The 69,223-nt window shown below is 42.2% G+C and overlaps 4 protein-coding genes, 1 long non-coding RNA gene and 14 other non-coding genes across 20 annotated transcripts; 7 read left to right on the top strand and 12 right to left on the bottom strand.

The window, feature by feature from the left end:
* Positions 1–2,942: 2,942 nt before the first annotated feature.
* Positions 2,943–3,884, top strand: LOC100154537 (olfactory receptor 2M3-like). Its single transcript, XM_001928219.4, has one exon. It carries the CDS (start codon positions 2,943–2,945, stop codon positions 3,882–3,884), a length of 942 nt encoding a protein of 313 aa, XP_001928254.4.
* A 13,400-nt stretch (positions 3,885–17,284) lies between these two features.
* Positions 17,285–18,223, top strand: LOC100156148 (olfactory receptor 2M3-like). The gene has a single exon (XM_001928289.4). It carries the CDS (start codon positions 17,285–17,287, stop codon positions 18,221–18,223), a length of 939 nt encoding a protein of 312 aa, XP_001928324.3.
* Positions 18,224–24,086: 5,863 nt separating this feature from the next.
* Positions 24,087–24,160, top strand: TRNAN-GUU (transfer RNA asparagine (anticodon GUU)). Its single transcript has one exon. It is a non-coding gene; the product is annotated as a tRNA-Asn (tRNA).
* A 3,909-nt stretch (positions 24,161–28,069) lies between these two features.
* ABT1 (activator of basal transcription 1) lies at positions 28,070–31,208 on the bottom strand. The gene is made up of 3 exons (XM_001926306.8): positions 30,958–31,208; positions 30,072–30,277; positions 28,070–29,915 (listed from the first exon to the last, which is right to left on the bottom strand). The coding sequence occupies exons 1-3, from the start codon at positions 31,187–31,189 to the stop codon at positions 29,535–29,537; spliced, it is 819 nt and encodes a 272-aa protein (XP_001926341.2). The 5' UTR covers positions 31,190–31,208; the 3' UTR covers positions 28,070–29,534.
* A 154-nt stretch (positions 31,209–31,362) lies between these two features.
* On the top strand, positions 31,363–33,223 carry LOC102162475 (uncharacterized). Its single transcript, XR_002346131.2, has 2 exons — positions 31,363–31,457; positions 32,782–33,223. It is a non-coding gene; the product is annotated as an uncharacterized LOC102162475 (long non-coding RNA).
* A 616-nt stretch (positions 33,224–33,839) lies between these two features.
* Positions 33,840–33,928, bottom strand: TRNAY-GUA (transfer RNA tyrosine (anticodon GUA)). Its single transcript is given in 2 exon segments — positions 33,840–33,875; positions 33,892–33,928. It is a non-coding gene; the product is annotated as a tRNA-Tyr (tRNA).
* Positions 33,929–34,303: 375 nt separating this feature from the next.
* On the bottom strand, positions 34,304–34,393 carry TRNAY-GUA (transfer RNA tyrosine (anticodon GUA)). The gene is given in 2 exon segments: positions 34,304–34,339; positions 34,357–34,393. It is a non-coding gene; the product is annotated as a tRNA-Tyr (tRNA).
* Positions 34,394–36,330: 1,937 nt separating this feature from the next.
* TRNAA-AGC (transfer RNA alanine (anticodon AGC)) lies at positions 36,331–36,403 on the top strand. Its single transcript has one exon. It is a non-coding gene; the product is annotated as a tRNA-Ala (tRNA).
* A 1,955-nt stretch (positions 36,404–38,358) lies between these two features.
* Positions 38,359–38,446, bottom strand: TRNAY-GUA (transfer RNA tyrosine (anticodon GUA)). Its single transcript is given in 2 exon segments — positions 38,359–38,394; positions 38,410–38,446. It is a non-coding gene; the product is annotated as a tRNA-Tyr (tRNA).
* A 2,261-nt stretch (positions 38,447–40,707) lies between these two features.
* Positions 40,708–40,780, bottom strand: TRNAK-CUU (transfer RNA lysine (anticodon CUU)). The gene has a single exon. It is a non-coding gene; the product is annotated as a tRNA-Lys (tRNA).
* Positions 40,781–41,984: 1,204 nt separating this feature from the next.
* Positions 41,985–42,056, bottom strand: TRNAP-AGG (transfer RNA proline (anticodon AGG)). Its single transcript has one exon. It is a non-coding gene; the product is annotated as a tRNA-Pro (tRNA).
* A 1,114-nt stretch (positions 42,057–43,170) lies between these two features.
* TRNAI-AAU (transfer RNA isoleucine (anticodon AAU)) lies at positions 43,171–43,244 on the bottom strand. The gene has a single exon. It is a non-coding gene; the product is annotated as a tRNA-Ile (tRNA).
* A 560-nt stretch (positions 43,245–43,804) lies between these two features.
* On the bottom strand, positions 43,805–43,876 carry TRNAA-CGC (transfer RNA alanine (anticodon CGC)). Its single transcript has one exon. It is a non-coding gene; the product is annotated as a tRNA-Ala (tRNA).
* Positions 43,877–44,665: 789 nt separating this feature from the next.
* Positions 44,666–44,738, top strand: TRNAK-UUU (transfer RNA lysine (anticodon UUU)). The gene has a single exon. It is a non-coding gene; the product is annotated as a tRNA-Lys (tRNA).
* Positions 44,739–52,857: 8,119 nt separating this feature from the next.
* On the bottom strand, positions 52,858–57,037 carry HMGN4 (high mobility group nucleosomal binding domain 4). 2 transcript variants are annotated; one of them, XM_001928253.8, is made up of 2 exons: positions 56,903–57,037; positions 52,858–54,611 (listed from the first exon to the last, which is right to left on the bottom strand). In XM_001928253.8, exon 2 carries the CDS (start codon positions 54,531–54,533, stop codon positions 54,261–54,263), a length of 273 nt encoding a protein of 90 aa, XP_001928288.3. In that variant the 5' UTR covers positions 54,534–54,611; positions 56,903–57,037; the 3' UTR covers positions 52,858–54,260. The 2 variants fall into 2 exon arrangements, with proteins under 2 accessions (XP_001928288.3, XP_084823785.1); XM_084967659.1 differs by having other exon boundaries at positions 52,858–54,599.
* Positions 57,038–57,295: 258 nt separating this feature from the next.
* Positions 57,296–57,368, bottom strand: TRNAV-CAC (transfer RNA valine (anticodon CAC)). Its single transcript has one exon. It is a non-coding gene; the product is annotated as a tRNA-Val (tRNA).
* Positions 57,369–57,935: 567 nt separating this feature from the next.
* Positions 57,936–58,008, bottom strand: TRNAR-ACG (transfer RNA arginine (anticodon ACG)). Its single transcript has one exon. It is a non-coding gene; the product is annotated as a tRNA-Arg (tRNA).
* A 3,456-nt stretch (positions 58,009–61,464) lies between these two features.
* Positions 61,465–61,538, top strand: TRNAT-AGU (transfer RNA threonine (anticodon AGU)). Its single transcript has one exon. It is a non-coding gene; the product is annotated as a tRNA-Thr (tRNA).
* Positions 61,539–66,450: 4,912 nt separating this feature from the next.
* TRNAL-CAG (transfer RNA leucine (anticodon CAG)) lies at positions 66,451–66,533 on the bottom strand. Its single transcript has one exon. It is a non-coding gene; the product is annotated as a tRNA-Leu (tRNA).
* Between the last annotated feature and the right edge of the window lie 2,690 nt (positions 66,534–69,223).

Genomic DNA, 69,223 nt, shown 5'->3' with positions numbered 1-69,223 from the left:
TGCAGTGGAAACAAATCCGACTAGTATCCAAGAAGATGCCCTTTTGATCCTGGCCTGGCTCAGTGGGTCGGGGATCCAGCATTGCCATGAGCTGTGGTATAGGTCGCAGATGCAGCTCAGATCCCAAGTTGCTATGGCTGTGGCGCAGGACAGCAGCTACAGCTCTGATTCCACCCCCACCCTGGGACCCTCCGTATGCCGCACCTGCAGATCTAAAAATAGAAGCAAAGAATAAAAAAGAGTTGCATGTTGAAGAACCATACCTCAGAATGTGACTTTATTTGCAGATGCAGTCTTTACAGAGGTGATCAAGTTAAAAAGCAGTCACTAGGGTGACTGATGATCCAAATGAGTAGTGTCTGTATCAAAAGAAGACATTTTGAGACCAAGACAAGACTGTCGTGTGATGATGAAGGAACACATCTTCTACAAGATGAAGGGTGATCTTCTACAAACCAGCAGTTACCAAAGACTGCCAGCAACCCCCAGAAGTTAGGTGGAAGGCGTGAAGCTGAGACTTCCTTGCAGCCCTCAGAAGGAACTAGCCTTGCTGACACCTTGTTCTGACACATTTATGCTTCAGAAATGGGGGACAATAAGTTTGATTGTTTAGTTCACCAATTTTTTTGGTAGTTTGCTATGGCAGTCTAGCAACCAGTACAGTAGTATTTAATGTCAAAAGTGTGATGATAATAACAGTGATTATGATGGTTGAAGTTTGAATTTTCTCAGTTTGTATTTTGCATTAAGCTTTATTTCGAGTGATTTATAAAAGTTATCTTTTGTAATCCTGAGAGATAGATATTAGTCTCACTATAGAAAATTTTTTTCAAAAAGAGGAGGCCAGAGCTCCCCTTGCGGCTCAGTGATAATGAACCCAACTAGTATCCAGGAGGACATGACCTTGCATCCATGCAATCCCTGACCTTGCCAAGTGGGTTAAGGAGCCCGAGTTGCCATGAGCTTCAGTATAGGATACAGACACCACTCAGATCTCTTTACTTGGGCAGTGGCTTAGGCAGGCAGCTGCTGCTCTGATTCAACCCCAGCCTGGGAACTTCCAGATGCCACAGGTGCAGCCCTGAAAGAAGAAAAAAAGAGAGAGAGGAGACCTGATAAAAGCACTGTTGCCAGTACAGTAATGGTTCAAGCCCACATACTTCTGATCTCAGAAATCGATTTCTCTGTTCAGCACTCTGCACCGTTTTGAAGAAGAGTAGTTGAAGAGACCACATGCCTGAGTTTAGTGAATGGGGAGCATATTACTTATTGAAATGAAAGAGAGTTCAGGAGGATGTCGAATTTATTCCAGGGCTGGAATGAGGAAATGAACTGAAAATGCTGGGGTGGCTTGGAGGACGAGAACGAAGCATATTTTTCATGAAGGAAGTAAGCGGAGGCCTCACCTAAGGAAACATGGATGAAAGAGTAGAATTGTCGGGGTTTGTGCTGAAAATCATGAGGAGAAACCTCCTGACATGGTGGATGTGATTTCTGGTGCAGTATCATGAACCCAGTATACATAGTTGCTATTTTCTCTTCTGACTAGTTGGAACCCGCAGAGGCTTTTGAGAAGCAGAGTTTCAAAACTCAGTGGTATTACAAGAGAGTCATTAGAGAGTGTTGCATCCAGGGGATAGGAAGTGATGGATTTACTCTACTGGAAATGTAATGCTGTTTCTGGGAAAGCAGAGGAAGTTTTCAGAAGGAGTGTGTCTTTCCAATAGATACTGGCCTTTCTCTACATGGGATACCATGAGAAGGGCCTCTTGGAAGGCAAAAAAAAAAAAAAAAAAAAAAAAAAATGGGTTCCATCAGCACATCTCAAGCATTACCATCATCCAAATCACCTGAAGACTTGTTGAAACATAGTCCTGGGTCCATCCAGTCCCAGAGTTTCTGATTCAGTCGGTCTGGAGTGGTGTCTGGGAAGATGCCCTTCCGGCACGTTGTCAGGTGATGTTGATGCTGCTTGGTTGGGGAGCTCCCACTGTGAGAACCAGTGCACTAAATGGATCCTTGCTAAGCATCAGAGGTGATGTTGGGGTGATGTGAAAATCCACCTGTCCTGTGGCAGGCTTGCTATGTGCTCTGCAGGACGGGAGTATTACTGGGTGGTAACTAAGAGAAGGATCATTAGGAGGAACTATGGCATCCACATATGAATTGACCTCTTTGAGTCCTGATTATGTCCAGATTTGTATCTGTCCTCTCCATATGGTCGCTCCTCAATTTCTCATTCCTCTCAAATGTCTCTTTTTGCTCAAAATTTAGTTGAGTTCAGTCATCTTCCTCAAATCTAGTTCAGTCATCTTCCTCAGCACAGGTTTTCTTCTGTTCCTCCTTTTTCCAGTTTTCAGTAATCCTTAATGTAAGTATGTATAAATGTAAATCCTGTTCAGTAGGTAATTAAATAAGTATAGCCATATAGGACTTTGGGATGCACTTTTGTAACAAACAATGACAAGTTCCTAAGCCTGGGAACTTCCATATGACTTGGGTTCAGCCCTAAAAGGACAATGAAAAAAAAAATCCAGTGAAATTCCTTGTGGCCCAGAAGGTTAAATATCCTGCTTTGCTGCATCTGTGGAGCAGGTTGCAGCCATGGTGTGGGGTTTGTGCCTTGCGTGGTGACTACAGCATGTCATGGGATGTGGCCAAAAATAAGTAAATGAAAGGTTATTTCTGCCTTGTAAAGGAAGAAAACTGAAGCACAGAGAAGTAACTGGTCAGAGGACATGCAGGTGGGTAGAGGCAGAGCTTGAGTGTGGTTAATGCCACCTGCCTGCAGAGTCTCTGCTCATCCTGTTCCAGTCCTGACCATATCATGTATGTTGCTTTACCAGAGTAGCACACACAGAGGAGTAGATACTGAGTAAGAGACTACACAAAGAGCTGACATTTATAACTTCTTATGGCTCTAGAGGAAGAAAATATTCATCATGGAATGGGAGAATCAGACGGCTAGCTCTGACTTCATCTTGATGGGGATTTTTAGCCACACGCCCACTCACATCTTTCTCTTCTCTCTGGTGCTGGGCATCTTCACAGTGGCTCTCTTGGCAAACACTGTCATGGTTCTCCTCATCTACCTGGACCGCCGGCTCCACACCCCCATGTACTTCCTCCTCAGCCAACTCTCCCTCATGGACCTCATGCTCATCTGCACCACGGTGCCCAGAATGGCCTGCAACTACCTGTCTGGCAGGAAGTCCATTTCTGTAGCAGGATGTGAAACCCAGATATTCTTCTCTGTGTCCCTCTTTGGAGCTGAGTGCTTCCTTTTGGCTGTCATGGCCTATGACCGCTATGCTGCCATCTGCTACCCTCTTCAGTACCCCAAGCTCATGAACTGGAATGTTTGTGGGCTCCTGGCTGCCTCTTCATGGATCCTTGGGGTCTTTGATGGGATCGTTGATGTAGCTGGTACTCTGTCCTTCTCCTACTGTGGCTCCCGAGAAATACCCCAATTCTTCTGTGATATCACGGCACCCCTACGTCTCTCGTGCACGGATACTTCCACCTTTGAAACCCTCATTTTTATCTGTTGTGTGGTAATGCTCCTCTTCCCTTTGTCACTCATCATCATCTCCTACACACGGGTCATCACAACTGTCATTCGCATGAGTTCTGGGGAGGGTCGGCACAAGGCGTTCACCACCACCTGTAGTTCCCACCTTGTCGTCGTGGGGATGTATTATGGAGCAGCTATGTTCATATATATGAGGCCCACGTCCAATCGGTCCCCAGCCCAGGACAAGATGGTGTCAGCCTTCTACACCATTCTCACTCCCATGCTGAATCCCCTTATATACAGCCTCCGCAACAAGGACGTGGCCAAAGCATTCAGTAAGGTGCTGGGGAAGGAGAAATCTAGAGAATAAGTGGGATAACAGTTATGGGAAATTTCTTCTTTCATAACTGTCTCTCTCTCTCTCTCTGGCACATTCTTTCATTAAAATAAAACCCGTGCAATTAGCGACAAAAGTATAATGACTTCTTAAGGTAAGCATCAGGGTCCATGGACTCTGGATACACATTCAATTAATTGGTGTTCAGTATAATCAATGACGTTCTTGAGACGTGCATAATTAAGTTAATGAACAGATACACTTCTGTTTATGAAACATAATAATAAGTAAAACTGTCTTCAATATTTTTCCTTCCTTTTATTTTTTATTATTCCACGAATTTATTACATTTATAGTTGTACAATGATCATCACAACCCAATTTTATCGCATTTCCATCCCACAACCCCAGCCCATCCCGCCATCCCCCGAACTGTCTCCTTTGGAAACCATAAGTTTTCCGAACGTCTGTGAGTCAGTATCTGTTCTGAAAAAGTTCATTCTGTCCTTTTTTTGGATTCCACATGTCAGTGAAGGCATTTGATGTTGGTGTCTCATTCTATGACTGACTTCCCCTAGCGTGATAATTTCTAGGTCCATCCATGTTGGTAACAATGCCGGTATCTCGTTCCTTTTAATGGCTGAGTAATACTTCATTGTGTATATGTACTGCTTCTTCTTGATCCACTCCTCTGTTGAGGGACATTTAGGTTGTTTCCATGTCTTAGCTACTGAAAAGTGCTGCAATGAACATCGGAGTACATGCGTCTTTGGGAGTCATGGTTTTCTCTGGATAGATGCCCAGGAGTGGGATTGCTGGATCAAATGGCCGTTCTATGTTTAGTTTTCTGAGGACTCTCCATACTGTTTTTCTATAGTGGTTGCACCAATTTACAATCCCACCAACAGTGCCCTAGGGTTCCTTTTTCTCCACACCCTCTCCGACACTTATTGTTTGTAGACTTTGTGATGATGGCCCTTCTGGCTGGTGTAAGGTGGTACCCCATGGCGGTTTTGATTTGCATTTCTCTAATAATGTTGAACATCTTTTCATGTGTTTTTTTGGCCATCTGTATGTCTCCTTTGGGGAATTATCTGTTTAGATCTTCTGCCCATTTTTGGATGGGGTTGTCTGTTTTTTCGGTATGGAGCTGCAGGAGGTGTTTATAAGTTTTGGAGATGAATCCCTTGTCAGTCGATTCATTTGCAAAGGTGTTCTCCCATTCTGTGGGTTGTCTTTTTGTTTTGTTTAGGGTTTCCTTTGCTGTGCAGAAACTTCTAAGTTTCATTAGGTCCCACTTGTTTATATTTGTTTTTACTGTCATTACTCTAAGAGGTGGATCTGAGAAGATGTTGTTGTCATGTATGTCAGAGAGTGTTGGGCCTATGTTTTCCTCTAAGAGCTTTATCATGTCTGGTCTTTTATCTAGGTCTTTAATCCATTTTGAGTTTATTTTTGTGTCTGGTGTTAGGGAGTGTTCCCATTTCCTTCTTGTACATGTGGCTGTCCAGGTTTCCCAGCACCACTTACTGAACAGGCTGTCTTTTCTCCATTGTATATTCTTGCCTCCTTTGTCATAGATGAGTTGGCTGTAGGTGCCTGGGTTGAATTCTGGGCTTTCTATCCTGTTCCACTGATCTCTATTTCTGTCTTTGTCCCAGTTCCATGTGGTTTTGATGACTGTTGCTTTGTAGTTTAGTCTGAAGTCGGGGAGCCTGATTCCTCCAGCTCCATTTTTCTTTTTCAGGATGTCTTTGGCTATTGTGGGTCTTTTGTGCTTCCAAACAAACTTTAAAATATTTTGTTTGAGTTCTGTGACAAATGTCCTTGGTAATTGGATAGGGATTGCATTGAATCTGTAGATTGCCTTGGGTAGTGTAGTCATTTGAGTAATATCGACTCTTCCCATCCAAGAGCATGATATGTCTTTCCATCTATTTGTGTCCTCTTTGAATTCTTTCATCAGTGTCTTATAGTTTTCAGAGTACAGGTCTTTTGTCTCTTTAGGTGGGTTTACGCCTAGGTATTTTATTCTTGTGGATGCGATGGTAAACGGGATTGCTTCCCTGACTTCTCTTTCTGATCTTTCATTGTCAGTATATCGAAATGCCGATGATTTCTGTGTATTAATTTTGTATCCTGCGACTTTGCCAAATTCATGGATGAGCTCTAACGGTTTTCTGGTAGAGTCTTTAGGATTCTCTGGGTATAGTATCATGTCATCTGCAAATAGGGATAGTTTTACTTCTTCCTTTCCAATTTGGATTCCTTTTCTTTCTTTTACTTCTCTGATTGCCGTGGCTAGGATTTCCAGAACTATGTTGAAGAGTAGTGGCGAGAGCAGACAACCTTGTCGTGTTCCTGATCTCAGCGGGAATTCTTTCAGCTTTTCCCCCCTTTGAGAATGATGTTCGCTGTGGGTTTGTCATATAGGGGCTTTATTATGTTGAGGTAGGTTCCCACTATGCCCACTTTCTGAAGGGGTTTTATCAGAAACGGGTGTTGGATTTTGTCAAAGGCTTTTCCCGTGTCTATTGAGAGGATCATATGGGTTTTATTCTTCAGTTTGTTAATGTGATGTATCACACTGATGGATTTGCGGATACTGAAGAACCCTTGCATCCCTGGGATAAATCCCACTTGATCATGATGAACAATCCTTTTAATGTATTGTCGGATGTGGTTTGCTAATATTTTCTTGAGGATTTTTGCATCGATGTTCATCAGTGAAATTGGCCTATAGTTTTGTGTGTGTGTGTGTGTGTGTGTGTGTGTGTGGTATCTTTGTCTGGTTTTGGTATCAGGGTGATGGTGGCCTCATAGAATGAGTTTGGAAGTATCCCTTCCTCTGCAATTTTGTGAAATAGATTCAGAAGGAGAGGTGCTAGCGCTTCTCTAAATGTTTGGTTGAATTCGCCTGTGAAGCTGTCCGGTCCTGGACTTTGGTTTGTTGGAAGTTTTCTAACCGCAGTTTCAATTTCAGTTCTTGTGATTGGTCCATTCCTCTTTTCTATTTCATCTTGGCTTGGTCTTGGAAGATTGTACCTTTCTAAGAATTTGTCCATTTCTTCCAGGTTTTCCGTTGTATGGGCGTATAGTTGCATATAGCCGTCTCTTATGATCCTTTGTATTTCTGTGATGTCCGTTGTTACTTCTCCTTTTTCATTTCTAATTTTATTGATTTGAGGCTTCTCTCTTTTTTTCTTGGTAAGTCTAGCTAAGGGTTTACCAATTTTGTTGATCTTTTCAAAGAATCAGCTTTTTGTTTCATTGATCTTTCCTATGGTTCTCTTCATTTCTCTTTCATTGATTTCTGCTGTGATCTTTATGATTTCTTTCCTTCTACAAACTTTAGGTCTTGTCTGTTCTTCTCTCTGTAGCTGCTTAAGATGTAAAGTAAGCTTGTTTATTTGCTTGTTTCCTTTTCCCTACTTCTAAAACCCGCATTCTTACTGAAGTGCTTATATTATGATTTAGTGTACTGAAATAAATACCACAATTTCCGTTTCCTTTTGTTATTAGTTCTTTTACAATATAGTCTATGATGGTTGTACAACTATAAATGTATAATATTCACTAAGTTTTTTTTTTAGAAAAAGTACAAGAGTTACCAATGTGGCCCAGCAGAAATGAATCCAACTAGGAACCAAGAGGTTTTGGGTTTGATCCCTGACCACCCTCAGTGGGTTAAGGATCTGGTGTTCCCATGAGCTTAGGTGTATGTCGCAGATGCAATTCCATCAGGCATTGCTGTGGCTGTAGTGTAGGCCAGAAGATGTAGCTCTGATTTTACCCCTAGCCTGGGAACTTTCATATGCCTTGGGAGCAACCCTAATAGCAAAAAAATAAAATACATTAAAATGAATTTTAAAACTTAGAAAGAATAACAGTACAGACACACAAAGAAAAATACAGCCTAACAAGATACTCATAGATATTTGTTTACTGACGGGAATTTATCCTATAATAAACATTACTTATTTTGGCAGAGGAAGGATTTTTTCCTTCTGCATAACTTACCTGGTACACTGAGCATGTATATATCTGAAGACTGTCTTTTCGTGGAGCCACTTATTCCAGAGTCTTGGCAGATAATGCAGAGTCATTGCCCTATGGATTTGTCTTCTGGGAGGATATCTTACAAATCCAAGGTTGTGTAATGAAACCTCAGGGCTGTGCTTCCTACCTAGAAGTCACAATTATCAAATCTATACACCTAGTCATGGTGGGAATATTTTCATTCTTCATATCAAAAACAGTACCATTTGAATGAATATAGAATGTTTTCATTCATTTTGCAGAGGTCGTAATAACAGAGTAATGGTATCATTATGACAGAGGCTGCCTACATTTTCATGGGTTTTCCTGATGAACATGGATGGTAACTGAATGAGAAGGGTGATTGGTCTTTGGTGGAAACTGCCGCCCCCTCCCATCCAGAGACAACCTGCATGGTCTTCACAAAAGAATACACTCAGATTCATTAGGAATGATTCAACTTGGCGTGGGTAGCACCATACAAAGTGAGACATTTTTGTGCCCCTAGAAGTCCATGTCTCTGTAAAATTGACTTGTGCTACCTGGTCAGTTGGATAAACATTAGAAGCACTGATTCTATTGTGCAGACACTATATTTTTCCAAAGTTAACAAGGACAACCTGGTCCTTAGGTTCTATTGGTTTCCACCCCAGGCCAAATCTTGTTCAGGAACTTTTGCAGTCCTTCATATTTTCCATGTCAGTTGACACCTTTACATTAAGCTATTAATAAGCTCTCAACATGCTTGTGCTTCATTGGATAGCTCTGGTACAATGCATAGGCTTGCTGCCAGAGATACTTTACCTTACTGTGCCTGAGAAAAGGAGGAGAATTACTTGCTAACTAACTTACCAGCATAGAGCCTGAGACCAGGAAAGATTTTCCCTCTGACCACTTTATTCGTATTATTATTACCTGTGGGGGGAATACTGGAAATGTTCGAGAGTGGTCACATTCCGTCTTAAAATAAACATCCCCAGTCACTGCTGATCGCTTTCTCCTTATGAGAGTAGTGATTCCAATATTTGGCCTAGGGAGTTTCCTGGTGGCCTCGCGATTAAGGATTTGGCCTTGTTGCTTCTGTGGCGCTGGTGTGATCCCTGGCCTGGGGACTTCTGCACGCTGTGGGTGGGGAGGCCCCCCCACACACCCAGACAAAGTTCTTAGTTCTCTCTCCTCATGGCGTCAGTTAAAATGTCCTGCTTGACCCTGAGTGGAAATGATGAAAAGCTGAGATTCAAATGCCTGGCATTGATCATCAGTCGGACAGTTTGGCCAGATGTGCCAACTCCTCTGGTCACAGGGAAACGTGAAGTTGTATCATTGGCAGGAGAATGACCCATGGTGGGGTGGGGGGAGCAATCCAGTAAACACTCAGAAGTCCCAGGAGCACTCTGAGTTAGAGTCACTATAAGTGACACACGAGGGACAGATGGAGCCTTACCAAAATTCCTTCCCTACCTTCCTCTCTGTCTCCAAGTACGTGAAGCTACTTTGTAGCTGCTTTCGAGTATGCAGCAAGTTGCTCTGCAACTGGGCTTTCGGATGCCAGATCCAATGGTGCAAAAAGGGTCGGTGTTTAATAAAGAGGTACTGCAGAGCCTCTGTCGACTCCCAGGAAAAGACTATTTGAGAAAAACCTCCTCCCTCTTCACCAGGCTTTGTAGACACTTAATGCTGCACCACAGGACACAAGGATGGCCATGTGAGCTGAGGTTGCCTCTAAGCATTGGGTATCATCTGACCCACAATCCATAAAATCATGCCTGCACAGGAGCGCCCTTCATCCGTGGAAATACCTCCCCCTGTCGTTTCTAGTCTTCAGAGAACGGACACCAGCTAGCCTTCCAATTCATCTCAGTTGTTGTTTCTTGATGATATACTATATATCACCACCACCATCCATCAACAGGAGCATGCATGAATATACTAGGGTGTTACATTTGTACACTGGTGTATTCTACAAGGGTTTCCAAGTTCACGTGAATGGACTCCGTTTATAGCAACAGAGGTTCATCTTTAAAAATAAAATGTGTGCAACATGCGAGTTGAAGACTTCTGTGCAGAGTAGACTACCTTCCATATCAGGTACTAAAATCTTCCAGATCACATTGTGTCACTTTTATAAATACACAGATATTCAGCCAAATATAATACCACTCCTAGGAATATGGAACCACACGTTCAAGTCTCTGGCTGTGGCCACAAAGGGAAGAGGTGAATGGTGTGATGTGGGGGAGTTGCACAGAGGGCATCTGCTCCAGCTGGGATGTTGTTTTATTCCAAATAGGAAAAGGGGAGCTCCCTCTGTGGCACAATGGGATTGGGATCGGTGGCCTCAGGGTAGCCCTGGGACAGGGTTTGATCCCAGGCCTGGCACAGTGGGTAAAGGATCCCGCACCTGTGCTTTAGGTGGAGCCTGGGGGCTCAGATCTCATCTGTGGCCAGGGAGTTCCCTGTGCTTCTGGGTGGCCAAAAATGAGAAAAAAAAAAAAAAACTAGAAATGAAAGTCAAAAGCTTAAGATAAAATGAACTTTCATGTTGACTCTTTGCATGTTTATCATATTATTCCTTTTGCATTAAAAATGCTTTTCAAAAATAATAAATAACTGCTGGGAAGAACAATATGTTTTATTTTTATCATTTTTTATTTGGTGCCCATGAAGCTTGATGAGATGATTCAGTTGTTTACGGAGAATAATACAGAGTTGGTTACCTGTTGTTTTCTTCTCAATGAATTTTGTTACATGAGAAATGAGAAATTACAAAGGACATGAGAAATTGTGAAGATTTTTTAAAGCCAGACATTAGCCAGGTGAGTTTTTTGAGTAACCCATATTATTAATGATGAAAGAAACTGCCTGGTATAAAAAGAAAAAAACAAAGCTTATGCTATAAACATAAGGAACAACAACAACCTTGATGACCTTGGAAAAAATTGGAAGATGACTTCACCAATGTAATTAAAGGCAAGGGACTAAATCCTTGTGGACTAAGAAATTTAACTAGGAAAAAGACTCTAGGAATTTAAGCCTTTTTCTTTACTCAGTCAGTGCTATTGCATCTTCCCAGGAAAGACCAGAAGGTAAGACTGGAGAAAGACGTTTCCATTTCAAAATCGCTGGCACTGCTTGGTTGCAATGAGGCAGAAACGGATGAAAACCTACACTATTGTAGATATTTCCAAACCAGTAGATATAGTTTCATCTTAACTAGGCCAATATTAATTCATCCCATGTATAAAACTTGAGTAACACTTGTCTTGATAGGGTCATGACTTCTTTTTTAATGGCTATTATGTGATTATAAGACATTACTAGGATTTGATTGTTGTATAATGTACTGTCTGTTAAAACGCATCAGAGAATTTCTTCATGGACCTAATCTATTAGTTCAAGACCAGTTGTTTTTTTTTTCCCCTAGTAAGCACATATTCAACTCTGTGTAAAGCCCAGTGCTGCTCGTTTAAAGCAGTATTTTCTAAATGCAAGAACTTTCGTTTTAGTGGCCTAAACTCTAATTCAGAGGATCATTCATTACGCAAAATAATAGGATAAAAATAAAGATGGAAATTCATAGATGTTTTATGGATTGAATTCTGTCCCTCAAGAGGTATAAGGTGGGGAGTTCCCATTGTGGTGCAGCGCAAAGGAATCTGACATTATCCATGAGGATGTGAGTTACAAACCCAGGCCTGGCTCAGTGGGTTAGGGATCCATCATTGCCATGAGCTGTGGTATAGGTCTCAGATGAGGCTTGGATCCGAAGTTGCTATGGCTGCAGTTCAGGCCAGCAACGACAGCCCCAGATTCCACCCTTTACCTGAGAACTTCCGCACATGTAGCCCTAAAAAGAAAAGCAAAAAACCCCAAGCAGTTGCATGTTGAAGTCCCATACCTCAGAATGTGACCTTATTTGTCGATGCAGTCTTTACAGAGGTGATCAAGTTAAAATGAGGTCACTAGGGTGAGTGCTGTTCCAAATGAGTAGTGTCCATTTAAAAAGAGGAAATTTGGAGACACACACAAACACAACGTGACTGTCATGTGAAGATGAGGAAATACATCAGGGTGATTTTTCTACAAGCCAGAGATTACCAAAGTCTTCCCACAATCCTTAGAAATTAGGCGAGAGGCATGAAGCTGAGTCTTCCTTGAATCCCTCAGAAGGAACTAGTCTCGCTGACAGCTTGTTCTGACATTTCTAGCCTTCAGAATTGGAAGACCAAAACGTTTGATTGTTTAGTCCATCTAGCTTTTTGGTACCTTATTATGGCAGTCTAGCAACCAGCACAGCAGTATTTAATGTCAAAAGTGTGATGATAATAATAGTGATTAAGATGGTTGAAGCTTTTATTCTCTGAGTTTGTACTTTGTTTTAAGCTTTATGTTGAGTGATTTAGAAAAGTTATCTTTTGCAATCCCTTGCAACAATCCTGAGAGACAGATATTAGTCTTGCTATAGAAAAAAATTTTTTTAAAGAGGAGTCCTGAGTTCCCCTTGTGGCTCAGTGGTAATGCACCCAACTAGTATCCAGGAGGACATGGGTTCAATCTGTGGCCTCAATCCATGGGTTAAGGACACCAAATTGCCATGAGCTGCTGTACGGGTCACAGATGCAGCTCAGATCTCGTTGCTCTGGCTGTGGCTTAGGCAGGCAGCTGCTGCTCTGATTCAACCCCAGCCTGGGAACTTCCAGATGCCACAGGTGCAGCCCTGAAAGAAGAAAAAAAGAGAGAGAGAAGACCTGATAATAGCACTGTTGACAGTACAGTAATGGTTCAAGCCCACATACTTCTGATCTCAGAAATCGATTTCTCTGTTCAGCACTCTGCACCGTTTTGAAGAAGAGTAGTTGAAGAGACCACATGCCTGAGTTTAGTGAATGGGGAGCATATTACTTATTGAAATGAAAGAGAGTTCAGGAGGATGTCGAATTTATTCCAGGGCTGGAATGAGGAAATGAACTGAAAATGCTGGGGTGGCTTGGAGGACGAGAACGAAGCATATTTTTCATGAAGGAAGTAAGCGGAGGCCTCACCTAAGGAAACATGGATGAAAGAGTAGAATTGTCGGGGTTTGTGCTGAAAATCATGAGGAGAAACCTCCTGACATGGTGGATGTGATTTCTGGTGCAGTATCATGAACCCAGTATACATAGTTGCTATTTTCTCTTCTGACTAGTTGGAACCCGCAGAGGCTTTTGAGAAGCAGAGTTTCAAAACTCAGTGGTATTACAAGAGAGTCATTAGAGAGTGTTGCATCCAGGGGATAGGAAGTGATGGATTTACTCTACTGGAAATGTAATGCTGTTTCTGGGAAAGCAGAGGAAGTTTTCAGAAGGAGTGTGTCTTTCCAATAGATACTGGCCTTTCTCTACATGGGATACCATGAGAAGGGCCTCTTGGAAGGCAAAAAAAAAAAAAAAAAAAAAAAAATGGGTTCCATCAGCACATCTCAAGCATTACCATCATCCAAATCACCTGAAGACTTGTTGAAACATAGTCCTGGGTCCATCCAGTCCCAGAGTTTCTGATTCAGTCGGTCTGGAGTGGTGTCTGGGAAGATGCCCTTCCGGCACGTTGTCAGGTGATGTTGATGCTGCTTGGTTGGGGAGCTCCCACTGTGAGAACCAGTGCACTAAATGGATCCTTGCTAAGCATCAGAGGTGATGTTGGGGTGATGTGAAAATCCACCTGTCCTGTGGCAGGCTTGTTATGTGCTCTGCAGGACGGGAGTATTACTGGGTGGTAACTAAGAGAAGGATCATTAGGAGGAACTATGGCATCCACATATGAATTGACCTCTTTGAGTCCTGATTATGTCCAGATTTGTATCTGTCCTCTCCATATGGTCGCTCCTCAATTTCTCATTCCTCTCAAATGTCTCTTTTTGCTCAAAATTTAGTTGAGTTCAGTCATCTTCCTCAGCACAGTTTTTCTTTTGTTCCTCCTTTTTCCAGTTTTCAATAATCCTTAATGTAAGTAGGTATAAATGTAAACTCAAAATGTAAATTCTGTTCAGTAGGTAATTAAATAAGTATAGCCATATAGGACTTTAGGGTGCACTGTTTGTAACAAACAATGACACTGAGGTCTTTCATTTAGGGGAGCACTCAGCTGTGAATTTTCTTTTGTTAGAAAGAAAGTAAGATACATGAGATAGAGCTAACACAATTTAAGGTTTTAGGTGTGGTATAGTATTTAGTCCTTTATATTGATTTTAGTATAACTAGAGACAGCCCAAGATGTTTTGGATATTATTAAACCACAATGTTTTTGTCAGTAATATTCTGCAAGATATAGTTTACATGGGTGATGATACTGAGGCTTTTAAATCAGTTATTTCTTTAAACTCTCTAACAAACTTAAAAGATACATTTCTGATCACAAAGTCTTATCATTGTAAGATATGAAGAAACACAGGGATATTCTCCCTCTCTGTCTCTCTTTCGCTCTCTCTCTCTCACACACTCACACGTATATTTTCTGAATTCAATCCTCCTTGGGAGAGTCTATTCAACAACACCCTTGTAGGATACTGAAAAGTGATGTCAACTGCCTTTTTGCCTTATTTCAATGTTTTCATACTGTTACTTCACATGTATTAAGAATAGTAAATATGCTGGCTTGAGCGAGGTACAAATTTCTCATGGTAAGTAGAATACATCCTTGAACACTTTGAATGTTAGGTTGAAGTTTCTGGAGTTTGTGAAGCACAATAATGGCCACTAATATATCTGTATGTACGAGAAGGATAAGCTAGACATTTAAGGATCTTCAGAAATAAGGGTGAGGTAGTTTGTAGAATAACTATCAACATTTAAGGATTAAGATTGTGGACTTTGGATATAAGAACAGAGACATTTGTGTGAGTGAGAGTGTTAGTTTGAACAAAAAAATTGTATGATGGATTTGACTAAGTCTTTGGGGATAAAAAGGAGTGAAGAATTCAAAACTGAGGTCTGAAGTTCCCGCTGTGGCATAACAGGATCGGTGGCAACTCTGGAGTTCTGGGATGCAGTTTGGCATAGGGGGTTAAGGATATGGCATTGCCACAGCTGTAGGTGGCAACTGAGGCTTAGATCTGATCCCTGGCCTGGGAACTCTGTATGCTGTGGGACGGCCAGAAAAGAAAAAATGAACAAACAAAATCAAAATTGAGGTGTATTAAGTATAAAATACTATAGTAAAACTGAAGTGTTATCTGGCTAAGTGTAAATACACCATTACATAATAATTATGGTGGCTCTGATCTAAAACCTAGTGTATTCCAGAAAAAGCAAAAGGCTAAATATGGATTTGAGCAGTGTTCTAAATCAGTCATATTTAAGTGGGCTAGACCAAAGCACTTTATAGCCCTCATACGCTCCTCCTACAAATCACACACACACACACACACACACACACACACACATACACGAATGCTAATTTTGTCACAACTTTTCGATGGAAGGGCAGTCTAGAGTGGACATGCCATCTTCAGAGAGGGAAAAATGAGAGTAGGAGATAACAGGACAGACACGGTTTGCAAACAACCCATACCTACAGGGCAATGATGGGTCTCCCGCCACAGTTCCGCACCAAAGCTGAAGAAGCAAACAGCCTCTGGATGACAGGATGCATAGATCTCTCTCTCCCAGCTGAGGGATGGGAGCGAGCTCAGTCCCAATTCTGGCTGGACTCAAAATTTCTAAAATGCTGAATGCCCTCTCTGAGAACCAAAAATGCACAATGACGAAGAAAGAACTGTGAGATCCTTGCAGTGGACTTAACCGTCAGTGAAATCCTCCTCTGGCTGGGGATGAAAAGACAGAGATGTGAGAGAAGGAGGTTTAAAAATGTGCTACCTCTTTGCCAGGAAAATGTCTTGGGAGGGAGCCAAACTGTGGAAGCCATAGATAGTGAAGCCAGGACCAGTGAACCTTGACTTTAACAGCATCTGGCAGTCAGAGCAGGACACCTGTCCAGGCTTTAACCGTGGTTGGGAGGAGGCAGTGGTAGGCAGCATAGGAGAACACCCCTTCTTTAATGACAGAATCCATCATGTCAGGCGGGTGGCTGGGTTCCTCGACGGTTCGACAATATAAAAAGCTGTCTCTGTTTTGTTTCTGTCTGACCCTTTAGAAAGCAATTCCGTTTTCCCTAACCACAAGCTGACCTTGGCTCACACTTACCGCTGATAGAGATATACCAAGACATTTGTTTGTTTGTTGTTCACTTGTTTGAGTGTTTGTTTGTTTTGCCCCAGTTGATGATGATTTAGGGAATTTGGCAGAGTCACTTTGGGTGACCATGAAAAGAAATCTCAAGACACTGGCCTTCTCAAACTGAAACAGAAAGGTAATTTTGATTTCTACTTACTCACACTTAAACGACCTATTCATGATGTAGAAATTAGTTGCACTTATCTACCGACTATTCTGAACTGGAAGTTCATCATCTATGTGATTGTATAACCATTCATCCTGGTTGCTCTCCCAGTCGGGTGCACAGATAAAAGCATATTTACATGAGTGCTAATATCTCTTGGAAATAGCAGATGAGGAGATGTAGTTATTATATTTTACCATATAGGCAATGACATTCAACATGCTCTAGTCCTCTGTTACAGAGTTTGTTACATTCTGACACATGAGAACTGTACGGATAAGTGTATCTAGTGTAGGTTATATGGTTCTTGAGGAGCCAAATGCTCTGTCTGATGCTGTGGATTGCACTGGACATGTTGTTTCATAAGCACAACAACTCAATTTAAACGTTATTTCTGAGAAGCTTCCTGGTGGTGTAGCAGGTTAAAGATCCTGCGTTGCTGCATCTGTGGGGCAGGTTGCCGCTGTGGTGTGGGTTTTATCCCAGGCCAGGTAACTTCCACATGCCATAGGGTGTGGCCAAAAATAAAATGAAAAGCAAAGTTCCCTTTCTGGCTCAAAGGTAGTGAACCTGACCAGTATCCATGAGGGCAAGGGTTCAACCCCTGGCCCTGCTCAGTGGTTCAGGGGTCTGGCATTGCTGTGGCTGTGGTGTGGTGGAGGCTAGCAGTGTAGATCCAATTGGACCCCTAGCCCGGGAACTACCATTTGCCACTGGTGTGGCCCTACAAAACAATGAATGAATGAATGAATGAATAAGCTATTTCGGGCTTGTAAAGGAAGAAAACTGAAGCACAGAGAAGTATCTGGTCAGAGGACATGCAGGTGGGTAGAGGCAGAGCTTGAGTGTGGTTAATGCCACCTGCCTGCAGAGTCTCTGCTCATCCTGTTCCAGTCCTGACCATATCGTGAATGTTGCTTTACCAGAGTAGCACACACAGAGGAGTAGATACTGAGTAAGAGACTACACAAAGAGCTGACATTTATAACTTCTTATGGCTCTAGAGGAAGAAAATATTCATCATGGAATGGGAGAATCAGACGGCTAGCTCTGACTTCATCTTGATGGGGATTTTTAGCCACACGCCCACTCACATCTTTCTCTTCTCTCTGGTGCTGGGCATCTTCACAGTGGCTCTCTTGGCAAACACTGTCATGGTTCTCCTCATCTACCTGGACCGCCGGCTCCACACCCCCATGTACTTCCTTCTCAGCCAACTCTCCCTCATGGACCTCATGCTCATCTGCACCACGGTGCCCAAAATGGCCCGCAACTACCTGTCTGGCAGGAAGTCCATTTCTGTAGCAGGATGTGAAACCCAGATATTCTTCTATGTGTCCCTCATTGGGGCTGAGTGCTTCCTATTGGCTGTCATGGCCTATGACCGCTATGCTGCCATCTGCTACCCTCTTCAGTACCCCCAGCTCATGAACTGGAATGTTTGTGGGCTCCTGGCTGCCTCTTCATGGATCCTTGGGGTCTTTGATGGGATTGTCGACATAGCTGCTACTCTGTCCTTCTCCTACTGTGACTCCCGAGAAATATCCCAGTTCTTCTGTGATCTCCCAGCACTCCTACGTCTCTCGTGCACGGATACTTCCACCTTTGAAACCCTCATTTTTATCTGTTGTGTGGTAATGCTCCTCTTCCCTTTGTCGCTCATCATCATCTCCTACACACGGGTCATCATAACTGTCATTCGCATGAGTTCTGGGGAGGGTCGGCACAAGGCGTTCACCACCTGTAGTTCCCACCTTGTCGTCGTGGGGATGTATTATGGAGCAGCTATGTTCATATATATGAGGCCCACGTCCAATCGGTCCCCAGCCCAGGACACGATGGTGTCGACCTTCTACACCATTCTCACTCCCATGCTGAATCCCCTTATATACAGCCTCCGCAACAAGGACGTGGCCAAAGCATCCAGTAAGGTGCTGGGGAAGGTGAAATCTAGAGAATAAGTGTGATAATGGTTTACAGGGATCTTTTTCCCCCCCATAACTACTCTCTCTGGTGCACATTTATTTATGGAAAACAAAAACTCACCTGATTTAACATCAAGTACACACATATATTTTAATATGTACATATTAGTATCTATATATTATGTATATATAAAAAACAAGCAAATAGCCCTCCCATATCTTCCCTACTGAAATGTTCTCAAGTGTCTGCTGGGGTACTTCTCATCTGCCTCAGAAAGCTAAATAAATCTAACTTTATTTAACTCTAGGTGTATTCCTGTTGGCATTTGGCAGGTGCACTTTTGCATTGGGTGTATTATCCTATTAGAAGACTTATGAAACTACTGAAAAAATTATAATATAGAATATAGTTGGGCCTAGGTCTAGGCTGTGAGTCCGCCAACTTGAAACCAAAAGCACAGATTCATAAAAGTTAAAAAATGGTAAATTTATGCCCCTTCCTGGCAACTACTGATCTTTCTACTCTCTCTGTAGTCTTGCCTTTTCCCAAATGTTATATATATTGAATCATCGAGAAGCCTTTTAAGATTGACGTCTTACATTTAGTAGTGTGCATTTAAGATTTCTCTATGTCTTTTCATGACTTGATAGCTCCTTTCCTTTTAGCCCTGAATAATATTCCACTGATGGTTGTGCCACAGTTTGTCATTCCATTCACCTAATGAAGGACATTTTGGTTGCTTCCAAATTGTGACAGTTATGAATAAAGGTGCTACAAACATCTATGTGTGCAGGGTTTTGTGTGAACACATGTTTATAAGTCACTTGGATAAATACTAAAGGGCAAGATGACTGCATCATATGTTCACACTGTTTACCTTTATAAAAAATGAACAAATTACCTTCCAAGTGGCTGTACAATTTTGCATTCCCGTATGCAAAGAATGAAAATCCTTATCGCTTCATATTCTTGTCAGCATTTGGTATTGTCAATGTTTCAGATTTTAGTCATTCTAATAGGTATGAAGTGGTATCTCATTATCGTTTTAATTTTCAGTTTCCTAATGACAAACGAGATGGATGTCTTTCTATAAGCTAATTTTCCATCTACATATCCTCTGGTGAGGTGTCTATTTAGATCTTTGACCCTTTTAAAAATTGGGCTGTCAGGGAGTTCCCGTTGTGCTGCAGCAGAAACAAATCTGACCAGTATCCATGAGGATGTGTGTTTGATCCCTGGCATCACTCAGCGGGCAGGGATCTGGCGTTGCTGTGAGCTGTGGTATAGGTCACAAATGCATCTCAGATCCCGCGTGGCTGTGGCTGTGGCTGTGGCTGTGGCTGTGGTGTAGGTTGGCAGCTGTACCTCTGATTCAACCCCTAGCCTGGGAACCTCCCTATGCCTCGGGGGCAGCCCTAAAAAGCAAAAAAAAAAAAAAAAATTGAGCTGTTAGGATTTTCCTTTGGTGACATCAGCATCACAGTGACATATAACATTTCTCCTCCTTTTCTGTCCCTCTTTTTTTTTTTTTTGAAACTACCAATGCATTGTAATATATAAGTTTTTAATTGCTTTTTATTTTGACATTCATGTTCATATAAAATCATCAGAAATAATACAGAGACATCTTGGTTTCTCACAGTGATAAGTAATATCTTGTAAAACTAGAGTACAATAATACAACCAGAATATTGACATTGATACAGTCAAGATATAAAGCATCTTCAAAACCACAAAGATCCCTCATGTGGCCTTTGATCAACCCACCTTACCACCTCATCTTTACCTACGGAAAACACTAAACTATTCTCTATTTATATAATTTTGTTATTTTAAGAATGCCATATATGTGGAATCATACAGTTTTCTGTAACATTTTGGGATTGGCTTTTTCCACCTAGAGTAATTATTTCAATATTTTTGATTATCAAGTGGATTATTATTTTTCTGCTTGTGTTCTTAAAATTTATTTTTCTAAAGGCAAGAAAATGTAGATGAACTTATCAACTTCCATTGTTTATTAATTGGAATAGTTATAATTTGTTTTTTAATAAATTGGTTGACAGTGTCTCATCATTGCTTGGCATTTATTCTTATGCAGTATCATTATGACTGCTGAACTTTATTTTTTTAGCCATCATTTTCTACTTTTCTTAAAAACAGATGACCCTGACTCGCAGACTTTGAAAAACTTATGGTCTCCAAAAGAGACAGTTTGGGGGGTGGGGGGTTGCGCTGGGGTTATGGGATGGAAATCCTATAAAATTGGATTGTGATAATCATTGTACAAGTACAAATGTAATAAATTCATTGAGTAATAAAAAATAAATTTAAAAAATTTTTAAAAAGAAAATAAAAAGAAAAAAACAGATGACCAAAATCTGTGGAATTTGTTGTCATTGCTGAGAAGTATCACAGGGCTTAATAAGGCAAAACTCACCCCAATGAACTTAGCATTCAAGAACAGAGGATCACTTTTTGAAAAATAACCTTGACTAAAGGAAAAAGTCATATAAAGCTTATAGAGTGAGATGAAGAGCAGAGTCAAGTTGATTATCTTTTTAATTGCTCTTATCTCAGGGTTCATTTTGAAATGTGTGCTTGACCTGTGAAGATGCCGTATCTGCTTATGATGTCTGTAGAGACAAAGCATCATATACCCACTGGTCCAGCACAAAGAACCAGGAATGTGAGAAAGAATTACATACTTAGGTGGTCCAATCCCGAAATAAAGCAAGATTTGGCAATGACACAGGATAGACACCCTTTCCTTAAGGCTGTAATTGAGATTAATAAATTAGAAGATATGAATAGATTAAATATCCAAATGAATAAAAAGGAGTAAAGGATGTGCAATGGCTTTGAATGCTGCCCAGTGAGAGCTACCAGGACTAATGGTAATGGCCTGAAGAATGCTTAAAAGACTTGTCAAACAGATGGAAAGGCCACCTGACACTCTGTGTAGTTAAGTATTTGTCTTACCTAAAATGTCACCCATGAGCGTTCTGAAGTCCAAATCTGCTCCTTACTCAGGGATTCCTATAGTACAAAATAGTAACATATGAACCACGGATAAGTACGTTATTATAAGGCAGCTGGGTCTCTGTCTGATACGATGAAAATATGAGCATAGCTCACAAAGAGCATGGAATTCCCAAAGAGACCAAATCCAGTTTGAAAGAGAACAACATCCCCAGGATGCCACCCATTGAGCTCCTGCTGACATTTCACAGGCTGCAGAAATTCAGGATGAACTTCTGTAACCTGTTTTTAAAAATTCCTTACTTTAGCAAACCATTTTTAAAAAACTGTTTTTAAAAACAGTTCTCAGGAGGCATTAAATTGGTAGAGAAAAGAGAGATGTCGGTATACAAAGAATAAAAGTGCTTGCATTATATGTAGATTTTATTCACTTTTTCATTCTCACTCATGAGTTCTGATACTTTTTGACATAACTGCCTCCAATGCTCAATAGTGCTTTCTATTCTTGACCACCATTCTTACTGCCTTAATTAATTTTTATTGCCTCTTTTTTCAAATCTTAAATTTTCATTTTGCTGACCCAAGAGACAAAGCTCCCACTTGCTGTGACTTTTGGCTCTGGTTTAGTTTGTATCTAACACATAAGTTACATCTGTATCTTTTTAACTCCCTGAGTATGTATATTTGCTACAGTCTCCTTAGGCAACTGTCATGAGCTCAACTGGGAGATTCAGGATCCTGGATTCAGACGATCTCTCTGGAGAGTCTCTCATCCATGGAAAATAAGGATTGTACTTGTACTAGCTAACACACACTTAACAGCAGTGATCAGAATGCTGTCAAAAGACAAGGAAGTGCACCAAATGTGGCTGCCTTGTTGGTTAGACTTGAGTGAGATTTTTTTCTGATAAATTTTTGTACTTTTCAAAAACTTCATGAATCCACAATGGAGTTTGATGATGAAAACTACATGCGGTTATTGTAACATGCTCTAGGTGGTGGAAGTGGGAAACATTGTCTCTCGTTGGGAAATCTCTGGTGTAAAATTAAAAGAGGAGTTAAATGCCCAATGTGTTTCCCAGGTTTCCAGGGTTTTTGGTGAAACCCAGCTTTGTATTTCTCCATCAGTTCGCAGTCTCTGTGCTTAAAAAATGGTTTCAGTGAACTTGAGCTCTATAGAAAATTTTAGAAATTGAATTTCTCCCCAGATGATATATATGCTGTAAAGAAAAAAAAAAAAATACCAGAAACCAGAAGGTTAGAAACAAGAACCTGGAAAGCTGGGCTTAGACTTTGGAGGTTGGGGGAAGTGGGGCACGGTTTCCTGGCTGAGGTTAGTACCTCAGGAACTCCTAGCATATGATCTTAGGGAGCTGGGACTCAGCTGAGGAAGGGGACCCATCTCAGATGATGCCAGTACCTCTGAGGATGCAATAAACCTGGATCTGCAGGTGTGTTTTAAAATCTAGAGAATGGAACAATGTGTTGTCAATGGAACAGTGCAGAGCAGAAAGCTTTTGCCATTAAAAAAAAAAAAAAAAAGTATCAGAGTACGGTCTCCTAGCGCCATCTAGTGACAGAATTTAAGGGAAACCAACCAGCAAAGAAGAAATGTGTTTTGCAGAGTCCCAACCCAAACACGCCAAAGTGCAATACACAACTAGAATGTATGAGATAAATACACATTTTTATACTGAATTTGTGTGCTTATGTGAGTTTTCCTACTCTAAGTTACCCTGCTGCAAAGATTTTAAAGTGTTATTTCCAACCTTTATTTTATGGGCAACGTATTTTTACATATTTTTGGGAATAAAAATGAATGGATGTTTTCTAACTATTCTTTTTTTCCCTTGGGCACCTATATCTGCCTCAGCTACTGAAGCACTTAGTGATTTCCTGCTCCCTCCCTCCTATAACCTTGAAACCAACAAAACTGCTTTTAGACCATGATCTTCAGTGTTTCTTCACACATAATTTATCATGCTCTTCTTTGCACATTGTATTTTCTCTATAGAGAAATGATAGAGAGATGGAGATACAGATGTGAAAGTGAGGGAGGTAGGACGAGATGAGATTTAGTATAAATGTTCTGCTTCTCTGGAGAACTCTGACTGACACAACCATTGATTTTTTTAGTCTTTTTTACACAGCAGTAGCTATATGAAGAAACTATAGGGTAGAAGTTATGTCTAAAGGCCTGACTGCATCCGAGTTAAAACTTTTTGGTCAGACTGCCACTGTGGCTGATGCTGTGTGCTTCCTGTGACTTCATCAGGAAACACATAATGTTAATTTGCCCCATTATTAATGATGCTACATTTGATCCCTAGGGTAAGTAGAGATGTGGGTCTCTTTGTAAAGATTTTAGTCTTTGCAATTAGCAAGTGACTCTGTGATGCTACTTTGGTAGCATAGAAATGTCCTGCTTCCTAGGAGGTACCCTTTTATCCGATAGTTAGGATCCACTGAGGAAACTTGCAACAAATTCCCTAAATGATTTCCGCCTCTTCAGTTGCTCCTGCTGGTATCCTTACCATTTAATGTATAAGGAATCCTTCCAGGCGGTTCTATATCAAGTGAATTATTAGCCAAAATCTCTCTCATTGAACAGAGAATAAATTCTGTCCAGATGGCTTTCCTTAGATTATGCTCACACTTAATAGGATAAACAGTCAACGGGTCGCGTTCCTCACCCAATCAACACTCTGATTTTCCTCTCTAAGAATCATATCTGTATTATTAAGACCTTTATTTTTAAAACACATCATTAATGTAGGAACAATAAAAATCAAGACCTGAGGGAAGTTTTTTTCAGTGGATACAGCCCACGAAATTGCATTTACAGAATGTATTACACAATTTAGACTGAAAAAGTAAAAACTAATATTGTTGGAAAACAATCATTGTAGTACTTCCGTCTCTGTGGCGCAATCGGTTAGCGCGTTCGGCTGTTAACCGAAAGGTTGGTGGTTCAAGCCCACCCAGGGACGGTTTGGATTTTCTGGTACTTAGGAAACTCTTCAGGAGCTTCCCAGATTTGTGTCTGACAATATCAATTTCTGATAGTTTTGACAAACTAAATGAAAATCTAACAGGTCTCTTCGCGTCGTCTTTGGAATGCGGTTCATCGAACAAGCCATCAGATAGGAGTGCAGTCCCTTCATTTAGGACATATCTTCTCATTTTCTTTCCAGACTCCATCTCCCTCCCCTGTGTTAATCCATCCGGTAGAGTCCACTCGCCGAGAGCAGCCGCGGACCACTTGGCCAAGGCCCTGCAAAGCTTGTTCTTCACACGGAGCTGGGGTCGCCTCTGTCAGAATCGACTGCTTGGGTCAGACCTTGGACCGCGAAGGAGGGTGGTGGAGGCTCCATGGGGATAGCTAGTTTACAGTGACTTTGGTATTTTCCTAAATCATCCAAGTTTCCTCGCGTAATAAAATGATGGCCTTAGACTTTTCATAAAAGGTATTTTGACATTCTCTACCAAAATTACTCCGCAATTCCACTTCTGGAAATGTATATACTACTGTATTTCTGCAACCAAAATGGACCCATGTGGAGGTTATTCATTGCAATATTTAAAAGAAAAATAATGACTTAGCAGAAGCTAAGGGTCCATCCATAAGGGCCTGGTTAATCATCAATGATACATCACTCAATGGAATTGGAGGCAAAGGTGAAAAACAAAAAGGGCTTTCAAGTACTAATCTGTAGCGGATGGAGTGAGAACTCGCTGGAGTGCACTGACCTGGGAAGCACTGGGCAACCACAGTCCACCTGCTACCAGAACTGCTGAAAGTGGCTGGGGGTGTGCCATGTGGCTGCAGGGGCGTCGCCAGGTTTATGTGGCCTTTCCCCTCTGTTAGCCTTCTCCCTACTGTGTTGCCTCTGGACCAAATTTACCTGCAAGCCAACTGGCAAGGGGTCCCAAAAATGCCCTGTTTACAGAAAATTGGAAAAGGAGTTGAGAGCAAACAACCATCGCAAAAGCCAAGTAAAGCACATTGTTCCTTGAAAAGGGCTCGGGGAGGCTTGTTTTCTTTCTACTTTCTATTCCTTTAGGTGAGTAAAATTCTATTTTAGGGCACTTTCACACTAAATTAATTGAAAGACATAGCTCTGGACTCCTTGTCTTATTCTTTATTCCCACGGTAAGGAGTGCTTCATTTTAAAGTTCTGCCCTGAATGTTCAAATGGTGCTGGAGTAAAATGTATGCCAAGAAACACAAGACATTTTTCATTAGGTTGTGTATTCTCTCTCTCTCCATGTATATATTAAATAATCTTGGAGTTTCTTGGTGGCTCAGTGGGTTAAAAATCCTGTGTTGTCACAGCAGTGGCTCAGGTCACTGCTGTGGCCCATCCTCCTGAGTGTCTTCAGCCTGAGAGTAGGTAGGCAGCTTAGTACAAGTCTCAGGAGTATTCAGGATGGTTTTTGTTTTTTTTTTTTTTTTTAAATTAGAGCCTAGAAAAGCACAGTTTAACCCATTTCTTTCCACTTCATTCCTCTGGTTGAATAGTTACTCAGTGTCTCAGTTTTGTGTGGACGTGAGTGTGGTGGATTTAATTTACTAAAAAGGAATAAAATTACCACTTTTGCTGTGAATCAGTGGCAGGACTACCCCTTAAAGGTTTGGAAATCTAATATAGATCTTCCTCTACTGGGGATATGGTTACACCCGATAAACCCATCTCAGTTGAGAACATCTGTATTTAGAAAATGCATTAAATACACCACTTACTGAACAGCATAGCTTAACTTAGCCTACCCTAAATGTGTTCAGCCTACAGTTGGGCAAAATCATCTAATAAAAAGCCTATTTCATAATAAACTGTTGACTATCTCATATAATTTATTGAATACTGTACTGAAAGTGAAAAACACCCTTCTGGTTAAGCGGCTGCCCAGCACCAGGAAGGAGTGACACCACAGGGAAAAGATCAAAATTCAGAATTGGAACTAGTTTCCACTGAATGTACCATCCAAAAGTTGAAAAATTTTAAGTATAATAATTGTAAGTCAGGGAACAACTGCAACTGGACCGACCTCAAGCACTCTGCTGAAACATTAACTCTCTTGGGGCAACAGGGCACATCCTTGAAGCTTACACAAAAGGTTTTCATCTTCAAGGGGACAGCAAGACAGTAGTAATAACAGCAAGACAACTTCTAGAGATATGAAGAATCATGGAAAAGCAAACCGAGGCAGAGTACTCTGTGACTTTTGGATGTTTTTAGGAATAACTCACACACTTGGACACACCCTGTTCAAGCCCTCTTACTCTTTTAAGTAGGATCCCCTTCCTCCTTTTACTGATTTACTCTATTTCTGGCAAATGTAGGGTCTCAGCTTCTCAGTGTGGAACTAAATTGACTCACAAAATTCATTGCACCAATAGATTCATAACTTAGACTAATTGTGTAGGGAATAGTTGGAGTTAAATCACCCAGTTTGTAGCTTTTGGTATTAATCTATTCATATGTGCAGTACCTCTTAGCACTTATCATATTCACCTGGGGAAAATAACCTGGAAAGATGTTGGAAAAAATATGACGTGGCAAACTGTGTGGTATCTGGAAATGTAGGGATAATATGATTTTACATGGTTATTAAACAAGTTAAATCATATGGAAAAAAAAACTGGTTCCTGTTGTGGCTCAGCAGTAATGAACCCGACCAGTATCCATGAGGACTTGGGTTCGATTCCTGGCCCTGCTCAGTGGGTTAAGGATCCAGTGTTGCTGTGAGCTGTGGTGTAGGTCAGCAGCTGCAGCTCTGATTTGACCCCTAGCCTCGGAACTTCCATATGCTGCAGGTGTGGTCCTAAAAAGATACAAACACACACACACAAAGTGCTGTTCCAACGGGTACAAAATTGTAAGTATACAAAAGGCATTTTCCTGCCTTCAAAGGGCTTAGAATTGAGGGAAGCAAGATTTCAGTTCACCCATCTTCATTTCTCACCCCACCTGTGACTTGCCCAGTTTACATGGCTGCAGGGATGAGCTCTTTGTGCATAACGGTTTAAACTTAAGCCGGAAATGTTGATCTTGAATATACCAATAACTAATGATGTCAACCAGCTTGGGAGTACAATTTCATTCATTCAAGGAATTATTAAGCCTCATATGTGTTTTACTTTCGAAGTTGTTAGCAACTTAAGGGGAAGAAGTTTCTTCAGCTTGGCATTCTCTTTATCTAGCAAAGATGAGAGTGGGCATTCAGAACTTTGAATAAATGAATATGACAGCTTGTCAAATTCTGAAACTGGATCTTCCTGGTTTACCTGGAAGACATCACAACAATCCACATGGAACAAACTCACAAGAAATGAACACAGAAACAAGAATATCAAATTCCTAGGATGAAGAGTTCCCTGGTGGCTCTGCAGGTTAAGGATCTAGCATTGTCACTGCTGTGGCAGAAGTTCAATCCCTGGCCTGGGAACTTCCATATGCCACGAATGCAGACCAAAAAAAAAAAAAAAAAAAAAAAAAATTCCGGAGTTCCCGTCGTGGCGCAGTGGTTAACGAATCCAACTAGGAACCATGAGGTTGCGGGTTCGGTCCCTGCCCTTGCTCAGTGGGTTAACGATCCGGCGTTGCCGTGAGCTGTGGTGTAGGTTGCAGACGCGGCTCTGTGGCTCTGGCGTAGGCCGGTGGCTACGGCTCCGATTCAACCCCTAGCCTGGGAACCTCCATATGCCGCGGGAGCGGCCCAAGAAATAGCAACAACAACAACAAAAGACAAAAGACAAAAAAAACAAACAAAAAAAAAAACTGTATCACAAAAAAAAAAATTTCCTAAAATGAGGATTTAACATTACACAGATGTGTTTGTGCACTGGGTATGAAAGGCATATAGATTATGAGAAATTTACACCAAGCAAACCATAATTTTTTTAAATTGTATGGTCATCTTTATTCTCCTGAATATATTACACCTGTCAAATTGAGATCTTAACATGGCTAAGTTATTTTAGAGCCAAAGTGGATGAATCCACTTCATCCAAAGACCATACGGATAATTATATTGATGACAGTGAAGAAAAAAAAACACAGCACAAGCAAAACTCAAATTATTTATTCTCACTCTAACATTTTCTATAAACTTAAAAGCCTGAATACTGACCAGAGTTTTAATCTATTATGAGGCTGTTTGCAGACTTTTCTTAGTTGGTCATGACACCTCAGTTTTCAGTTCCTCTTAGTGGCTTACAGGGATTCTTTGTCACCTCCAGAGCTGCTCTGCATGATTGTCACCCCTCTCTTGTCTAAGCAGAGGCACCATGTATAAGCGCAACAGATGGGCATCATTTGTGCACAACTACCTCTTAGGCATTCCCTGTCTTTACAATGGTTTGAACCCAACACTCCATCTAGAGTTTTGTTTATAATGTTAAGAGTTCACTGGGCCCTTACAGACTTCTGTTCACCTTTCAGGAATGATCTGAAAAACATGGTGAAAACTGACCTATCTCAGAAGAATGATCAGAAATCAACAACACATTGAGAGCACTGCCTAACTTCCCAGACAAAGCCAACCATTCCCTCCCATGGCCCCACTCTACCCCTTATGCACATCTACCATGGTATCTGTAGTACTTCTGTATACTTATTTCTTAAACACCTGTCTTTTTTTAGTGGAAGGGCCATGTGTTATTACCCACTGTCACTCTATATCCTCACACAGTGATTTAGTAAATGCTGAAATCAATAAGGATTAACAACATGGCCTACGAAAGTGATTATATAGAAAAGGTTGGGGAGCAGGGGAGACTCTTAGACCAGGACATGGAGTGAAGGTGAGTGACCAGTACACAGAAAGAAGGTGGAACTTATCCAATGACCATCCCCACCCCCTATAAACTACAAAGGCATATCAAATATATACTTTTTTCTTTTCTATAAATACATTTGGAAGGGGTCACCCACGCCACTCCTACCTCATTAGTCCCTGTCCCTATTAGTCTTTTCTAAATAAAAAGGATATCATTGCTACCCAGTACCTGTGGCTGGTAAACAGCTGTCTAGACCAGCCATTATCACTCTAGCTCAAAGCAAGAGCTCTTTCTGGAGCCAGAAAGTAGGATTTTTAGAGGGCTTCGATGGGCAGGAGGCAGGCAGCTAAGAATCAAACAAGACAAAACAGGCGTCTACAGTAGTTATAATCATGCTAGTAGGAACTAAGTGCCCTAGCCAGGCATGTACAGGAGTTTGGGAAGGCTCACAACACTCCTATGCCTGAGCACACATCAGAGACTCCTGCTGAGAAACACAATAAAATGTCCACCTGGGTAGTAAATATCATGTAGACAGGATGCAGGGCTGGGCTAAGAGGTGGAAGAAGCCTCCCTGCCCCTCAAGAGTTCCTGACCAGAGAGGAGTCCTCCAAGCTCTCTGAGGGTGCAGGGGCTCCAAAGATCCTGGCAAGAAGCCCTCGATTGGAGCGGGCCTGTTCCTCAGCATTAGCCAGGCGAGCCCGTTCACGTCCTCCTGGCCGAGCTGCTTTCCGGGCTCTCAACTCCTGCTCAGTAGGACGCTGGGCGAAGGCCCAGGAGCCATTCGGGCGGGTAGAGTCCCCATCAGCAGCAAGGAAACGCTGTCCACGCTCCACACTTCGAAGATAGAAGTCAGTCTCACGTTTGGCCTGGGCAACCTCCGCCCTCAGGCGCTGCCTGCGCACCTGGCGCTCAAAGGCAAGATGCTCGCTGAGGTGGGACCAAGTAAAACGGTGCAGGTACTGTGGACAGGAAAACAAGAGAAGATCTGGGTAGGGCAGGTCAGAGATGGAGAAGAGATGGGAGGAACAGGGCCACCGAGAGGTTATAGAGGTCCAAGGGCTGGGGCTGGGAAGGCAGGAGTATGAGCTGTGGGGTAGACAAGCCAATGCCCTCACCTTGAGGTTCCACAGGTCATAACGGAAGGGACTGCGCCTGCGGGAGCCCATGGGCGTGTTGTGCAGACTGGCCGCCACACGCTTGGCTACTCGCTTGTCCCGGAACTCCACCCAGCCCTCGGTGTAGTCCTTGCTGTACTTGGAACGCTTTTTCCCTCCTGTGGTGGAGGCTGCTGCTGCCTTCTTTTTGCGCCTCACGAAGCCGTCTGCGAGCCAAAGGGAGAGCAGTGGTCAAGCAAGCCGACGCAGCACCCACTCAATTGCACCTTCCCCTTGCCGAAGTCTCCAAATCTGCCCAAGGGCCAGGATCCCACCCCAAGATCTTTGCTCAGAAAAGGAGAACTGAAAGGTCCACCCTTTCTCCCTTGTCTAATTCAATCCTTTGCTCAGATGTCAACTCCTTAATCAGATCTGCCCTGAACATTCTATATAAAACCAGCATGGCCCTCTAACCCTAATTCCAATTTAGGGTTATAAGAAGTTGCAGACGGCTGACCGTACGTATACCGTCTTTTGACCTGGACCGCGATGGCAAAGGGTTATGTTCAGTTTTGTGGAAAAGCCACTGGGATTTTACTGCAGGCTATACCCATTTAACAAACTGGTAAATTCGTCTCGGGAAAGAGGGATTGGGGAAGCCGAAATTAAAATCTAAAAGTTAGCTATTCGAAAACTAAGGCTCAACTAGTCATACTGCGCTAACCACACCTCAGGCCCACCTCCTAAGGAAAGTGTGGACTACCTATTTACTAAAAAAGCCACACGCGGGGCCCCGGCTCGGTTCGTGCCTGGGATCCGCGCAGCCGAGGCAACAGGACACGCACTGTGTGCTCACCATCTGCAAGCATCACCCTCCACCCCTCATCACCACTGCCTCAGCACTTACCTTCCGGCTGGAAAAACACACGCCCGACCTCGCCGTAGGCGCTAAGAAGGTTCCGTACGTGCAAAGGCCTAAACCGGGGTGGGATGTGGCCCAGGTACACAATACCCGGCACTACCCGTTTCTTGCTGCCGCCAGCCGTTTCTTCAGATTCCTCCTCTGCTTCTGGTTTCTGGTCGTTCCCTTCCACAGGCTCCAACACAGCGGCTTCCTTGTTCGACTCCTCTGCCTCCATGCTTGCCGGTAAGTAAAGCAAGACAGCCGTAAGGCGCCGCGCCTCTGACGCGCACCGTTTACGACTTCCTGCGTCGAGGGGGCGGGGTTTGTCCAGGGGTTGACAAATGAAAGAACAGGATTGTTCGGAACGGGCGGTTCCAGGCCTAACGGCGACGGCGGAAGTGGGCCCGGGGTCAGCCGGGAGATTCGAAGCAAGGGAGCAGCATCAGAGGATTAGGAGAGGCAAAATGACTTGACTCCTGAGCTGAAGAGGCAGAACTGGAGAGGTAGACCACCAAGTACAACTTACAGTACAGAACTCCTTGGTGAAATGTAAAAAGATGGGATGAGGAGGGCTCTTCCGGAAATTTTGGAGGACTCTGTGTTCTAGCAAGAACACAACATAGTATTTTACCCAAGGGGCTCAGGTGCGACTCAGGTTGGGGGATGACGCAATTTGTAAAGTTTACTTAAATTTCAGTTTTTTTAATTAATTAATTGAGTTTTGAAATTTTAATTATTTTTCAAAATTTAACTTAGGGATTTGAAGATTTCAAATTGAAGTTTGGAAATGTAACCTAACTTTGGAAATATAAGTTTTGGAAATCTGGCTACATTTTTGAAAATTTCATTTGTGAGCTATTAGTTTAAAAAAATTTTATTTTAAAATATTTTTAAATTTGATTTTGTGAAGTTCCCATCGTGGCGCAGTGGTTAACGAAGCCAACTAGGAACCATGAGGTTGCGGGTTTGATCCCTTGCCTTGCTCAGTAGGTTCAGGATCCGGCGTTGTCTTGAGCTGTGGTGTAGGTTGCAGACGCGGCTCGGAGCCCGCGTTGCTGTGGCCCTGGAGTAGGCTGGCGGCGACAGCTCCGATTAGACCCCTAGCCTGGGAACCTCCACATGCCGCGGGTGCGGCCCTAGAAAAGGCAAAAAGACAAAAATAAAATTTGATTTTGTAAGATGTCTAAAAATTTTGAATGCATGACGATTATTTCTTTTAAAAAAAACTTATTTGGTGCCTGTTTTACGTTTGTATTGATACATGATTCATATTTATACTTACGTTACAAATACCTGTCGTCAAATGTGTACATGGTCCTGATTTAGGCCCCCTCCTGGATCACCGAGCTTTATTCTCTCTGGGACTTATTTTCACGGTTTGAGGGCCCAGGGTGGGCCACCCCAAAATGTGCCTGAATGGCATATTGGTTATTTTGAATTAATGTTTACTGAAGACATGGTCAATACAAGGGGAACTCTCTAACACTTCTTTCTGTTTCCCGGAAAGCAGGAAATAAATCTCTCATGTGAAATGTGCACTCCCTGCATTTGGGGGTAGAAGGACACCATTATCACCAAAGAGAGAGAATTCTTGGCTAAGGATGCATAAACCGTACTTTAATTTAGTACCCCAAGTCCAAATTCTACTTGAGCCTTCACTAATTGGGAACCAGCGTTTCTCTATCCTGTCAGTTCCTCATAAATTTATTGTTTCTTTGTCTAAAAAGTGTAAAAGCTGTCTGCTTTGGCCACTTCTTAGGTGCCGTTTCTATGAGACCTCCAGGCTCATGAATTAAAATTGTTTCTTTCTCTCCTGTTAATATCTAGTGTCAATTTTATTGCGGCGTGTCCAACCACAAGATCTCGAGGAGTAGAGGGGGACATTTCCCCTCCCTGACAAAAGATTTGCCCTTAGATCACAGACTGATTTTCACTGTGCGTTGAAGCCATTCATCACAAGAACTGCCACAGCCCACGCTGTACCCAGCTGATGGCTGGGCCCTGAGAGCTGTGCCTTCACCAAACCCGAGGCCGCTTTTTACCCCGTGACGCGCCCACTAGGGGGCGCAATCCTCATCCTTAAGGTGCGGCGGGTCCTCTGGGTCCCCTTGGGGCCTACTGCAAGGGGCCCGGCCCTGGAATGCGGAGGAGTTTGAGGATAACAGCCATTGTTGGACAGGCCTCCAAGTATATTTACAAAGTTAACGCGGCACCGCTTTCTTTGATGGAATGGTCTAAAGGTATAATAAAGTAGACTTTCGAGTTCTCACACGCCTCTTGCATTAATTTTATTGACGAGAACTATCTCGTTGCCTTCTTTTTTGGAGTGGGGAGAGGACAATGAGAGGAGCAAACTAGGTCCTGCTTTTCTTAACACCAACGTTTTCAAAACATTAAGCAATAGTCAATTAAATGAAAGTACCTCTTGGGATTGCCTCAAAGAATGGGGGTAGGGAAGGGAGTCTTGTGGGGGAGTGGATGATGTCAGTTGTGCCAGTGTGATGGCTACAATGATAATTTATGTTACCTCTTCCTTGGGCTTATTTGAAATTGTCATTGATAAAATATTCACAGACGTCTCAACAGGGAGCTCTAAAGGGCCACCGAACCTCAAAAAAAAAAAAAAAAAAAAATTAAAGTGAAAATATTGTGCTAGGGGCGACCTTCTCATTACCCATAAACCCCTTCTCAACTCAGTGAAAAAAGGCAGACTTCCTAGAGACTGCATCTTTAGCTACCCCATGGACCTTCGGTGAAGCAACTTCTGTTGACAGCCTTTGCTACTCAGTCATACAAGATCATCTCTGAGTATAAAGAACGGCTCCGTGTTCAACTTTAGCTCTCTGGCTTCAGTATCAAGATGACAAACCTTTCAAAAAGGTAAGTCCTTCGAGCCGGATTCGAACCAGCGACCTAAGGATGACCATGATGAAACACCTACAGTCCTCCGCTCTACCAACTGAGCTATCGAAGGAACTGTGAGAGCTTTTCTTAAAATACCTTAAATAATCTTTAATAGTTTTAACTATAGGTCTATTTAAAAAATAGAGGCAAACATGAAGCCTGCTGGAAATATTCTAAAGCTTATATGGTTAGTAATTATGGAAGTATATTAGATAATTCATGCCTCTGAATACTAAAGGTTTGTGTTTTAATTCGTTATCCCACTCTCTAGGGCATAATGTAGATAGGACCATCACCCTTATTCTTGCTGTCCCATCCGCTCAATCAAAAGTGGTGAAACGGTTCTCGTCAGTGAATTCTACTAGACATAGACTGAGCATACGTTTGGTAAAGATCCAACTTGAATGGGTTTATCTTTTTTGATTTACGGTTTTCAAAAGTCCTGTCCTTCGAGCCGGATTCGAACCAGCGACCTAAGGATAACCAACTCCATGGTACCTACAGTCCTCCGCTCTACCAACTGAGCTATCGAAGGACTGCCTTTATAGTCTTTTTTAGAATTCCTAAAATAATGTCTACAGACGGTTTCTATTCTGATAATATTAATACTTTTAAAAGTATAATCCAAAAAAAAAGTATGATGAAATTTAACGGTCTTTTTCGATATTGAATATGCTCTGTGTAATTAATCTGGGTAGTTGGTATCATAGGTTTAATAAATGGTTAAAATCCTTTGGGTTATACATTTACGACATTTAAGCCCCCCCCCCCAAAAAAAACTTCGTTTACCTTATTTACTTTCTTATTCCAAATACAGTCACACTTGGATTTGTGAAGAACGCAATTCAGTTCGGAGCAGTAAGTTTAGAGTTGAGTCAATAGTTTAACAACTGGTTAAACTTCCATGTGAATTCTAAGATAGTATTCTTGATTTTCATTTTACTTCCATGAAAGAAGCTAAGTGGTTGAAATTTTAATTCCTAATCCAATGCTATTGGAAACTAGAACTCGCCCCTGATAGTTGAAAGCTCCCAGTCGCGCCCAGTTCACAAGTCATTCCAAAGCTCAATCTGAGTTGTGGAATCGGGCTACTTTTTTCGCTCCAATTCTACACCTGCACTCCTAATAAAATCAAGGGGACGGGGGCGGGAGGATGAGTGGAGGCCAAATTGACTTCTGTAGCTGGATGGATTCTGTCCAAGGAGGAGTAAGGAGACAACACCCAGATGGTAGTGAGTCTCAAGACAAGTCTGACTTTGAGCCAAGTTTTGAGATAAATGATGGGTTTCTGCACACTCTTGGAACACCTGAGTTTTGAACTTTTTTGTGTAATATGGAAGGGTTTCAGAAAAGTGGAGGGTTTCTTCCTACAGAAAGTTGTCCACTTTTTCTGTCAGCCCTGATTGCAGTGAAAAAGGAGAGTATTATAAGGGTCTTGGAAAGACCTGCTCAACGTGCCTGCACAGCATGTCATTTTCTTAAATAGAATGTCTCCTATTCTCCATTTCAATTTCATTTTCCATTTCCATTTCCATTTCAATTTTGATCACCTTGCCCCAATTTCATTGAGATTAGAAAATAACATTAAAAAAATGTTCCTAATGATGGAATTTCAGGCAAAGAGGCAATCGAAGATGTAGATGTTGTTGGAGGAGGGCCTGCACATGGCTTTCCTGCAAGTGATGGGACTCTGGCAATGCCCAAGAGTCCTCCTCTTCAGAACTAGCTCTGAACAGTACCAAGCACATAGCACAGTACCTGGTATCTAGCACTCCACAGACCCTGAAGAAAAAGAGGCAGCAATTATATTCGTTCTTTTGTAAGGATTCCAGATCTAAGCCTGCAGTCATGATTATAGTCTCTTCTCCTATTAATGTTTACTTAGAAAAATAATTTGTATACCCTTGATCGAAATCGAGACTTAATGAACCAGAATGGAGAAATTAACTGGGATGCACGCCCCTCGTGGTCTATGTCCACAGACGGTGGTATGGAAAAAAGAAGCCAGATAGCAAAGTTTAGTGCTCATTCGTAGTAACTCTGGAGAACCTGTTTGTAGGTCTAGCGGAGTCAGCTGATGGAAAATTCAACGGAGCGGGGATTGTCAGGAACTACTGGGGATGGCCAAAAGCCGAGTCTCATTTACTTGAGAAACTTGATTTGAATCCTCCTGAAAGCACCTGTAGTTTCTTTCTCGTCCTCAGCTTCCGTGGATATGATTCCAGGGTTACGCTCTTGCTTTCCAGATGGGTGTTACTATGCACTCCACACCCTGGTTCATTTGCACTCTGCAGTCGTCTCCTGACAGGATCCAGAAGCGTAGAACAGATTATACGTGGCACCCCAGAGACTGTTTGATCACCCGCACTTTGCCCTATTGGCTAACGCCAGCTACAAACTGAAAGGGGCACAAGTTAGAAATAACTTTCAGATATTAAAATAGGCTAGGGAGGAGGGGTTGCTTACGGAGGTGGGGAATTAGCTCAAATGGTAGAGCGCTCGCTTAGCATGCGAGAGGTAGCGGGATCGATGCCCGCATTCTCCAGCTTTATGCTCCGCTTAACCTCTTGGCCTATGATGTCTTGCTAGAATGTAACCAATAACAAGGACCCAATTCCTAATGCTGATGGCCTCTCCTTCAAGATCCACGAACCCTGGGCTCCTTGGTCTTCAATGATAGGATAGGCAGTGTTGGGTTTTTCTGGATTTCTCTTGCTTTTTAAAGATTTGAATATTGGTCTATGCCAGGTGGATTTACAAAACTACATTTCAATTATTTATGCATTGTTTACTTTTTTATTCTCAGAATCTATTTCTCACATGTCTGACCTATTGAAGGCCACCTCAAGTTCTTATAACTGGAATAAACGATTTCCACTTCTTAATGAGATCGTGCAGAGCCAAAGAATACATTCACTCTTCCTCTTCTGGAGTCACCTGGTTGTATCTACGGAGGTGGAGGAGTTACGGGCACCAATACTGGAATAAGGGCAGAATAAGATACTGGAATTGAGCAGAATAAGGCCAAATTTTTGGAGGGAAATTGCAGTGCAGAACCTATCCGGATTCGAATCTGTGGTGCCTTGGTGGGAAGCTCAGTTCAGGACTATGTACTTAACTTTGCATCCAAGGCCCAAATGCTGTCTTTGAAAAGAAAATTGGACCATTTTTCTTGTTTACTCTTTCGCCCTCATATCGCTTTCAAAGAGAAAGGGAGCTTCCAGTGTAGACCAGTTTCCCAGCCCTTAATACCCATAGTTTCCAGGAGTTCCTGTGTAGCTCAGAGGGTTAAGGATCCGGCACTGTCACTGCAGCAGCTCGGGTAGCTGCTGTGGCTTGGGTCTGGGAACTTCTGCCTGCAGTTCAAAAACAAAAACAAATACACTCCTCCCCACAAAAAAACAAACAAACAACAACAACAAAAAACCCAGTAGTTTCCCATGTGTTTTAGGAGCCTGGGTTTCTGAGTCCTACGTTAACTCTCCAGATGGTTCTGATACATACCAAATATTGAGAATCATTTACTTAAAGGGTAAAAATTCTGAAGCAAGGGAAGGAACATACAAGAAGCTGCCAGGTACAAAATCCTCAGGCAACTCTTCCTTACTTTAATTTTAATATCATTATAGTTGAGGATTCTTCCATAGTTATTGGGGGTCACATTTTTAAGACAGGGGAGAAGGATGGTTAACATATTTTAGTGAGACCGAAACAAAATTAGCAAATATTTTATATTGTTAAGAGAGAGCTCTACCTCTCTTCTTCCTCTTCTTCCTCTTCTTCTTCCTCTTCCTCTTCTTCTTCAACATTTTCTTTTCTGCAGCTGTTCTCGAACCTTACAACACATTAAAATCACCTGGGAGCATTTACAACTACCGTTGTCTGGGTCCCACCACCAAAGTGGCTCAAGTATAGACGCTTTGTAAAATAGTCCCAGTGATTCTGACATCCACACAATTTTCTCAGCCAGAGCTGAGAACCACCTTAACATATAAACGGAGAAGGAGGAGTAGTGCCCTTGAATTAATTTCATCCCTCCAGCAGCGGCTGTGGGCTGCTGCCAGAAGTTGAGCATCTAGGAAGGGAAAAAACCCCCAAAAACAAACAAACAAAAAAATCTTTGGAGATACTCAGTACTCTAAACCCACCAGAGGGCGCGCATGCCCTACCAATTACTCCCCGGTGTTCACCGTGGCTCGTTCAAAGCCGCCCCTCCCTCTATCTACGATCCTAAAGGGTGTGGAGGAGACTCGCCTCTGAATCTACCGCTTAGTGGGCCCACCTCTGATGTGCCTTGTCAGGGTTCAGTGCTGCTCTGCTGCACTGGCGCTTTATGAACTATGGGGCTGGAGTTTGATCGCGTGTATTAATAATTGTTACGGAGGGTAATTTTAAAAATTAGATTCGCTGCACCATAAATCTGAAATAAATACACAGCGAAGATGTGTATAACAGACGTTTTTAATGGTTGTGAGGGCCAATGACCGGAAAAAGTTGAACTCCTTCGAGCCGGATTCGAACCAGCGACCTAAGGATGACTGGGTATTACCTCTACAGTCCTCCGCTCTACCAACTGAGCTATCGAAGGAATCACGCTTTTTCGCTTCTCCGCGGACCGTCCCATCTCTGAGCGAGGTCGGGGGACCGTGGGTGTTTGCTGTTTCAGTTACCTGCGCTGTTGATAGGCCTGAACTGGGCCTGGGATCTAACTCGCGCCTCTGCCCACTGGGCCGCAGCAGGAACTCCTAGAGATGCGTATTTTAAATCTCTCCATATCTATGTACATTTATCCTCATTTTAGAAAAAACTTAGTTATTTTATATGCACTGTGGTTGACTTACAATGTTGTGTAGGAGTTAATACAGAGAAGTAACTTCAAGATTTTATTGCTACTGAAAAAAAGTCACAGTCCCTTCTGACTCAGATGTGTCCATTTGATAGCTTCACCTGTTGATGCTGAACACAGCTTGCATGCAATGAAGGGAACCAGGTGGCTTTTCTTCTGGAGAAAAGGTACGATGTTGAGAACTGTTAGGGGAATTTGAGTTGCAGAGAAATTTGGTAAATGATAATGTGAATAAAACCTTGGATGAGGTCCCTTGTGTTCTCTCCAGTCCTCTTGGCTACATTACCTTTCATTCAGTTATCCAAAATAGTGTGAGGACATGATTCTGTGTTCCCAATCATAGGTACTATTGATCCAAATAGGTAAAATATAGAGTAGTTTTAGAACAGAATATAACGTCACATGGAGCCAGGGATATATTAATAACAAGGTTTAGATTCCTGGGTAAAAAAAAAAAGAAAGTTTAGATGGGGGACGATGGAGAGTGGTAATTTGTCGCGTCTCCAGCGTGTTCGGAAGTAGGCATTCTTTCAGTACAATATCGATGGTTCCAGGGCTATTGGTCTCAGTGGGTGTGGACAGCATTATCGAGTTTTCAAAGTAACGGTAAGTATTGCTAACATCTAACATCTCCTGTTCTGATTATACACTAGGCAATCCTTCATATGAATTTTGCTGTCCCAAATTTCAGAGGAAAACGCAATGGATCACTAAACAGTTTAGTTTTTTAGTATAAATTTATAAAGCTGGCTTTCTGACATTGAAGTTATTTTTGATGTTCCCTGGTGGCCTAGCAGTTAAGGCCTTGGCATTTTCACTGCTGTGGCTCTAGTTTGACCCCTGCTCCTGGAATTCCACATGCCGCTGGCACAGCCAAAAAAGAGATGTTGGAAGGAACGGATTGAGAGTTTGGGATTAGCAGATGCAAACTGTTGTATATAGAATGGATAAACAATAAGGTCCTACTGTACAGCACAAGGAACTATATCCAATATCCTGTGATGAACCATAATGGAAGAGAATATGAAATAGAATGTGTTTGCGTGTGTATATATCATACATACATACATATACACATACACATTATATATCATTGATTCACTTTGCTGTACAGGAGAACTTAACACAATATTGTAAATCAACTGTACTTCAAAAAAATAATTTTTAAAATAAAAAATAAAATTATTTCTGACTATCCTTCACACTCCCATTCAAGACAGAATGGCAATAATGCAATTTGGATTTTAAAAACCAAGCTTAAATCTTTAGATTTTGTCTTGTAGGCCTTTGCAACCTGTTGTAGGTTGGTTGGATCTTTTACTTGCCAAAGGAAAGGGAGAAAGGTTGGAAACAGCATTGTCTAATAAAGAGGTCCATTGTGCTGTTTAGGTGAGAGTAATCAGAAGCTGAAAGAGTGTCTCAGATAGTGGTAAGAGACAGTTTCGCTCCCATTATTACATAAGGACACTTGCTTGGGTCGGAAAGTGGAATCACCATTCTCAAAACCTCCATGGACTTTGCTGCCTCTCAGCCTCTGTCCATCAAATGGCTCCCTTTGTTTGGATTTTTTCCTTCCACCTTCACACTTTTCCAACATCCTTACATCGTAAATCTTTTTAAATTTTTTTTAAAAAATTACGGTTGATGTAAATATTTTTTGGTGGGGATGGTGCTTCAGAATCATCCCAGGAACTTGAATGTACAAAAACCATGTCCTACCAGAGGTATCTCTAGTATTAAAACAAGAGCTCTAATGGGCCAGAAAAAGGCGTTCTCACCTGGGGGCAATGATGAATCCTCAAGAGTCATAGAGCTGGCCGGAATAGTTCAATAGAGCCAGTAAACCATAGCTGGTCATGAGGATTCCGAAATTCATTAGCTAAGAGTGTGGGACTCAAAAGTTTCTCTGGTTTGGCAGTGGCGAGGGAACTTCGTCTGAAGATTATGAAGGTACAGAAATCTAATGAAATTTTCTCTTGATTAAAATTGCCGCAAAGAGAAACCGCCCAACGTGGGGCTCGAACCCACGACCCTGAGATTAAGAGTCTCATGCTCTACCGACTGAGCTAGCCGGGCAGGTGAAGACACTTGCTTTTGTTTTCCTATTAATTAAGAGATGATGGAATTCTAGGCCCGACATTGATTATAGGATTCTAGGTTTTGACTGTTTCCTTGTCATATAAGTAAGATGACATGAAAAACAAAGAATGTAAGAATCATTTGAAATTATTAGTATGCATTCTATCTTCTTTCCCTCATTCTCACCAATATGTATTGATAGACCACAGACTGTTTTCAGGATCCAAGAGTAGGGGGCACCTCTGAACTCTTTAAGAGCGACCCCAACTCTGGAACTCCAAGAGCACCAGACCTGGTTGCCAATGTGGCTCCAAGTACAGTCCCAAAGGGCGCAGATCCTCGAACCCAAACACTGCACTGAACCGTCTCCTAATCCAGTGAGACATTCCTCTCCTGTTTCTATCATTTGTCCACTCTGTCCTTCTTGGCGCATAGTGGATGTGGTCCTGAAGAAATTCCCTGCGGTTTTCTCCCTCCTTTTCAGGCCCTTTAGGATTGTTCATTTGTTGTCCCTCTCCACAGTCAAGGTTTACACACGCAGAAAAGGGAGGTAGGAAGGGGTGTTGAGACTGTATTTTTATATGAAATATTTGACAATCACTGGAGTATAGGATCCAGTGATTTTTGTGTATTTTGTTTACCACAGACTAAAAAGTTCATTGCTTATAATAGATACTAAATAATTATCTGATTAAAGAGTGTACCAACAGTACGCTCCAGGAAGAGAGGAAAAAATACCGCTTCTCAAGAAGTAGAGCCCATATTCCTGAATGATGGGGCACTACGCAACCAGGAAAGCCAAAATAACTTGTACAAATGTTTCCAGCACTTCAACTCTGTAGTTAAATATTTGGATTTTCCATTTGAACCTATTTATTTGATGTGATGAATGAATCATGCATGACATTAAATTGAGAAGTGACCACCATCTTCCTATACATTTCATATGTTCACAATAGCGAAATCAGAGCTTCTAGAATAACCAGAAACGTTTGCCTTTGCAAAGATCAATACAGAGCTGACGGAAAACCGAGTAAGAGCCAGAACTAAAAGTACTAGTCTCTCTTAATTAGAAGATGTCATTTATTGGAATCAAATGCATATACATTCTACATATTTCTACCCGAAAATATAGCACTTTAATTTAACGGCAAAAGTACCGTTTCTGTCATGAGAGTTTAAAAGTCACCGGAAAAGAAGTGGGCTCGTCCGGGATTTGAACCCGGGACCTCTCGCACCCTAAGCGAGAATCATACCCCTAGACCAACGAGCCAGGCGACAAGAAGTGTTTTCTAAATGTATTAAATATTTATTGAATTTCTGCCTTTTCTGCTTTGTTTTCATTTGCAGATATATAACTATAAACTATCTCTTTCTTTCCGTTTCTCTCTCCCTCCAACCTTCCTTTCATATTTTTAAAACCAGATCTACTTGTCTTAGAACTTCCTGGATTTTCCCGGAAACCAACGAAGTCTGGGTTGTACAAAGCCTTGTTTCTCAAAAAAGACCCATCCTATGTAAGAAACAAACGTTGCATTTATTAAAAATACAATAACACGTAGTCTTTCTCAAATCTACTGAGTCAAAGTCCCTGGAGGAGAAGCCCAATAAGCTGCCTTTTTGACAAGCTCCCTACTTCATCTTGGCTTGATCTCAGTATTTTCCACGGAAAATAGTGAACATTCACTCAATGGAATATAAAGGGCTGAAGTCATGAATAAGTAAGGAAAACTCGTTGTACAAGGAACAGGTGTATACATAATGAGGGTTCTGAAAGTTGGTTTTGGTGGAAAATGAGACCACCTCAAGAAGCGTGACATCAAGGAATGAACCAAACGGATTGCTGGCCTTGGTCAACCTGCACCAACTGGTTGGTGACAGAAGGCAAAGCAGATTCTGGGAAAGAGCTTGGTCCTTTCTTACCTGAAAAATCCAAGTAACAAGAATACTCTTTTCCCAAGGTGGGATTCCTCCCTTCATTTGAGGGAGGATCTACCCAAATAGGAATCCTCAACAATCAGAGCTAATGATAACAAGGAGCTCTACCTTCTCACATTTGTCGGAGCATCTCAGTATATATTCAGACTGTTTCGAGGGCAGTGTTTGGCCACTAAACAAATTTGGTGACAGGTTTTCCTTCTACCGAATTAGTAACTCCTAAGTGCCGAGCTGCTTTTCTGCTTCTCCAGGGCCATTTTTGAGCACTCTGACTTGCTCAAATACGGGATTCCTTACGGTGGTGTGGACTTGTGGCAAAATACTCTTTGTAGAGTTATACCACGACGTTTTATGGGGCAGTCCTACGACAATTTATTCTCGCTGAAAAAGTATTTGATACTTAAATAGATAAGTGACACAAGGATTAATTTACAAAAAGGTGACGTGTCTGGCCCGTACGGGGATCGAACCCGCGACCTTGGCGTTATTAGCACCACGCTCTAACCAACTGAGCTAACCGGCCAGATAGCCAAAGAGCTATTTGAAAGCTTTAAGAAGAATAATATTTTCCTATTTACTCGTTACTAGATGTAATATGGCTTAAAAAAATTAAAAAATTAAAAAATAAATAGTAGTATGGTACACTTGAGTAGCTAGATTCACCTACACCGTGCAAGGCTTCGTTCTTATTCCATTTGTCCTACTTTTCAGTACCATGACTCAGCAGCAATAACCCCTCCTCCCCTTTCTGTGTTTTCAGGCCAGACACCTCAGCTCCAAACATTGAATGGGTCCTAGGCAAATTTCTAGAGTGCTCCTCTTCCGCCATCTGTTCGCTGGGTGTGTTTTTAATTACACTCATTTCAGATAAGGGCATCCCCAAATACCTCAAAGTTATCCTGTTTCTCTCTCTATACAGTTCTATACGTAGTGGCTAAAAGAGAACTACAGAAAATTTCTTTACCGAAAGGTACAAAGCATGCATACTATGTTTTGTGGAAAATTCCTTTACAGAAGGATACGAAGCATGCGTACCGTGTTTTTACAGTTTTACACTTTCCTCATACTTTAGGTAAAAGAATCTGGAGATGCCGGGGATCGAACCCGGGGCCTCATACATGCGAAGCATGCGCTCTACCACTGAGCTACATCCCCGTTCTGCGCCACACCGTCTTGTAGCTCTCCCCAATTCTTTGACGCCGATTTCCACCCCGCCCCTCCACCCCCACCCCTAAGATTTTTGATTGCTTAAAATAAAACTTCCTTTATTTATTCAGCAAAATGGGGCAACATTCAATGGTATTCCGAGTGGAGAAAGCCTTCCAGTCATTGGACCCTCGACAGCACTTAACTTAGAGACCGAAGTAACTACCCGGAACTCTGACGAGAAAAAAGAGAATGGGGCTTTCCTTTAAAAGCTTCTTTCTTTCCTTTTTTCTTTTTTTCCTTCTTCAAAGACAGCTGAGTCCAGCACGAAATCAAATCGCTCCCTCGGTCTCTTGATATTAGGGTATCCAAAGTGCGGCCGAAACGGTGATGCAGTTATTCCTTAGAAGCTTCAGCATTGGATTGGCTTCCTTTTGAAAGTGTTTTGTTTGGGCCTAGATGTAGAATATTTGACATATTTCTCCAGGAAGCCTAGGAACTGAAAGCCAACATTCTGTAGTATTTTGCATATATCTTTATATACTAGGGATATGATGTTTGGACATAGAGCGTACATCTACATTACATAGAGAAAGATAGGATTTAGGGGAAAGTATAGTTAATGTAATATGGTTATATCTAGGTCTTAAAGAAGACTTTTATTGTGGTTGAGTTTCTATGCTAAACTTTCCTGAATAACCGGCTCCAAACTGGAATTACAGGAAAAACATAGAAAATCGTTTTTAAATGTATAGGTAAATTGATATAGTTGATATTTTAAACGCTTTTCGCAAGTGAGCCCGGATAGCTCAGTCGGTAGAGCATCAGACTTTTAATCTGAGGGTCCAGGGTTCAAGTCCCTGTTCGGGCGTCTCTTTTGTTTTAAATGCAGGAAAAAATCACTAACAGAAAGGAAACAAACTAATTTCCCTATAAAATAAGAAAGACTCCTGAGCACAGCATAAATAATCATAATTTAGGACTTCGTCGGAAAATACAAGGGACCCTTTTAGCTTTGTGATGGGTAACAATGGTCACAAGTTTTCGAAGATCAAACTCTTTCTAGAAAAGCAAGCAAAATGCAGAACTTCTCTCTCTTCCCTACGTTGGTGTGCTCCTCTCTGAAGTCAGCTCTAGGGATGCCCAGGTAAACTGTACAGAGGAGCTGGTAGCACACCCAGAATTCATGGCTTAGGGGCAGTGCTTTCTAAACTCTTTATGGCCGTGACCAGTTTGTGGTTTAGTTTACATCTGGACACACACACACCCATAACAGGAACAAAAGTTGCCTGAATAACCGCTTACCATAGGCATTGCATACTATTTCAGATTCCATGATATTCTTAAAAATGCTGGGTGATTGATACCTACTATTAACTTTATTTTATATCTCCCTTATTGGGAAACACTGGGCTGTAGGGTGATCATAAAGATGAGATGTAACATATAGTGCAGGGCAATGTGTACTGTGCTTGTTACAGAGTCAAGGCTTGTACTGCTTACACAATGATGGGCCATTTAATCAGGAGCCAAGTTGTTGGGGCAAGGAATAGCAACTTCATTCAGAAAACCAGCAGACCATAAAGATGGTAGACTAGTGTGACCCCCCCAAGACATCTCTGAGTTAGAATAAGGGTTCCTTTTATACTAAAAGGGGAAGGAGTAAAGTCAGGGTTCCAGGATGTGTAAATTTCTTCCTTCATTCAGCCATTCATAGGTGGGCCTGGTGGGAAGGTTTCCTGTGAGCTAAACAAAGTAGTTTGGCTTAATGCTCATTAACAGGGGAGACAGGGTTCCCAGGGATGGGCCTTTATGTATAATTACCCTCATAGGCAACATTCCTTTAGTGATTAACTTATAGAAAAGCAATAAAATATGAAAATTGAAGTCATTTATTCTTCCCTATCACTTGCTGAGTAACCTGCCTGCTCTGCTTCCTCTAAATCAGAGTCCCCTGTTCTAGAGGACCCAAAACCTCAAATCATCTGAGCACAGGGACACTAGCACCACCTCCTGGGAACCACTAAAGAAACAGAATTTGGCAGCCCTCCATTGAGACTTCATTTGGTAATTCTCCAAGGCAGAAATTTCACCCTAATGGATCCAGAGGATAACAAATAAGACTTTAGCTTGCTATTAAAAATCTTCAAATAAGTTAAAAAACTTCTAGAAAAAAAAAAGAACACTTCCTGTCAGTTGCCTAGTTGGCACAGTAGGCAGCAGATCAGCCTCAGAGTGTGAGAGTCTTAAGGTCAATCATCAGAGAAAAAGTAGCATTTTGCCCTAAGAAAAGTACTGCTAAAGAAGTAACCTACTGTGATTATCATTATTACTGCTATTAGAGTCACACGAGAAATCTCTTCTTTAAGGGCTTGCCACTTCATAATTTTGATGCGGCCACACAACTATAGATGAAAGCTTTTCCTGTCTGTAAAGAAGCCCACTTGGGTTCTGACCCCACAGTTTTGTTTTTACAATGCGAAGAGCTTTTTCAATAAAAAAGGAAACTTCCACTAACTTTAATTAAAAACAACAGGGCAACTGTGTCTCTCAACCTTTTAAAAATAAGCGGGGGGGGGAGGAGGAGGGTGGTCACAAAATCGAAAATTTCAAAATGATCCTAACATGGTCTCAGAAAATGAAGGACTTACCGATACACCAATATGTATAGTTATATGAGAGTTCAAAGAGTTCCTCTCGACTCACAGCCTTTGGGGGAAGTTTGAGACAGAAAGGAGACAACCACTTGAAATTTTACACTTTGCAGTTTGGATCTTAGTGGGCTGAAATGCCAGCCCTCCTGAGCCGATTGTTGTCTGTGCTCCAACAACAAGGGTCTACCTGGATGCAGTTGGTTGATTGACAGATTTGCCAAGAATGCTAATCCAGTTCCAGGAGGCAAGGAAATTATATATTAGATAGCTATAAGATGGCACTGGATTAACAAACAAATCATATCTCTATTGGTAGAATAGTATTCCACACTATTCTACCAACGTCCAAACCTGTCCTCATTAGCCCAGATATCTTCAAACTCTTAAAATCAGCTAGTTCCTGGTAGAGGATTAAGAGGTGCAAACTCCTATATAAAATAGACAAGGATATATTGTACAGCACAGGGAATATAGTCAATTTTTTACCATAACTATAAATGGAGTATAATCCTTAAAAAATTGTGAATCAGTTTGTGTACACCTGCAATTTACATAATATTGTAAATCAACTACTCCTCAATTTAAAAACAAATTAAAGAAAAAAACTCAACTATTTATAATCATTTGCTTTCCCAGTAAAAACCTAGCATCCTCCATTCAAAGACACCCAGGTACCTTGAGTCTGGTGCATAGAGGAAAAAACTACTAAAAGTTTCCATGGGTTACTCACCTGTTTTTTAGGGAGACTGGGTGGTGACTTTAGATAAACCTTCAGATTCCCCAACTACACTATCAATCACACTTCTTTTCTACCGCTTATTAAAATATAAAGCAGAGAGAAAAAGCACACAAGCAATAAATGTAGATGTTGTTTACTTTTGAAATTTCATGTGGCCTCTATCCAATTCATCTACTCCCTGAAGACTTTGTTAAAAAACAACAAACAAACAAAAAACCCTCAAATAGTGAAAACAACTCACTGTGAGGAGATAATCCATGAATCTCTCACACTTCTGCCTGTATTGCTAGTGAGACACTGACGGCCCTTTGTTCTGGGTTATCTTTTCAAGGATGTTTATATAGCAAACACTGTTGGAAGACAGAGATAATATTTCTCTCTAGAGCAACAAACAGGCATGCTCCCTGCTCGTTATAAAAAAAAATTGGAATCCCCACGTCTTTAGGGTTTCTGTCCTGAAATACAATCCACTGAATGTATATATATCACGTGTTGCCCTCAGGAAACTGGAGTTGAGGAATCAGAGAAAAATGCAGACAATCTGGTTACTGCTATTGCTGGAATAAAAAACCTGCCCACCATCTCTGACCCTGGAGTCTTATGAATTGTACCAGCATCCCTGAAACTATGTGGCAGGCTAAATTAAGTTTAGCTTGCAAGTTGGGTAAGATTTGAGGTCTTTCATGTTTCTTAACATTCATCAGCTTCTCCTCTGTCCTCTTTCTTCTCCTGTATTCTTTACCTTGATTTCGTTATACAAGCATCCACATAAATGCCAAAGCTAGGAATTGGAGTCCCTTCTCTGAATTCTTTCCTTCACTCACCCTACTCTTCCATATCCAATCCATCACCAAATCTATCTGCTATTTTTGTATTTATTTGTTTATTTTTTGGCCACACCAGAGGCATCCAGGGACAGGGATTAAACCTGTGCCACAGCAGTAACCTGAGCACCAGCCGTGACAACACGGGATCCTTAACATGCTGAGCTAGTAGGTTAAGTATTTAAAAGATTATATTTTAAATACTACCTTTTTAAATATTTAAGAGGGAGCGTGCAAATCTTTGTTGTGAAAATCTTTGTTTCTGCTCCCAGCCTACTACCCAAATTCAGGTTCTTGCCATCTTTTGTGAAGACTATGGCGATTGTCTTATACTTATTTTTCTTTTTTTAAGCAAAAAAGACATGTGTTCTGCTCCACCCTTTTGAAAGCCCCTTTTTTAGATCCGAATAAAGCAGGAAAACTCCACTTTCAATATCCTCCTTCAAATTCAGCCATACAAGGTTCAACCGACACAGAGGTTTTTGTAAAATGCCAATCTGTTCAGGCTTTTCCCCAGAGCTAAAACTTTCAAGATAGACAGGAAAAAGTCTGAAATCTTTTGCAAGAGAAAGACCCTTTCTGAACCGATTGGCTTCTGATGCATTTCTCCTCTCAACCTGCTTCTTTGTTCTTATGATTCATCTAACTTTAACTTATCTTGTGGCTGCAGAGCTGCGGAAAGATAAGGGCACTTTCTAGTTCTTCTCCTCCAAGGTCATGCCTGGAGCTAAATCCTTTGTGCAAAGCAGGCTTTGAGTCTTTCCTTGCAAGGATGATGGAGGCTTTGAGTCTTTCCTTGCAGAAATGATGGAGTCAAATTTTGGAGTTTTTCACTTTGGCTTGTTTCTACTCCTCCCTCAAATTGGAGAGCTTTTTCTCTCTCTGGGAGCTGAATGCCATTGCTCTCCAGCGAGGGCAAAGGCCCTTGTGCCTGCCTTGTAGCCTGGCCACATGATGGAAGCTCTAAAATCTTTTGCTGGATAAATCAAGGAATTCATCCTTAAAAGCATGTCATCTTCCTTTTCTCTTCACCTTGCCAACCCCACTCCCTATAATCCTCAAATTCAAGTTTTCCCTTCCTCCGCACGATGGCTGGAGTTTGCAGAGCACACTCTTTTAGCACTCATATCTAAATGACTGAATATATATATATATATATATATATATATATATATATATAATATGTCATAAATTTAGTAATATATGTTAACTAAAATTAATGTCATTAATAATACTGTATAATATATTTGAAAGGTGCTAAGAAAGTAAATCTTAAAAGACGTCTTTAGAAAGAATTTTTTGTAACTATGTAAGGTTATGGATGTTAACTAGACTTATTTCACAATGTATACAAATATCAAATCATTATGCTGTACATCTGAGACTAAAATAATTTGTCAGTTATACCTCAATAAAAATAAATGAATTAATGGGTCGAACCCTTGATTTATCTTTGTGCTCCCTCAAGATTTCATGTGATCAACTTCCTCATGGTCACCCAAAAGAAATTTAAACAGGTGCAAGGAAGGTAATAGTAAAGTTACTAATAGCTACATGTAGGAAGGGATTTTCAATGTGCCACTGTGTTGAGCACTTTCAGCGGATTTCTTAACTTGGGGACAGGTGAACTTGGGTAGGACAAAAATGTTTTCAGCTTCAAAATCTTTAACCGCTAATTGAAATTTAGCATATCCTTCATCTATGAATGCAGGCAACAAATTACAGTCAGAAGTACCTGTGGCTTTGTCACTAAGAGAAAACTGAGATGTTCATATCCCATACTCTACAAGTGAAGTACCGTTGCAAATATTTCATACTTAACTATTTAGAAGTTACCGCAGTTGTAAGATGGGTCTCAATGTTTAATGTACTAGTGAACACGTGGTTAACATAGTTAACCATGTTACTATGTCCACAATATTACTATGTTGGCACATATTACGATGTCGACAATTATTTTGTCTTTGGATGATCACTGGTTTCCTTTGTTATCCTGCAGTTTGTATTATGTTGGGGGGGGGGTTATTTTTTCTTATTTTTTATTTGGGGGGGTTGGTTTATTTTTGGCCGCAGAAGTTTCAGGGCCAGGGACCGGACCAGAGCCACAGCGGTGACAATGCCAGATCCCTAACTGCTGGACCACAGAGAATTCTTTATGCTATGCATTTTTTTAATTGCTCTTTATAGAATTTAGAAGGCCTCCATAGGCTTCATCACGAGGCCACTGGGATCGCAGGCAGCTAAAAGGTTAAGAAGCCCCGCATCCCCGGCGACCTCCCTGTGCTGGCAATGCCTTGGGCTGGGACATCACTCAAGGGGACTTGGCGTGGGCGCCTGGGACCGGAGGCCCGAGCAAGGTCTGCGATGGGTCTGAGGAGCTACACCAGGAAGGAACTTCAGGGCCGGTCCTCCCCCTCCCGCTGGGGAATCAGGACACATTCCAGCCGTGCGGGCGCGAGGCGACACCCAGCAGAGCGACCTCGGGGGCCCGAAGGGCGTCCGCAGGCCGGGCGTCCGCAGGGGAGTGGCGTCAGGGTGCAGGTCTGGCCACGTCCGCGGGGAGTTCCAGTACCACGTTTGTAGGTCATTTTTATGACCCTGGATTGACGCCCTTGCGGGGTTTTGGAAATAAATGACGTACATTTTACCAGGAGCCCTGTGACCGCTGTTGAGAACAGAATGAAGAGGGCACACGGGCAGATGCAGAAAATAAACGTTCCTCCTTCTCCTTTCCAACTCTTCCAGGACCAATGCCTCAAGGTTGACCATCAGAAATTTGATGATTGGAAACTCTGGATTACTCAGGCTGCTTCATATCAGACACCCACATTCTCAAAGTCCTAATAAGCCAGGATTTTAATTTACGAATTTACAGATGGGAATGTAAGTGCCAAATGGCTCACAAGAGTGAGCCAGAGACGTTTAAAAGAGTCTTAATCTAGATTTTACCCTCACTGTATGACTTCGGGGCAAATTGTTTAATTTCTGTTTCCTTCGGTTTCACTAAAAATAAAAATGGGGATAGTAATATTCAACTCATAGGGTCATGTAAATAAAATGATGCACATAAATCCCTGAGCAGAACAGAGTTTGGCAAATGATAAGCGCTTAATGAGAAATATTATTATTTGCTTTTGGGGAGGCCACGCCTGCAGATATATGGAAGTTCCCAAGGTACGGCCGAATTGGAGCTGCAGCTGCCAGCCTTTGCCACAGTCACAGCAACACCAGATGGAGCCGCATCTGCGACCCGCACCAGTGAGCCGCAGCAGAAACTCCTGAGAAGTGTCTTATTACTGTAAACAGTCTGGTATAATTTACTTTGTTATGCATTTACTTTTTTTCTATTTTGCTTTGCCGGGGTGGGGGGCGGGGGGCATATGGAGGTTCCCAGGCCAGGGACTGAATCCCAGCCACAGCTGGGACAACGCCAGATCCTTAACCCCCTGCACCACAGTAGGAACTCCTAAATATTTTTTGATTCAACAAATACTTTATGGAACATCTACTATACACAATATTCTTTTAACATCTTTGCAAATGTTATTATGTTCACTAGAATCCTTTTACCCACTCCTCGCTTGACCAACTTCTGTGTTTTCATTTTGCTGCTAAGGAATCAAAGTGCCTCAGAAAATGCTTCCTAATAATACCCTTTCATGTTCTGACATCAGGGTCAGGGTCTCCTGCAGTATTATCACAATACTAAGCACACAGTGGTGACTTTGAGGTATTTGACTCTGGATTCTTGACAACAGGGAATGTTTATCTTTGATCCTGTCCTGTTTTTTTTTTTTTTTTTTTTTTTTTTTTTGGCAAGAAGGCAAAGATAATGTTTACCAAACAAAATGGGGTGGGAGTAATTGAGCAGAGGGAGGATGGTGATACAGCATGATAAAGTGGAATTTCCCATAATTCATTTGGGATGGTCATCTGTTTGTTTTTCCTCCTTTAACTCTTCCCCCCTTACAGCCTCTTGCCCATGCATCAACCCCCCCCACCACAACACACACACACACACACATCAACTTAGATTGTATGGTTCCTCTATTCAAAACTCTCGTTGGCATCCCCTCATTTTCAGAGGCAAAATGGTAACCTGGAGGAGTCTTCCATATTCTGGCCCTGGGTAATCTCTGCAATCATATCCACTATCCCCCTTATCTACCCTCCAATTCAGCCGCTTCTGCCCCCTTGCTTTTCCTCAGCATGCCAAACACATTTGCACTGCATCTCTGCATTTGCTGTTCTCTCTTCTGGAATCTTTCCTCTTCTAGTCACATCTTTTATTCCTTTACTTCATTAAGAGCTCTGCTCAAATGTCATCTCATGAGAGAAGACTGCTTTAACTAAATAGTATCCACTTACCCTTATTTATTTAAGGAAGCTTGTCACATAACTTTGTGCCTTTTCTATATCCTCCCCCACTAGAATATAAGCTTGGTGAAAGCAGAGATTTTTGTTCTGTTCGCCTCCGTACCCCACACACTTGGACAATGCCTAGAACTAGAAAAAGGAGAAGATACAATGACTGTGAAGAAACAAGATTGTTCGCATATATAGTATATGTTGCTGCCTAGGTAGAAAGCCCGAACTAATATACAGACATGTTGTAAGAATTAATGTAAATTCAGCTAAATTGTAAATTCAGCCTAAGCTGCTGGATAAAAATCAACTTTGGCTGAAATCAGAAAATGTAGCAACTAAAAAGTTACCATATAAAACTGCATCCGAAAGCACACAGTCCCTAAGACATATTAACAAAAGAAAACATTTATGGAGAAAATTATAAAACTTTATTGAAAGACATTTTAAAAAGCCTAGATAAATGGTGAATTATATCATGCTCATGGATTAGAAGACTCAATATTGTAACTGATCTATAAAGTCAATGCCAATCCAATAAAAAGTCCAACTTTGTTTGTTTGCTTGATTTGGAACTTGTCAATCTAATTCTAGAACTTGCATGGAAAAGCAATTGGCTAAGCATAGTCAAGATACTCTGAGGATGAAAAGTTTGATGCTGTTGAAGGTGGAAGTGGGATTTGTCCTGAGATATCAAGACCATTTTCTAAAGTTGTAGTACTCAGAATTACATAGTGCCATCACAAGGTTAGACAAATTGACCAGTGAGTCAGAATTGAAACTGTCAACAGACACCTCCCCCCTGCCATACACACAGAAACTTGATTTATGAAAGAGCCAGTGTTACAGATCAGTGGGGGAAAGGGTGACCTTTTCAGAAAATGGTGCTGGGACAACAACTTACCACATGAAAGAAATAGTTGATATTGAATCACTAGCTCATATTTTTGCAAGAATCAGTTCAGGGAAGACTAAAAACAAATGTGAAAAGCAAAACTAGAAATTTTTTACAAGGCAGCAGAGAATATCTTTATGACTTTGGGTTGGAAATGATGCCTCCCCTACCACGAAGCCAACTATATCCAGCTTTATAAGATACTTTTCAAAAATAGTTACTTCCAACAGGACATGGGTGACAATGCTTAACATTTTACAACTTTCAACCTTGCCTCCTCCTAAAGTAAAAGAAGTCTACTGCTGCAGTGAACAGGAAACATTTTTTCAGAAAGAGTGACTATTTCACATGAGGCATATAAGAGCTTTTCACAGGTCAATTCTGACATGGAGGAAAGGAAGGAAACACTCCAGAAATATTAATGAGATGATCCACCAAATGCAAACAGGAATCCTGGCTTTTTTGAGCAAGACCATCTTGCTGGCATCACCAGAAAGCCAGACTATTTTTGTTTGACACAGCTGATTCTAGCAGTGCCAAGGCTGTGTCATGACTCTTGGTTTCAGGAAGTCAAAGACACCTGATGGCATCAGGAGATGAGATGAAATGAAGTTTTGCTTCCCCACGCTATGAGGCCTCTGACCCATAGTGGCTGCCATGTATGAATGTCAGGGTATCTGGAACCAAGAAATCTTCAAATACAAGGAGAGAAAATCCTATTTTCACCCATTTCAATCCAGTTTCTGAGACATTCTACTAGTGGTTATTTGCCCTTTCCATAAAAGACCACAACAAAGTGTCTTGTGTGCTAATAACATAACTTAAAAAAACTCTACCTTTTAATAAAATTTGATGTAAAAAATAGTATTTCAAACAGTAGAGTCACTGGAAGTACAGAGCCATTGAAAAGTACGCTTCACTTGGCATCCCCAGCGCTTTCTGCTTTCTGTGACTGGTCTGTGGAGGCATCTCGGTTTTTGGCTGGGTTGTTCCCATCCTTGCCACCTTCGGCTTTCCCCTTTCTCCCTTTCGCCAGCTTCTCTGCCTTCTTTGCAAGGGCTTTTTTCGGCCTGGGCTCTGGTTTTGGAGGGGCAGGTTTAGCAGACAACCGTGCCGATCTTCTCTGTGGCTCATCTTTCGCCTTTGCTTTGTCACCTTTAGCATCTCCTTTGGCCTTTCTCTTAGGCATGGTGGCAGCAGTGCTTGGCAGATGGCTTTGCCAGCCCAAGGAGTTCTTCTGTCTTCCTCACTGCTCCTAGAAAGATTTCTTTAACAAGACATGAACAATGTAAACCATAAAAAGACGGACAAATTTAACTACATTAAAATTCGAATTGGGACTTCTTGTTGTTCAGCAAGTATCTGTGAGGATGAGGGTTCGATTCCCGGCCTTGCTCAGTGGGGTAGGCATTGCCTCAAGCAGCAGTGTAACTTCCATATGCCGCTCAGATCTGGTGTTGCTGTGGCTGTGGCATAGGCCAGCCAGGGACCTTCCATATTCTGCAGGGGTGTGGCCCTAAAAATAAAATAAATAAAATAATGTAAAAAAATTTCAAGTTTGACTATATTAAAATTAGTAATTTGTATATGACAAAAAGATGCATAAAAAAGTAAAAAAAAATGTTACAAGCTGGAGAAAGGCATTCATAGTATATATAACTGACAGGATTAGCGTCCATAATACAGAAAGAATTCTTACAGATCTGTGAGTAAAGGACAAAATGAAAATTTAAAAACAATGGGCCAAAGGGGTTAATAACTACTTCTTAGAAAAAGCATGAATGGTGAAAAAGCAAAAAAAAAGAGTAAACTTCATTGGTAATATGGGACATGAATACAAAACCCACAAGATATAACATTTCACATCCATCAGATTGGAGAAAACTAAGTTGCCTGACAATATCAAGGGCCCAGCAGATGTGGAACAAATAAACACAGAAAGTGATTTTGAATTTGAATAATTAGGACCCAGGCTTATAGCTGGCATTCACAAACACGGTGGGACTTTTTTATTTTTATTTTTTATTTTTTTAATGGCTGCACCTGCAGCATATGGAAGTTACCTGGCCAGGGACTGAATTCCTGTCACAACTGTGACCTACACCACGGCTGTGGTCCTTACCCACTGTGCCACAGCGGGAACTCTCAAAATCTTTTTCCCATGGTTTTTTTCTCTTTCATCTTGAGTCTGCTTGTCTCCTGAGCGGGAGCAGGGAGAGGTAAGGACTGATGGGTGGGGCCTTACTTCAGCCCCCTCCTGGGGGAATGCCTCTCAGGCCTAGGGCACTGACATGTGCAGAGAGGGAGAGGTAACGGTGGGGTGCTCTTTGTACAAAAGAGAAACATGGTTTTGCACAGAAATAAACAGCCTTGGGTAAGGGGAAAAAAAAAAAAAAAGTATTCCTGTGGTTTGGCCTCAGAGAAAGATGGAGAGGACAAAACCCAACACCTCCAGGACCCTGAGACCCTTGCTCCTGGAAGGCACCATATGAACTCACATGTATTTCTGAGTGGTATAGAGGGGTTTTTAAATGGAAATGTCTTAGACAAATTTGCATCGAGCACCTGTCCAACTTATTGCCTTGTTAAGAAGGGAAACAACAAGATGACAAAAGCATGTGTCTTTCAGAGAAAGTATGAAAATGAGGGAGTGACAGGGCTGGGGAAGGGATGCTTATACAAGTTGCCTGTTTAAAAAAGAAAGAAAGAAAGAAAAAAAAAACCAGGAAAACAGTTCATTACGTAAGTATTGCTCTTACTTGTCTTATGGTTATAAAAACATCACATTCATATCAGTCATTTGAGGGAATCTGGAACATTGCCATCTGAGAGACTAGGCTTGGTTACCCTTAGAAACAGTAACAACAACAGTAATAATAATACACCTAAGAAGAAAATCTAGAGGCTATGTTGAAGCTGTATGGTGTTACATACATATAATTTTATACAAATTGTATAATGTTTTTCTTCCATTAACACTGAAGCAGGCCATGTCAGAAACAGAGGTACGAGGCCAAACACCAGGGCCCAAGTCCTGATTTAAAACAGGTATTGCCAGGGACTTTTCTCAAGACTCAAGGCAATATGCAACAGTTGGTCTATTTCTTAACTTTGGGATGCTTTTTTCTTTTTGACAGGGAGAGCAGAAGGCCCAAGTGGTGGAAAGCTCAGCCCTTCGGTGGCCACTGAGGAGGGGATTCTCAGAGGTGAGGCCGCCTAAGATGGAGAGGAGAGGGGAGAAAGAGCCCAGGCCAGTGGCAGACCTCTTCAGGGCCACAGCCCTGCGGGCCCTATGCTTTCAAATCCTCTTCTTGCTTCTCCTTTTTCTGCCCTAGAGCTTCCCTGGAGACTTCTCACTCCAGCAGGGCCTGTAATGACCCTCCCCTCCCGAATTCCGCTATTCTTGAGAATGGGAGGCAAGGCGGAGGTGGGGGGGACCCTAGGTGACCTCATCACTACGAGGGCCGGATTGCAGGAGGGTCCCGAATCTAGGCAGGGCGGCCGCACTCCCCCCATTTTCCGGAGACGCTCGCAAAGGCCTCCTTCCGAGGTGCTTACCCGAGTCTCGCGGCCGTCCGAGCGGCGCGGGGCTCCCGACTGCCGGCCTGCTGCGCAGGTGCCCTCGGCTGGGGCAGGGCCGGCGTGAACCCTGCGATCGTGGAGAGACGCCCGGAGCCCGGCACAGCCGGGAACAGGAAGGCAAGGCAAGGCGGGGATGCGCTTCCGGGGCTGCGGGCGTCGGGCCACCTCGCGTCGCAGTCGGGGACAGCCCGGTTCTCCCCTCGTGATACTAGTGTCCGCCTCCGGGGGCCGCAGACTCCGGACCTACTTTGAATAGTGTCGCCACAGCACCACTGGCCGGGACAAGTGAGATAAGAAAAGGAGGGAAACGTATTTATGATTTTTTCAAATAAATGGTTTAAAGGAAATGTATGGTGGTAGAAAAACGTTTGTTTCCGCCCGGTTTCGAACCGGGGACCTTTCGCGTGTGAGGCGAACGTGATAACCACTACACTACGGAAACCTTGCGGTGATGGTTTTCCCCGACTGGTAGTTCATTCTACGGAACTCCCCACCCCCATGCCTCCGCTGCCCATTTGCTCCGTTCCTGTAAATCTCCGTCGTTAACGTGCACTTGGCGTCTGTGTACCATTCTCCTAAATCAGAGAAGCCAATTAAATGCGAAAGCCAAGCCCGTAGGGCGCATAGATCTGGAGCCGAGTTCTTAATAATTTATTCCGGAAATGGCTGGATAGGGGAGAACGAATGCGACTTTAACCCCTTCACTACCATTTCTCAGTCTGAACTAGATTTTAATTTCTTTCCCTTTGTTTACTATGTTACCTTTAGTTAGAATGGACTGGCGAAGCTGGGCGTGACACCCGGCCCGCGCGCATTTCTCCCGCTGGCGCCACCTCATGGCCGTACGCGGAATTGCTCTGCTAAGGAGTGACGTCTCCCGTTGCGGTTAAAACTGGCGCTTTCTCGCTCCCGAGACTTCCAGGCACACCTCACTTTATAAGGATTTCCTAACTTGATCGAACGTCTCAGCGGTAGGCAGAGGAGGTAAGTAAAAAGTAACCACGCACATCGAGCCAGCCAGGAGTCGAACCTGGAATCTTCTGATCCGTAGTCAGACGCGTTATCCATTGCGCCACTGGCCCGGCGTGTGTATACTTTTCAGGCGGGCATGCCTTCATCAGAAACAAGGCGGCGGCGCTGCTTCACGCGGTGCGGTCTGCGCCTGGGCCTGCAAGTTGCGTTGTCCTAGCTAGTTCAGACTTGCAGCGCGTGGACTCCCAGGCAGCCACTTTGCTTGCACGCGCGTCCCCCAGTGTCTGTAGTCCTGTCTCAGTGTGTCTGAACCAACCGAAAAATGGCGGTAGGAGGCAAGCCTGGCACTCTCTCGGCCTCAGTATCACCCCCATTCAATAATTCATTCATTCAACCGATATTACCATTCAAGGTACCGGAAATACAACTGTCAAGAAAATAGATTTGGGTAGGGGGATGCTGGAGGTTTGGGATGGAAATGCATTATACAACTACAAATGTAATAAATTCATTGAGTAATATAAATAAAATAAAATTTTTTTTTCACAAAAGAAAGAAAATAGATGTCATCCTTGCCCTGAAGAAGACTGTATGGAAGTAGCGAAGACGGTAATAAAGCACTAAATAAATAAAATAATAGTGATAAGCACTTAGAGGGAAGAATAAAACAAACGGGAAAAGGAATAGGAAAACCCAGCAGGGAAGGTGATGAAAGATAAATGTGGGTATTGGGGAAAGAGCGACCTGGAACAGGGGGAATCTCCAGGGCAAAGGCCTGGAGGTGGGAGCGCGCTTGGGGATTTCAGCAATGTGGCGGAGGCCAGTGCTGAGCGCAGAGCGCTAGGAGACCTCGAGGAAATGATCCTTGGCCTTGTACGCCCTTGTAAAAACTTTGGCTGTTACTCTGTAGGAAATTGGAAGCCACTGTACGGTGGCAATATATCTCTCTTGTATCTTCTTGCATGGTTGAAAAAACTTTATTCCCCAAATTTACTTAAGCAAATTCGTCATGACACAGGATCCCAGTTCCTGGGACTGAATCTAGGCTGCAGCCTTGAAAGCACAGAATCCTAATCACTAGACCACGGAACTGACCTTCCCTCTTAATCTTAGAGCCTAATCAGTAAATGCCTACTTACTGCCCCAGCTCCAACTAGTATTTGTTCTAATCTTTAGATGAGAACTTCACCAAGATAGCTTATCAAAGGGGTGGTGAAGGGTGTGATCCTCTGCTGGTTTTCCTGGTAATTGACCTGTCAACCTGAGGTCAGTTCTCCCTATAGTTGGTAATCTCCCTCTTCCCATGGGAGCTAAGACTACTGCCCTGTGCTGCACATGGTGGGGTGTCCTCTGGGGCCTTGCCTCAGACCCCTGAGTTCCCCCATCCATTAAACCGCTGATGTCTCTGTTACTGACTCTGGGCCTTTTCTTCTGTCTTGAAGCTGAGCAAGTATAGGGCTTGCAAGCCTGCTGGGTGCAGCACAAGGGAAGCAAACTGGGGTACCTCTTGGTTCTATTTTTATCCTCATCACATAGCCAGGATGAGAAGGCCAGATTCTAGGGAGTTCCTGGAAGTCACAGGTCCCATCTTGCACCTCTAAAATGGCCTTCGACTCAGCCAGCTGAGAGGCCGTGCTCACATTTGCTGTCTTCAGTGTCTGTAAAGACCTCCCTTTGACAGGTTTTGAAAGCTTTTCGTGGCTGCCTTAAATTTCTCTACTCAAGTTCTGACATGAGCTGACATTCGCTTTCACTTCCTTCTTAGAGATCTTTCTCCTGGGCCTTTTTCTCTGAGAGTTCCATTTTCCAGCTTCCAGTCTTTTTTTCAGTGGTTGTTTCAGCCAGAAAAAGAGAAACTGAACTGACAAAAAACAGAACAGCACATATATTTCTAGGAGTCGTCTTACATGATTGTAGGGACTGACAAATCTGAAATCTGTAGTGCAGGCTAGGAGTTTAGAAAATCCCAGGCAGGAGCTGATACTACTACAGTCTTGTGACAGAATTTCTTCTTCCTTAGGAAGAGCTTCACTTTGCTCTTAAAGTCTTTCACCTTGTTGGCTAAGGCCCACCCACATTACTGAGGATAAACTCTTTTACTTATAGTCAGCTAATCAGATGTTAACCACATTTACAAAATGCCTTCACAGCAACATCTAGATTAGTGTTTAACTGAATAACTGGGCTTTTACTAGCCAAGTTGCTTGCAAGTCAACTGCTTTGAATTACTAGAATGTCTCTGCAAATTTTGACAGCAGCCAATCAAAGGAAAAACTCAAACCAAATACTGTTGGCTCTGCTGTCTTTCTAAATGTCCACTGCAGTTTGGTCAAAGACATGTTAGGTGTGACTGTGATATTCCATGATTATCTCAGCTCCAAGTGCATTAATAATGCTATGGTTAATCTTATCCTATTAAAGAAATTGGGGCTTACTTCATAGAGTCAATCAGACTGTGTGTTGAGTTCATAGACTTTCGATCATTTTATGAAAATGAAAAACCTAGCAGAGTCAAGAGATTTTTAACCTCTGCCCCACATCATGTTTGTAGGCGGAGACTAGTGCCATGGCTGCTGAAATGAGAGAGAAATCTTGAAATATTGATACAGTTTAGAAATACTGAAACGTTGATTTCAGCATTTTCACCATGACAACAGATTTCAAGCAAGCAGCCAATCATAACTATAGATTTCATTTGGGAAGTTACTTTCACAGCGATGGCAACAATTTGTAAGCTCTTCTGAGTTCCACTAAAGTCCTTTGGTCAAATTAAATTCCCAAGGACAGATTTATTTTACAGAGAGTGGGATAAATCGAGTAAATTTGGAACAGTTACAAATACACAAGCCTCCATTTAAACATAGAAATTCTTGTGAATGCTCTCAATTTGATAGCTTATCAAGCAGATCTTTTGGACAAGTTTTCAGATAAGAAAGAAAGATTTTCTTCCTCTAGCTGCAGAAGAGAGGGGACTGCTCCTTTTATCTCTTTCCAAAACTAGGTTTTAATGATGAAGTCTTGAATTTTTTTAAGACGCGACTCTGGAATTCCATTAGTTAACATTATAAGCAAGAAGCAGGCAGATGGAACACAATTTTACGGAAAGAAATGGCTAAAGCAGGGCCCATGTTTTAATTAAAATTCGTGAACTAAAGAACATAGAGCTTTCTTCCTTCAGGGACTAGTTTTTGGTGCTGGAAATGTTCTGGTGTAAATGTGTTACACGACCGATGGAGTGTTCTCGTGTAAACGTGGCCGGTTTCACCTCCTTCCTGAGCCCCAGGTCACACTTCACCCAAGGAAGCAGACGCTGTTTGCCCTTCCTGGCGGTTTTTCCCACTGAGCAGCCCGAGGGTTCAGGCTCACGCCGGTCTGGAGGGGTCTCAGTATTCCTAAGGCTTCGTGCTCTCTTAGGTCTTTGGGAGCAAAGCGGAGGTACGTCTTTAGGGTCTGGAAAACCATCTGGGCTGCTCCTGAGCCTCAATAAAAAGAAAATGAACATATGCAGAGAACAAAAGCAAATGTCATTCCTTTTCCATGTCGATTTGAAAGCTGGCAGGCGTGCTGGCTCCGTGGCTTAGCTGGTTAAAGCGCCTGTCTAGTAAACAGGAGATCCTGGGTTCGAATCCCAGCGGGGCCTGCTGAGGCTTTTCCTGCCCTAGATGAAAGTTGTCTTCCGTTAAATTTTCCCTAAGGGGTTTCACAAAATTTATATGGGTCTAAGAGTGAGAACAATCTTACTGTTTACAGAAAAAGAGACAAAGACGAATTTGTTTTTCTTTCAGAAGTATTTCTACCTTTCTTCGTGTCCTTACATTTTTACGACATATGATATTTTTTCAGCAAGTGTAGAAGGAACTAGGAAAAGCACGAGGAAAAGTCACCAGATTTAAACTACAAGCAGCATCACAATCTCTGGTCATTCTATTCATTTTCCTGGGGGGAATCCCAGATGGATAGGCTTTCATAATCTGCAGGCAATATTTTTTAGCAAGTTCAACCTCTGGAATAATTGATAAATGTTTTTGAGAAGGCTGCAGTATCTCAATTTACAGCAACCTCTAAAATCCAATCATAGAACACAAGCTATAAATACTTATTTTAAGAGGTGGACTTGTGCTCAGAGTTTTTTGAAAAGGAAAATCAAAGAGAAAAATATCTGTCACTGCGATTTCAGAAAAGAAGCTGTCAGGGAGGGGTATCCTTTGCACTGTATGGATAGCCCACTGGAACAGGCAGATTTGAAGCTGTCAGCATCCAGGCCGACTTGAAGAAACAGTTCAGGAAGGGCTGAGGTCCTTTCTTCCAAATTCTCCAAGAGGAGTGGGAAAGAACTCTGGAGTTTTACTCATAGCTGGACCCCTATGCATAGAAACTCAAGACCAGGGAAATGAAATTCACTGTAACTCTTACTCATCTCCCAGGACCAAGTCCCCTGCCCACTCCCCCCAACCTGGCGCAGAAAGTTCCACCAACCTAGCATTTACCTTCAGAACAAGCTCATTATTTTATATAGATGGTCAAGGGTACAACTATGATCTCCTCCTGTTCTATCTGCAGAAACAAAATGTCCTAACACTTTGAGGAATAGTTCAGGAAACAACTTTACTTTTGCAAAGATTTTCTTCACTCATTCTACAGTTTAACCGCCCACTTTTCTTTATAGAAATCACACAGCAGTGGAACGTGTCAATGAAAATTCAGTTAACAGTCAAGAAGCAAAAAGGGAATTTTATTTGAGCTAAACTGAGGACTTTAACACAGGAGATAGACTCTCAGGAAGCCCTGAAAACTCCTCCACCTGTGGCAAGTTGAAGGCACAGTCACATACATTTTCAGGACAGAGGATAATACATCAAAATGACATACTGATATTTTAGATAAAGTTCACCAAGAATACATAGCCTGTGAAAGCACATATGAAGTGAGCAGCAGATCACCGTGACCCTGTCCTGAATTGTGAAAGAATGCTCTTCTTTTAAGAAGTTATATTGCTAGTGTCAGAAGTAAGGGGGAAAATGATCTTTAGAATGGAGCAGTCACGTGATCCCATCTTTGAGGTGCTCTGGTTAATGTGTACTGCTGACACATACTGCACCTTAGGGACGGAGGGGGACGTCCAAACAAACCCATAGAGAGAATTTTAAGTTTAAATTTTCTTATCCTGCCTTAAAATATGACTTTTATTTCATCAAAAGACAGACCCTCTTTTTCACATCCTTCTATCTTCTCCTCTAGAAAGCCTTTTTATCCCCCAGGCCCAGAGTACAGACCTCCCTCAAATGGTGTGGCCAGCTGGTGTTAATGTCAACACCAGACCACTCCTTCATCCTGCTACTAAGCCTGCCTTAACCTTAGCCTTCCGCTTTATCAGGTTCCAGGAACACCTTTGCAGGGATGTTTCCAGTCAAGTGGCCTTCAATGGATTTCCTGATCTGTACCACTGAAGTAACAGTCCTGGCTACCGAAGCTATAGAATATTCCAGGTAAGGAATCTAACCTTCTCTCCCCAAAGCCTAAAAATCTTCTTAACTCTCCATATATCAATTATGAAAGTGAGTTATGTGTACAAGTGGAAATAGTTTGCAATCAAATTCTTATTTATCCAGGTAGAGCTTATCATGTGGCAGACACCATGCTAATCACCCATGGGTCATGAGTTCTGTCCTAAAGACATTGGCGGGAGCGGGAGGCAGACAATTCAATGGCGATTACAGTAGAGTGGGGTTTCATACCATTGGGAGGGGAGGGTACTGTAGGCCACACTTTGATACTTAATTCAAACTGGGTAGAGACAGAAGGAGGTGGGGGAAGACTTCATGGAAGAAGTAACACCCAAGTTGAGCATGAAGGAGATGTAGACAAAATCCAGGCAAGAGAGAGGAGTGGAAGAGGTGCTCCAGGCAAAGGGAATACTGTGTGCCTGGAGGTGAGAAAGTATGTTCAGTTCAGGTAAGTGGCAGCAATTGGAGGCTGGTGTGTGCAAATCTCTTCTTTATCTGGAGATGACTGGCTCTTTAGGCATCCATCCTCTTCATTCATGGCGCCATGAAAAGCGCAGGAGAATTGATTTGTCCGTGATGTGCTGAAGTTACCAGGCCAGGGATCTGAACCTGTCATAGCAGTGACCCCAGCGCCCAGCAATGACAACATCAGATCCTTAAAACGCCGCGCCCCGAAGGAACTCCTCATGCTTTCTTTTTGAAAGACACTGAATTACCGAATGAACTTATTTACAAAACAGAAATAGACTCACTGACATAGAAAACAAACTCATGGCTACCAAAGGGGATGGGCAGGGGGCGTGGTGTGGAGAGAAATTAGGAGTTTGGGATTAGCATATACACACTACTAGATATAAAATAGATAAATAGCAAGGACCTACTGTATAGCATAGGGGACTATATTCGATGTCTTGTAATAATCCATAATAATCTATAATAGAAAAGAATATATATATATATATAGGAATCGCTTTGCTGTACACCTGAAACTAACACAAGATTGTAAATTAACTATATTTCAATAGAAAAAATGGTTTAAAAAAGAATAAGAAAAAATAAGAATTTCATCTTCAAAAAACAAAAACCAAAATCATGTGTTACCAAAGCAGTGTGGATAGGACTTGAATTTACCAGTTGTGGATTAAATGAGACCTCTAGCTGGGCGCTGAGGTCCTCCCATGGGGGTGTGGAGCTAAAAAGGGGACTGTATTTCCCATTTCTTCCCAGGTAACAACACTCAGCTACCTGCTTCATACCTGTTTTTGCTGCTAGCATGTCTACTACTCAGGGTAGGAGCTGTATCAGTTCTGTTCACTGCTGGATCTTGAGTCCAGCACAGGCCTTGGCAAACAGTAGGTGTTCAACTGCCAAAATAATAATAATAATAATATTTATCAGATTTATTAGGCATTTAGGCCAGCCATTTATCAGGCCTTTATTATTTGCCAAGCACTTTGTATATACCAAGTCATGCAATTTCACAGCATACTTATGAGGTAAGGTTCAATTATTTCCTCCCTTTTAGGGAGGAAGGCACCAAAGCAAGTGGTACAAAGTAACTTGTCTGGCAGCTCATACAGCTCAGAAGTGGCAGAGCCCAAGTAGCCTGAGTAGCATTGGACCCAACCATTGATCCTCCATGCACCTCTGAGTGCTTCTCCTATTACTCTAGGGGCTGTGCCTATTTGCCATTTCTTCCTTTCTCATATGTTGCCAGGGCCTAAGTAGGAACTCAAAATGGGCAAAAATGGACAGTACATGGCCACCTGGGTGACAAAGGGAAACTTCATTTCTTTATTCTTTTCTAGCCTTGTTGATGATAATCTTCCAAGATGTATTAGTTCACTTTTTTTTCAGTGTATATATGAACTTTCCTGTGAGTTTTGAGGAATTTGGAGGAGAGAGAGGGCAAGACATTTCTGAATATTATAAGAGATTATAAGAGAGTCACCCCATTTTCTGTCTTTGCAACCTGGCATTAGCTTGAATTTCTTTTTTAAAAAGGAATGAAGAGGAGAAAATTCCAGTCACCAGACGTTTTTGATTAAATGGGACTGTACAATAATGTAAGAATAATATTTACCATCCAAGTTTAAAGTTCAAAATATTAACATTGTATGTTAATATTTGTAACTATGCTATTAATGCTCCCGGTAGGAAGGCTGGACATCAGAAAATTTGAATTTGAGGGATATTTCTGTAGCTGTCACTAACTCTGAACTTCTGTGTGTCTAGATCTTCCTCCCTGTATCTTGGGTCCTGTTCTGAACTGCAAAATTTGTAAACTGTCAGACTCATGACATGCAGTTCCACTTGGCTTCGTAATAGAATGTATAGGAAGATGTCCATTGATGGCACCCTTATTTGTGGTGGCAAAGCATTTGATTTAATCTGGGAGTCATCCCTAGGTGAGGACACACACCGCAGATCTCGATGCAGTAATTAAAACTAACTGAGCTAGGTGTGGTCTAGATGTCTGCACAGCAACACAGATTAAAAAACCCAAAAAAACTGTGGGTCAAAGGGAACAAAGCAAAAACAGAATGAGATATATGACCTAGAGGCATTGTGGCATTTATGTAAAGTTAAAATGCATATATTGAAACAAAAAATACATGCTCTTCAAAAACATATAGAAAGAAAGAAAAGGATGATTTTTTTCAGTGATTTCTTATGGGGGTGGAGGATGAGAAATGAAATTGAAGAAAGGCAATTAAAAAGGAATCTATAAATAAATTAAACAAAAAAGGGCCCCGGTGGACATCAGTGATAACTGAGTAATGTTGATTCAGCTCCTTGAGGGATAGACAACTGGAGACAGTGAAAACAGATGAGACTGAAATGACTAGTTCTTGAATTGTCTTCTGGGTAGAGTGGTTTCATTCTAGAGCCTGAGTAATTTCTTTTTTAAGAAAATGTATTTTCGATAGTTTTTTTAAAAAAACAATTGATTACCCCGTAGTGGGAACATGGGTGTTATATGGTTCGCACCTGCCACCACAAGGTAGGTGGTAGATAGGATCACTGAAGTTCAAGGAAAAAGCGTATTGTCAGGAGTGGGATTCGAACCCACGCCTCCAGGGGAGACTGCGACCTGAACGCAGCGCCTTAGACCGCTCGGCCATCCTGACTTAGTGGGTGTTTACTCTACTTAGATTGTATATCCGTGTCTACATGAACATAAGTCAAAAAATATGTATATATAGTTTCTGCTTCTCTTTCTGATGATGTGAAAATTTTTCGCCTAAAAAGTGAAACAGTCAGTTAACGGACCGCTCAGGACGCTGACTCGGTGGAACTCGCGGGTTGCCAGGATCGCCCGGGAGCGTCTTCTGAATTCATTCGGATTCGATTCCAGGCTGTCCCGGGCAGGGCGGCACAGTCTGCGTACCCGAGAGTAGGGACGCTTTCTCTCCACACTCCTCAGAATTCTTGTTTAATATATGGCACATACGCGACTGGAATAGCCTTGCTTAAATTGACACCAGCTCCCAGGAGATTTTAGGCTGCCGGCAGCCCTCGGGTGCTCGCTAACTCCTTCCTCCTGTACTGTACTTTCTGTTGTGAGTCTTCCCGCTGGGGTTCCCCTCGTGGTCGTGTGGTTCTGAGTTTACTGAGCTGCACGCTTAGGATCTGTGGACTTTTCTGTATGGATGTTATACTGCCCGCAAAAGGAGACATCAAGGATTTCCCTGGTGGCACAGCGAATTAAGGATTCGGGACTGTCGTTACTGTGACTTGGTCGCTGCTGGACGTGGGCTTGATTCCTGGCCCGGGAAATTTCGCACGCTGCCAGAGAGGCCAAAAAAAGATAACACAGTTCTGCCTTTTACTTTCTACAGGTCTATCGCTCTATCTTCCATTAATTCATCAGGTTTTCCTAAATCTCTGTATGAAGCACTCCTCAAGGAGTATTTAGCTTAAGTCCTTTGAACTAAATTATACAGATACGGATTCTTTTTTTAAGGCGAGGATAAACCCAAACGTTGGCATCGGTTATATATGAGTGATGAGATTTTGGATCATTGCTACTTTTTAAATAATCTTTCATATTTTTGCAGGTAAAAAAGACTATTTCCATTTTACTTTTTTTTTTTTTTTTTTAATGCGATGCAAGAGTAAATGTGCATGTGGTTGGGAGTGAACTCAGAGGTTTCGAGAGGGATATTTGAGGAGACATGAATGCTGTCTGGAGGCAGAAGGAACAAATGAATTAGGATATGCCGAGAGATGGTGTAGAAGAGCTATGGTTGATTAGGGATGGTAGAAGTTGTACAGTTACTTTCCTCTTAATCTGAATGTCTGAGCTCAACTATCTCACAGAATCTCTGTTAAACAGAGGCAGGCACTTTCAAACATGTGATGACTAGAGTTGGCAGTTAGTGTGTGAAATGAAGACCACGATTATTATTTCAGTAACGTTTGCATTTTTAGGCTGATCTTTAGCTGTGGGGTGAAAGGTTTTTGACTCTGGTTTAAAAAGAAAATCAAGCTTTGGAAATACTCTAGTTAATTATTTGCGGTGGTGGAAGAGAGGCCTTTCTGGTGCTTCTAAAAATCACAGTATCACAGATTCTGTTTTCAGGTGTTTCAGATAGGTTTGGGCAAAGAATCAGCATGGCAACCTTTCTTCTCCTTTGGAATACTTGAAAATTAAGCCAGGACTACCAAGGCTGTTGATTCCTGCCAGGCACCGGTAGCTGGTGCCAGATGGAGAGGGAGCCAGAAGGCTCCTCGGATAAGTTCTCCCTCAGGGTGTCTCATGCAAAGAGGCTAGTGCGCAGGCGCGGGGGTGGGTGGGGAAATGTTTCCTAAGAATCGACTACCAGCTCAGTATTGTGCTTGGTAAACATATTCCTTGAAGATCATGAGAAAATAGGAAGGGGAGAGAAATTTCAGAGCGAATTAAAACCTATGGGTATTTCTCCAGGGGATGGGGGTGGGGAGGGCTCCTGTGGCAGCCCCATCTGTCATGGGTGAGATTTCACATATACATTTCAGGATACACATTGTACATTAAACTAGCCAAACAAATGCTTGAGGCTCTCAAGTATTTTTTTAATTTTAATTTTTTCATTTTTTTGCTCTTTAGGTCCACACCCATGGTATATGGAAGTCCCCAGGCTAGGGATCTAATTGGAGCTGCAGCTGCCGGCCTGCCCCACAACCACAGCAACGCCAGATCCTTAACCCACGGAGCGAGGCTAAGGCTTGAACCCAAGTCCTCATGGATGCTAGTCGGGTTCACGACTGCTGAGCTACAACAGGAATTCCTGAGGTTCTCACGTATTTTTCAAAGAAGTTTGGACTTTAGTCTTTGGTCTTTTTTACTTTCTGAAAGTACAATTTGAACACAAATGAATACTTTTAATACAACAGTTGTTATTCTCTCAGGAGTACAGCGTAAGGTGGGCAGCGTGGGGTGAGTAGCGTCTGAGGAAGGGGCCGGGGTGGGGGGGGCAAGGAAAGGAAGACGTTGGATACTGGGGGTCCATGAAATGATGGAGGAAGGAGTCCTTTCTGTCTGGTTCTCCAGATGCATGCCTTTGGTCCAAGTACCCCATGGCATGTTGCGTCGCTTTTCTCTTCTCCTGACCCTCTTTATGCCTGAGATGATAAGTCCCACCTTGATTAATTTCTCTAAACAATTTTCTGAAGCTCCACTCCCCAGATGAACTTAATCAATCCCCCTATTCAACTCTGGTTTGCTAAGCAGAAGATGTCTTGGATAGATAGCAAGGACCCCTGCTTTCAGGTCCTGATTGGGCACATATTATGTACCTTTAATCAAATCACTCCATTTCTCTCGGCTTCAGTTTCC

The sequence above is a fragment of the Sus scrofa genome, chromosome 7 (assembly GCF_054392235.1).
Source record: "Sus scrofa isolate SSC_HxYL_T2T_F1_AM1 chromosome 7, Sscrofa_HxYL_maternal_Yorkshire_Landrace_v2.0, whole genome shotgun sequence".
NCBI lineage: Eukaryota > Metazoa > Chordata > Mammalia > Artiodactyla > Suidae > Sus > Sus scrofa.
This window is presented reverse-complemented; position numbering and strand designations above follow the sequence as displayed.

Bases quoted from the DNA above. Each gene is read 5' to 3' on its own strand.
- LOC100154537 (XM_001928219.4), top strand. From the start codon at position 2,943: ATGGAATGGGAGAATCAGACGGCTAGCTCTGACTTCATCTTGATGGGG.
- LOC100156148 (XM_001928289.4), top strand. From the start codon at position 17,285: ATGGAATGGGAGAATCAGACGGCTAGCTCTGACTTCATCTTGATGGGG.
- HMGN4 (XM_001928253.8), bottom strand. From the start codon at position 54,533: ATGCCTAAGAGAAAGGCCAAAGGAGATGCTAAAGGTGACAAAGCAAAG.
- ABT1 (XM_001926306.8), bottom strand. From the start codon at position 31,189: ATGGAGGCAGAGGAGTCGAACAAGGAAGCCGCTGTGTTGGAGCCTGTG. The intron at 30,278-30,957 runs GTAAGTGCTGAG...TTTGGCTCGCAG, and splicing joins TGTGTTTTTCCAGCCGGAAG to ACGGCTTCGTGAGGCGCAAA. The intron at 29,916-30,071 runs GTGAGGGCATTG...TCCTGTCCACAG, and splicing joins ATGACCTGTGGAACCTCAAG to TACCTGCACCGTTTTACTTG.